The 72089-nt window shown below is 39.4% G+C and overlaps 2 protein-coding genes across 7 annotated transcripts; one reads left to right on the plus strand and one right to left on the minus strand.

Moving 5' to 3' along the window:
• Window positions 1–6487: 6487 nt before the first annotated feature.
• On the plus strand, window positions 6488–32734 carry LOC121868462 (spermatogenesis-associated protein 5-like protein 1). 5 transcript variants are annotated; one of them, XM_042369114.1, is made up of 14 exons: window positions 6488–6675; window positions 6970–7700; window positions 9114–9259; window positions 9854–9979; window positions 10516–10632; window positions 11430–11618; window positions 12452–12668; window positions 12963–13163; window positions 15229–15377; window positions 17902–18033; window positions 19046–19150; window positions 21709–22107; window positions 23032–23261; window positions 32146–32734. In XM_042369114.1, the coding sequence occupies exons 2-12, from the start codon at window positions 6980–6982 to the stop codon at window positions 21874–21876; spliced, it is 2271 nt and encodes a 756-aa protein (XP_042225048.1). In that variant the 5' UTR covers window positions 6488–6675; window positions 6970–6979; the 3' UTR covers window positions 21877–22107; window positions 23032–23261; window positions 32146–32734. The 5 variants fall into 5 exon arrangements, with proteins under 5 accessions (XP_042225048.1, XP_042225046.1, XP_042225047.1 ...); XM_042369112.1 differs by having other exon boundaries at window positions 21709–23261; XM_042369113.1 differs by lacking the exon at window positions 23032–23261.
• LOC121868463 (protein PTCD3 homolog, mitochondrial-like) lies at window positions 25642–42844 on the minus strand. 2 transcript variants are annotated; one of them, XM_042369119.1, is made up of 14 exons: window positions 42719–42844; window positions 41842–41944; window positions 41387–41584; window positions 40067–40196; window positions 38671–38803; window positions 37468–37564; window positions 36921–37055; window positions 34850–35051; window positions 32339–32466; window positions 31354–31445; window positions 31063–31171; window positions 29607–29840; window positions 28433–28624; window positions 25642–27084 (listed from the first exon to the last, which is right to left on the minus strand). In XM_042369119.1, the coding sequence occupies exons 1-14, from the start codon at window positions 42787–42789 to the stop codon at window positions 26941–26943; spliced, it is 1968 nt and encodes a 655-aa protein (XP_042225053.1). In that variant the 5' UTR covers window positions 42790–42844; the 3' UTR covers window positions 25642–26940. The 2 variants fall into 2 exon arrangements, with proteins under 2 accessions (XP_042225053.1, XP_042225052.1); XM_042369118.1 differs by having other exon boundaries at window positions 41842–41947.
• Window positions 42845–72089: the final 29245 nt, after the last annotated feature.

Consider the following 72089-nt stretch of genomic DNA (forward strand, 5'->3'; position numbering starts at 1 on the left):
TCTCAGAAACTATTGATTTGTGCCAGAAATAAAGGTCAAATTCGTTCATATTACAACTAAAACCACTGAAAAAACATAGGTTTCGACTTTGATTTTGTATATTGGTAGCAAGTGTATAGAAATATTACTCTGGTAGAAATCTCTGTTCTGTTGGGGGCTTTCCCCACTGATTATGGGTCTGAAAATTTCCAAGTACTGTACTGTACTTACATCCTCACGAACCGGTTGTGTTGGGCTGAATGGGTTGAGAGCAGCAGCAAAAGGAGGAGGGGCCCCATGGCTCCCCCTATACAGTATATATGCCACTGGACAGAATCCTCGGTTGATATCAACATATACTTGACAACAGCTGATATTTGTGTTGATGGATGTATTTATATATCTGAAACTAGAATCAGAACATCTCTGTTTAATAATAATAATAATAATAATAATAATAATAATAATAATAATGATAATAATAATAATAATAATAATGATAACAATAATAATAATATTCATTCAATAAAGTTAAGATACCTGTTTACAATTGGACAGGCATGTACTGTACAGTACTGTACTCTTTATAAATTATGCAAGTATGATACTGTATACAGTACAACATATACAGTATATAGACAACCTTGGCACTGTCCTGTAGTGGACGTCTCCCCTACAACTGCCTACAACTGCGTAGCCACAGCCACCACCTGCTACCGCCTTCCCTAGCAACCAACCAGATGTTACCGTATCTTAGCAACGGAACTAGTCACCGGCGACTTTCTGGGTTTTCCCAACATGATTCATAGAGGACTGGCGGCTGCTGCTGGGTATATAAGCTCTGTCTCTCCATTGAGATTCATTCTGCCCATCTTCCTGAACAAGTAACACCTCCTCCAGCAAGCTCCACGCTGTTAACATTTATTCAACCAGGAGGCCAGCAACAGGCAACATCTTCTCTAACGAAGCTCCTGCACATCTACCTCCTTCAACACGCTACTCACCGAACGTCTTCTACTGAGCAGCTCCCCACCACACGGCATCTCCAGCACCAGACTGTATCATATAACTTATATATTATACAAGAAAACCACATTAGAGTTTCCTTCCATCCTGAGTGCTAGACAACATTAAAATCTCGATACTCCTACAATGGTGACTCCCGGAGATTAGCACTCACACAGGATGGAGGAGACACTGATCACGCTCCCAGTCTTCAAGCAGACACCGGCTCCTCTTCCTGCCCCAAGCACCACATCCTACGACCCCAGCACACCCGTCATGCCTCAGACGCTGACCCAGGCCCACACACCCCAGCAGGCGCATCTGACGACTCAGTACCTGCCGTGAGGGAAGCACACAACATCCATCGCCTCCACACCCCCTCTTTTCTCCCTCAGGTACTCCCTGCTAATGTCCTGCACCCTGCTGCTGTCGTGGACCCAGCTGCTGTCACGAGCCCTAATCCGCTTCTGCTGACGCAGCCCCTGCTCCTGACCCAGGCCCACACACACCCCAGCAGGCGCATCTGACGACCCTGTACCTGTCGTGAGGGAAGCACAACATTCATCGCCTCCACACACCCTTTTTCTCCCTTCTCCCACAGATAGTGTGTATCTAGACAGTTGTATTTCAGCGATCGGCTCATCACGCCATCGCCGTTGTCTCACATGAGGCATGCACCGCCCGGTCTGCCTCACATGTGCTAAGCAACTCTACAGACAACAAGTCTCCTACACCGCCTGGAGGGAAGGGGGAGTATTGTAGTGGACGTCTCCCCTACAACTGCCTACAACTGCGTAGCCACAGCCACCACCTGCTACCGCCTTCCCTAGCAACCAACCAGATGTTACCGTATCTTAGCAACGAAACTAGTCACCGGCGACTTTCTGGGTTTTCCCAACATGATTCATAGAGGACTGGCGGCTGCTGCTGGGTATATAAGCTCTGTCTCTCCATTGAGATTCATTCTGCCCATCTTCCTGAACAAGCAACACCTCCTCCAGCAAGCTCCACGCTGTTAACATTTATTCAACCAGGAGGCCAGCAACAGGCAACATCTTCTCTAACGAAGCTCCTGCACATCTACCTCCTTCAACACACTACTCACCGAACGTCTTCTACTGAGCAGCTCCCCACCACACCGCATCTCCAGCACCAGACTGTCTATCATATAACTTATATATTATACAAGAAAACCACATTAGAGTTTCCTTCCATCCTGAGTGCTAGACAACATTAATATCTCGATACCCCTACAGTCCTGTATATGATGCATGTAGGCTGTGGGAGTACTGTACAGTACTGGACTGTCTTAAAGTGGATCAAAAACTTTCATTATGACTGCAAGCAGTGTATGGTAATTAATAGCACGAAATCATCATGCATATACCAGTGACAAGCCGGGTACCACAGGGAAGTGTACTGGGACCGAGGCTATAATATACAGGGCCATCCTGCCACTAACTCAAAGTGGTTATATACAGAAATGTACTGTTGTTTGGATGATGCTGTACTAAGTAAGAAAATCGGAGTGACAGCGCACAAAATTTATTGGAACCATACCTAACCTCATCTAACTTCCTAACCTGTGCATTGTCATTTCGGTTTTCTTACTATCATCTAAACAACATTTCTAGAAAATTGAAAGACTTCAAACCAACATAAATTGTAATAAACACGCCCAAGAGATCGTCATTCGATTCTTGACATGTAAAAAAAGACTGCGGATGATACAAGCCAAAACATGGTTGCCATGGGAGATCCCACGGAACCATAATGATAGTAAATAATTTATTTCCTTACATACAAAGGGCACAGAGACGTGAAATTACTGCCATGCAAATCAGCGTTTGCAGTTTATTCCCCATTATTTCCCTGTTCTTTCATGGCCTGCCCTCTAACATTAAATTTGTGATCAAAGGATAGGCTAAAAAAAAAAAAAAAACCCTAATGCTGTATATTGCCATTTTTATTTTCTTATTCAGTATCATTCAAAGAACAACTGTGGAAAATATGAATGAAATATATAAATGCATTCGGATGCTAACTATCTGCTCCACCTTTACCCTGGACTGTCCTGATGTGACATATACTGTAAGGATATAAGGATGATCCTCTGTAGTGTATTGGCTCTTTTAAGTTTGCTGCAGGACAGTCCTGAACAGTATATGGCCTTGGCAGATGATTTTACCCAAATTGCAAAATGCTATTATTATTTGTCAATTTTAAGGATATTATTATTTTTCTTGGCATGAGAAAGAATAATTTCTATAGTTGCTGCTGCTGCTTTCTTAGTGATTATAATATGAAATAGCAGTACAGTAATATCTATGAAACATTTGGGCTTCTCTCGCTTACATAAACAGCTGTCTGAAGAGTGCCATCCTCTTGGGTAGGTGGCAGCGTCTTTATCTACGAGAGAAACTAACCAGTAAGTAAAGTCTGAATACAAAAAGTGCTAATCCTTCACCCAATTTGCTTTATTCCTGAGGTAAGAAATAACTTTTCTAAGTAATTACAGTATGGAGTAGACAGCTAATATCCAGAGATGTTCTTTGGTTGATAGTAAGTAATAAAAATGATATGACAATGCACAGAACCTAATAGAGCCTGAACCTAACCAACCTAACTTCCTAGCCAGGGGGCCCCACTCCCTGAACCCCTGGATATTAAATATAAGGTACAGTGGACCCTTGTCATTCGGAGGTTTGCGATTCGTGATTTCGACGATTCACGGTAAGCAGATGGTGGCTATGGTCGCTAGCTTGCGAGCCTTTTCCTGCACACAATGAGTTACCCCGCGCAGCATCTCGTGTTATACTCTCAAAACTTTAGTGTTTGTGTGTGAAATGGCCCCTGAAAGACTGCCAAGTGTCAGTGCTAGTGATGCTAGTGGAGTGAAATGTAAAAGGCAGAAGTCACTGATGACCCTGACAAAGAAAGTTGAATTATTATATAAGTTAACAGAGGGGATGAGTGCTGCCACGGCTGGTCAGTTGTTTGGTATAGGTATACAGTAGAACACTAAGGTAGTATAAGTTGCTATTCATGGTTTTGCATATTTGCGCCATTCCTTGGAACCTAACCCCCGCGAATAACAAGGGTTTACTGTACTGTACTGTAGTTACCCAATGAAAACAAGTTTCTTGAATTGGCATGATGTAATTTTACATATTTTGGTGAAGTGAGAGTATGCTCAGACTGAGCAGCCCAGTTGTTCTGCTGTTGAAACAAACAAAGAGCGGACGACAGCAAGCGTTGACACGGCAAATTTTTCAACGGAATATTTATGATAAATAATTCATTTCTTTGTGTACAAACCAGTTTTTCACCGTGTTTTACCCCACAATTTCCCTCATCTATCATACACTGTCCACTACAGGCGATTTATGGTTGTAGATAGAAAATAAGAAAATAGTTGTACTGTAATTCAATAAAAAAGCTGGATAATTTTTATTGCTTACTATCATCCAAAGAACATCTGTAGAAAAAATTAATGTAATTGAACACCTTCCGATGTGAACTGTCTGCTCTGCTATTACTCCTTTCTATTAAGGAAATTTTTTGTTTAGTAGCTGGTTAACCTGGACCATATCCTTAACTATTACTCAAAAGTTAAAGAAATTAATTGCTATTTTTTCTATTATGTTCATAGGAAAAATGCCGGGTAAAAGTGGAGCAGATGTCCAACACTAAAAGGAGTTGTTCGATTACATTATTTTTGTCCAACACAGATGTTCTTTGGATGATATTAAGTAATAAAAATGATACAGTACAACATAATTTTAATTTAAGTGTAACTATCTTACAATTTTCTTTATTTTTTTTCTATCTACAATCATAAATCACCTGTAGTGGGCAGGGCATTAAGGATGAGGGAAATTGTGGGGGAAAACACGGTGACAAACTGATCACATGACACTAAAATTATGTCTATGTGGTTTGTACACGAAGAAATTAATTATTTATCATAAATATCCGCAAAAAATCTGTCGTGTTGGCACATTCAGTATTGTCAGCCGCTCTTTGTCTGTTTCAGTACAACAACCAATCAGCTTGGTCAAAGAGTACTGTACTGTACTCTATCATCCCTCCCCCCTCAAAAACCCCCCACAAAATTACACCATGCCGCTTCAAGAAAGTTGCTTTTATTGATACCAGATATCAAAGTAAGTTCTTTCTGCTTAATATGCTGGGGGTCCAAGGGGCTCGCTAGGAAGTAAGGTATGGTTAGGTTAGGTTTCTTTGGTTAGGTCTATTAGTTTCTGTGCAATATCATATTTACTCTGGTAAAGGTGGAGGAGACAGTTAGCAGCAGAAAGGCTTTATGGAACTGCACCAAATAAATTTTCAGGATGATACTAAAATAAAAATGACAACAATGTATTTTTTTTTAGCCTATCCTTTGATGATAAATTACTTGTCAGTGGACAGGGCATGAAAGAAGAGGGAAATAACACTCTGCAAACAGTAATTTCACGTTTCCTTAATAGGTGAAGAAATAAATTATTTTCCATAATTTTGGAAGCGATCACAGTCTTTGTTGACAAGTTAGGAAAAACGACCATCTCAGGTGTGGTTAGGTTAGGTTAGGTTAGGTTAGGTTCTAAAATATTCTGTGCATTCTCATTTCCATTTTCGTGTTCGTGGTTCAATTCCATAAGTTATTTCTGGTGATAACTGTCTCCTCTACTTTTACCCTTACTATCATCCAATGAACATGTAGGAAAAAATGAACAAAATTGAACAACTCTCTTCTGGTGTTAGCCGTCTGCTCCACCTTTACCAAATGCAATATTATGGGTTAAAATCAGGTAGGATATTTGTCTTCATATTTACTCATGGTATTAATCTCTATAATCAACCAAACTAATAACTATGTATAATATTTTTCCCCAATTATGCAGTGTCCCTGTAAGGTCCCTGCCCCCAGAGGTCTAACCTTTCCTGAGTAAATAATATTAAGTCAGAATCTCCAATAATTATACAATGTCACTTTTGCAAATATGCTTTACTTAAATATACTCACATAGGACGATTAAACTTCTTGGAAACAAGTGATAAAATAGAGTTCACTGATGAGAAACAGGGAATACTAGACAGCAACAAAAACAACTGATTCATTATGTCTCACCAACAAGATTACTTAATAAATTATTATAATGTCCTTAAGAAAATAACACAACTTTTAAGATTCTGTGGTAGTTGTGGTTATTTTATATTAGTTGGTTATGAGTATTATTTTCAATCAAAAGAATAATAAATGATTAAATGGTTTTATTCGTGGTATATTTGAAACAATTAATCGCTTAAATCCAAATAAATACATTATGGATATGATCTTATTTGTAACCAATGTGAAGATATAGATATGTAATTAAAATAAATTCCACCATTTAAAGATAAATTAATGTTACATCTTTTATACAGTACAATATTGGACAAGGGGCAATGGGCCTACCGTTAACATTATGGTACTTTTAGGTGGCAGTAAATTTGTTTCAACTTTTTCTTTTCAGTTTATCAATTAAGCAGTTATCTAGTTATTAGCTTACTACCGGAAGCTGCCCAAAATCCTTCCTTGGTAGCTGGGATCACTGGAGTCATGAGCTGAGAGCCGCCACCCACGTGTCAGCTGATCCATCTGTCCTGTACACGCTCCCATAAACTATCTCTATTTTAAACCCTTTTTAGGTAAGTTATATACTAAATAACATCACTATATACTGAATAATAACTTACGATTCGTTGTTCAGTTACGTAGTGTATTCCTCTTTCATTAAAATTGTGTTTATTACAGTATACCGAGTACCTATATCTAGCAACACTGGATTGATTCTTGTTTCCATTTATCAATTTAATAGATTGTAGTTAAAGTTTCCATAGTTACATCCAATTCTATCGATTCCTGGTGTTAGTCTAAAAACCCATCTACCTAGACAACCGGACAAATATCCACAGTTTTATTTATTTTTTTATTTTTTTCAGATATGGATCCATGATGATAGAACAAGTTTATGTGGGTTCTGTTAACAGTCATGGACCTGAAGACATGCAACAGTGTCTTATACCAGCACCTCTCCTGGTCTCCTGTGGGGGTGCTGTTGGTGGATATGTTAGAGTCTGTCTCAATGGTGATCTTAGCCTCATTTGTCATGCTGTGCCAGTGATGAATGCTTACTGTGATTTGGGTTTTCAAGTTATAGCTTGTAATTGCGTGCACACAGGAAAGAACAATTGTAAAACGTCTGTTGTAACAGGAAATTATACTATCAGTGCTTCTCAGGTGACTCCCCTGAGTGGTGCAAACATTAAAGATATCAGTGTCATTGTTGTTTTAAATTCAGTGGAAGATGTTCTTCATTACAGAAAAAATAAGGAATGTTTTGAAAGTTCTCTCAGGGAGTTGCTGATGCTGTATGGTGTTGTGAGTGAATGCAGAATAAATTGTGGAACAAACCCTCTAGCTAAAGTTTTGGGCATCTCTCACATTATTGTTGTAAATTGTTCAGTGTCACCGAGTGAAGTTGGTCTTGTAACTGCCAGTTCTAGCATCGTTCTCATTGAGGTTCAGAGTGAAGACAGACGTAAATTGATAGTACAAGATACAGTGAACTTGGGTGGGCTGGACCAGGTCTTGGCATATCTGAGGAGACTCATCACAGAACCTTGGACCAGACAAGAGCAGTTTAGTGAAGCTGGAGTCATGTATCCATCAGGTAATGTCAGTCGTGCATTTGTATTAAATCTGCATGTATGTTATTGACTTTTAAATATACTGTACATTATTATTTACATGCATCTATATAATATAAACTTTATGCAGTGTTGTTGAAATACAGTATTTATATATGGTGGCAGTGCTGTTATCAAAGTGAGCCTTTGCTAACCCACAGGATATTTCATGTTATGATGCCAGTTGTAGGTTAGTGAAACTGCCTAATGTAAAATTCATAACAGGAAAGTCCTCTCTTCTGGCCTTGATGGATCTCTGACACGGTGGATCATCGTCTGTTGCTTGAGGATCTTTGATCATTCGGTGTCTGTGATGATGTACTCTCACTATATATATATATATATATATATATATATATATATATATATATATATATATATATATATATATATATATATTTATATTATTATTATTATTATTATTCACTGGTATACTGATTAGCTTACAGTTTGTTTATTACTTTACTTATTCTTTGTGGACATACTGTACCAAAAAGTATGTGGAATGGTCTGCCTCAGGCAGTTGACTGGATGTGCCATAAATACGTAGTACCCCGATTTACGCGGTCAATTGAACTCATGGGGTACCTCGGAAAGTGAAAACCGCGTAAAGTGAACAACAGAACATATGGGATTAATTCCAACAGAGACTGGCCTGACCCCCAAACTCCACTTTTTCAGACACAATACCTACGTTGTAGTAAAAATTACATCTTAATTTTATGATGGTATGCACACACAATTAATAATTAAGAGAAATATCAATAATATTAGTTTTTTTAACACTTACATTAGTAGAAAAGATGGCTGTGCACACGGGGATGGGGGGTTGGTTCCGAGGCAGAGGGCAGATTATTGGCCCTCACCTGTATCACTTGTATCAATTGTATCACTATCCACCACAGAGGCTTGCAGGGCCTCTTTGTCAAACCCCTCAAAGTCTATACAAGTCCATATCCTCACTATCACTGACTTAGGCCGCCTGTGGTGGGTGAAGAACTCGGTAATGTTTTGATGACTGGGCGACCTTGTGCGCATCCTGCCCGCGCCGCTTCCCGCGTATATGAGTAGATGCACCGCGGAATGTGAAAGTTCGGTTCTGGTGAGGCACCGCGTAAATGAGAAATCGCGGAAAGTGAAACCGCGTAAAGCCGAGTAATACTGTATACAGAACAGAAACCTGTTACTGTATGAGTCACTAGTGCCACACTTAAGGTACACATGAAACTCAGACCAGCCACTGGATGAGTGAAGCTAAAAATTATCTAATGGATAAATTTGCAATTTATTGGGACTTTTATTTCAAGATGGAAAATGTATTTAATTTCCCATAGCTAGTTGCTACAATAATTGAAACAGTGTCAGGGAGGACAAAAACCAAAAAAATTGCTTTCTAGGAGTACTTTTGGTTGGACCTCCTGGTTGTGGCAAAACATCTCTTGTTCGCCAGTTGTGTGCTGAAACAGGAGCCTGTCTTGTTGGAACTGCAGGAGCTGAACTTGTTAGTCCATATGAGGAAGAGACAGAAAAAAACTTTGTTAAGGTTAGTATTGTATAGTATGATAACTTAAACACTGATTTTATTATCATTACAATTATTTGTGCTTTTTGATCTGGTGTGTTAAGTGATTCCTCCAAATGGGGGAAATATGCAGTGGGTTATTTTGTTAATGGGTAACCTAAGCAGTACAGTACAGTACTGGTAAGTCATAATTATTTCAGGAAGTTGCAACCTGCCTTGCCAACTGTTCCCATCCTGTGGGTTGGCATTAGGAAGGGCATCCAGCCATAACACTGGTATGGTTGGGTGCAGGTAGTCCTGGGTTCAGTCCCCACCACAAGTGGAGGATCAATCCCACAATGTAGACAAACTTATATACAGTAAAGTGGGTACTGTAGTGGGAACACAGTCAGGTGCACTTACCAAGGAGGTGGGGTGATAACTCACTAGATGAGGAATATTACAGTCATAGAATCAACACACCCATAATCTTCATGGCCTGGAGATGTTTACCAAAAGATTCATCATGAATTATTCTAACTAGACCATCTGGTACAGTACCATACAGTACTATAAGAAATTAAGCAGCTTAACACACTGGACTCAAAATGATAACATTCTCATCTGAATTTTCAGGTTGCAGAGAGAGCACAGGCCTTGAGTGAAGAAGGACCGTGTTTGTTCTTCATAGATGAAATTGATTCACTGTGCCCCATGAGAACAAAGGAATCTAGTCTTCATGATCTCAGACTCACGGCACAGGTTTGTGGATCACGGCCTCCAAAGAGCAACACCATACAGTCTCTCCTTCACATCAGTGTTACAGTGATGTGTTTAGGCTCAAATAACTCCTTTTGTTTTTGCTGATGACTTAGAATAAATCATTATGAACATTTTCAAATTGATATTTACCAACAGCCTTCAGAGAATTATTTGGGATGCACCAAAGTTATTATTATGATTTTAAAGACATCAAAGTAGACAGAGGATATGGAGACCACAAGATCCATAATACAGTATTTACTTCATATACTTCTGATGACAAAAATAAATTATAGCTATTATTATTATTATACGTCCAGGGTGTTCAGTAAGTAATGCAACCCATCAAATGCGATAACATTATGTTTATTGATGTAATGAGAATGAAATGCATTAACGTAACAGTGTTTTATGTTTCAGGTACTGTACAGTATAACAAACACTAAAAATGATATTACATAAAATAATTGATGGAGTAAGTTATTGTATGGTGTAGGTTGCATTACTTATTGGACACCCTATTTATTGTGCAACAGGTTCTCTTAACTCTAGATGAAGGCAGAAGGTTTTCCAATCTTACTCTCATGGCTGCAACTAATCGTCCCTTTCACTTAGACCCATCACTAAGGAGATCAGGCCGGCTTGAAATTGAAGTAAGTACAGCTAGTATACTTTCATAAGGTTAATTACTGAAGCTAATTTAGTTTGTTAGTTCAATTATATGTTCAGTAAACCATTTTTCATACCTAAGTTATGTTAATCTCATCAGACTTCTCATGCACTTTCATGCCCAACTGAAAAGTAACTGAGAGCATTCAAACAACTTTATCATAGCATAGTAATATAGATACAGTACTGGATAACCTTTTTCAGTGTATATATGTGTGTGTATTTGTTTTACTTCTTTTCAATGATATGTTTCAAGAGATTTTGCTCAGTCACTCTCACTACACCATAACTATGAACAGTATAATATACAGTATTGTGATTAAGAGATAGTTTTTACAAATTTGTTTTAAAATTCAAAACAATAACATATCCCTGCTTATATTTGTCATCGGTCATGTAGTGTATTTCTTTTACTGTAATACAATTTAGCTTATGTGTGCTTCTTAAGATACCAAAACACCCTCGATACAAGCATGTGACAAAATACAGTACTGTAGTATAGTTCTACAGTATAATGATCACAGACATGAAGTGTAAACTATAAAACTGTGCTCTATTGATTCTTAATATGAAGCTGACTAAAGTGATCCCACATTTCTACTGTCTCTCTCTGAATAGAATGTAGAGTTAGTGCACTACAGTATGGTAGAGCATATATCTCTGCTATATTTGGTGTGTTTTAATATATTTACACCTTGTTTCCCACATCTCATTAATAGAATGTATACAATATTTTAAGTATACATACAGTAATTGTTTTTTTATTTAAATTTTTTTCTAGATTCTTCTGAATGTTCCATCAGCAGCTGACCGAGCCAACATACTAGGTGTTCATAGCCTCAACCTCTTGCCCAGCAATCACCCAGGATTGGCCAGAGTTGCTCATGCCACACCAGGTTTTGTTGGGGCTGATCTTCGTGCCCTGACTGAAGTTGCACAGCGGGAAGTTGAGGCAAAACACACGGAAAAGGTAAGAGTGGATGGAGTAATTTTTTTTGAGGAAAACATAATAAAGTTGATGAGATGTAGGATAATTTTATAGTATACTGTACTGCACTTACTGTAAGTAAGATTATAAGGAGAAGTAAAAAGGTAAAGCCTTTACAGATGGAGCAGAAGAATGCTTGTGAGGAACCTGAAGCACTTATGTAAAGATGCTCAATGTAGAACCAATATTGAGCGAGTAAGGAATAAAGATTAATGGAGAATGAGAGTTGAGTGAGCACACATTCTACTGAGATGGTTGACATGTTATATTGGGAAAGGAAGGGAAAATAGACATCTAAATACAGAATAAAGATTGTAAATTAGTAATATCAGAACTAAATTACAGTACAACATGCCCTTCAAATTCGCGGGGGTTAGGTTCTCAAAATGGCCGCCAATCGCCAAATAACATTTGCTGACTTTAAAACTACCCACAGACATTCTTGGGTACATCCAGGGTGTCATCCGCGAATAATAAGGACCGCAAAATAAAAATCCACGAGTACTGTACTGTATACTGTCTACATTAAAATCCTTTGAATCCAGACTAATTCACCCTGAGAGTGATCTGGATAAGTAATACCAAAGTAAGATGAGTATAAATAGATAGAAAGAAACACAAACAGGCCTAGGAAGTACTGTACTTGTTAGGCCAAGGAAGTACTTGTTAGTACCGATGGGAAATTCTGCAGATATGATGCGTAACTTAAGTCTGGTATGAGTCACCTCTAGTTTATAGATGGAGAAGCACCCGAGGTATACACAGGTTGACCATTTTTTGACATGATCAACACTTATACAAATTTTTTTTTCCAGAAAACATTGACTCCAGAAGAGATCATTGACATCATGTTGGCCCAAGCAGCATCCATTACTCCAAGTATCCACAAGACTCTGGACTTTATCACTGCCAAGCCTGTTGGGTCACCAATTGGTGGACTGAGAGAAGTGAAGTTGAAATTAGACCAAATATTTATCCACCATGTAAAGTTTGCTGTTGCCTACAATAAATTGAAGCTTAAGCAACCTAGAGGTAAGAAAAGTGATTAGAGCATTATGTATTTTTCACGATTAACTTTAGAAGACAGTGAATACAATTGTGCAACAGTGAAGGATGAACTCAGACACCACAGGTAATCCAGTTTTTCACAATGTCTAAGTACCTCATATCTAAACACTTTTCTTGTGACATTACTCACTTGTGATACTTCTTTATGTCCAACTGATCTGCAGATGTATCCTAAGTTCACTATATTTATTGTCTGTACTACCGTTGGATATTGGTAATTAAAAAAATTATTCATACATTATTTTGTATTTTTTTCAGGATTATTGTTGTATGGTCCTCGGGGTTGTGGTAAAACACGTCTGGTCGCCTCACTGGCTTCTTCTAAAGGCTGTACCTTCATTACAGCCAATGCCTCTCACCTCCTCTCACCCTATGTTGGGGACTCAGAAAAGCGAATTGCTGCTCTTTTCCACGCTGCTCGCCTGGCTCAGCCCACTATTTTGTTTATTGATGAAATTGGTAAGCCATGTTTTGTTTACTACAGTAGACAGACCTCAATATAATGCAAAATTGGGACTGAGAATGTCACACAATTTCAAATAATGGAATCATTTTGTGTATTTCAGTAGGATATGTGGAACACTGAACCACGGCCCCCAATTAGACACCAATTTTTCCTACCAAGAATCATTCCATTATTTCAAAACACTTCTTAACACATTATAACTCACTATGAACAACTGCTTCCTTGATGGCAGTTGTTCAGACTCGAGGTGACTAATTGCTCACTAGAACTCGGGGCGTCGGGAATCGTAAGTGATCTGTGTAGACGCTGATGGCCAGTCACGTCACTCAACATAAAAAAAATCACCAAAAATTTTGCAAATGTGATTGACATGAGAGATTTTGGCAAGTCACTCCTTTAAATTTTTTCTTGTTGTGCCTCTCACACACACACACACACACTCACACTCCTGCCCTTCATTTGATTAATATTCACCTGTAAAATTGTCTGTAAAGTATTTATTAGTTTAAAAAAATATTGTTGGAATTTTCATTACTTCACTTATTCAAATTTGTAACCATTGTTTGTGTGTGAACTGCTGAGGATGGATTTTTTTATTCTAGAATCCATTACAACCAAACTGTACATTTTAACAAACTTCTAAAACCACCATAGAATATTAACCAATGAAATAACAAAAATCAAAATATACCAGGCACAATCCTAGACTTTTTTATATATTTTTTTCAATATCCTTTTTGCCACTTATCAGCCGTTTGGGCGCTCTATCCAGTGTTAATAGAGGAAGAAACCTGTGATGTTTGGTAGTGAGAGTCACACTGGATAACACCCTTCTCACCTGTGTCCGGGCTGAGGCTCGAACCCTTGACATATTGGTGAGAGTTACGCGCTTTACCACCAACACATCTCAACACCACCACTACAGCTGGTGCTATGAACAGTGTTGCCAACTCTGAAACTGAAGTCCCACCAAAGTTTATTTAAAATTTTTGCTAGATTCACCCTTAAAGGAGCTTTAGCTGTATACTGTCACATCAAAGCTTGTAGACATATAAACAGTAGTACCAAAAACATATAAAAAGTATTAATGAGAGCATAGAAAATGTAAAATTATACAAGTTAGTGATACTGTCCAAGTATCGGGGACACACACAGCAACACAGCCCTCCAGATGGGATGCTGTCTGTCTGTCACCTATCAACGGTAACCAGTGTCATTGGAGGTGTACAGTACAGTAGTGGGATATGCCATCATAATGCTCCCAATTGATAGTAATTTTAACGATATTATTGTACAGTATAAATAAACTTTAATAAAGGCAGCGATGTACACACGCAAACGAAAGGAAAATTATCTGTAAATCTTAATTTGTATCAGGTTCTGCTCTTCTTCATGTAGAGAAAGAATCTAGGTGTATAGTAGACACACTCAGGATAAAGGAGCTTACTGGTAAGGCATAGTGTACTGGGTAGCATTTGTTCACCGTAAATGACCCACAGAAATGTATGAATTTTAACACCTCAAAAATATTACATGTATAGAGTTCAACCTCCTACTTTTACATTAAAGTTTGATCATAAAAAATCACATTATATATGAGTACTGTGTATACAGTAAAAGTAATAACTGAAACTAAGCAGCAAGTGAATAATTTGGGGAAAAAATCCCCATATAATTTGTTATCGTTTTTCATGAAAGATCAACTAATTTTACATAGATTGTAATTGATTTCATATGAAAAACATAAACCAGTTGCTGAAAAATCAATACAGCACAACTCTTCCATGCTAGAAAGTTACAACTAGCCTTGGGCGTGGGAGGTGACGATGTTATGAATAAGGCGGTGGGCCTGTTAATGAAACATATTTAATACTCCTGGAAGAAATGAAACATTAAAACCATAATTAAAGTTTTTTACACTAAGGCTCACAGGTTCTTTGTACATGTCTCTCCCATCTATGACGTTACAGGTGACGGTGGTACACTATGTTAGGATGAGTTACGTCCATTGCTGATTATTTATTACAGTGCACTAAAAAAAAAATTACACCCTCACAGATGGAATATTTGGATCCCGAGAAGGGAGTGGTAGTGGCGTGCACATTAACATCTTGAATGAACTACTTCAAGCCATGGATGGAGCAGATGTCAGAGCCACCAGCATACAAGGAGCCTCCCTGCTGACCAACTCTCTCACCACCCAACATGTAAGATGGTACCACTCACTCCTTGATTTTATAGTCAGTATCAAAATAATGTCAGATATTTTGCCACACTGTCCTACCATTATTGTTGAACTGTGACACTTGACCTTTACTGGTAGTCATTTTACTGTCTGGTGTTTGGAAGATTATATTATGGTACACTTTTTTGTATATTATAAGAATAAAGATGAATTTAATCAATGTGGGGCTGATGTTGCCTTTCACCCGTAACTCGGTGATTTTTCTCATTATAAGAACTGTTTATTGATGTATCTACTTATCCATAGAACTCATAATACATAATTGAACAGATTAATACACAGAGACTCTCATTACTCTGTAGTTTATGGCCTTTGATCATTGTGTGTCAGATAACAACTATACACTATTAAACAGGAATATTTAAAGGTGTGGTATTGTAAAGTACTTGCAACACTGGGGATTCAATCATTGAGGGATTTTACAATAAAGGCTCCAGTAATTATAGTAGTACAGTATGTTTTTAGTTCACATTTCACTTTGTTAGACCATACATGACTTTGTGACCATGTTACTTTCCTTCACTTGATGATGGGACTGGGTTGATGAGTTGCTAAGTGCATTTTACTTACAGTATTTACAACTCATTTCTAGCAACTACCTATGGGGCGGGCCAAAAAATTAAAAACACTCATTTTGTACTTCTATGGGAGTAACACCATTGGCTGGTAGTGCTGCCATCTGATCAGCAGTAATTAACAGTGAAGGGGCGAATTTATCATTGTGAAAATTAAATGGTTTCTGACTAGCTGGGTCGCCTGGCGTACTGTTGGCAAACCTCCCACTCACTCTACACATACATTCACCTCCAACACAGAATACACACCCATACTCTTCATTTTTCTTATTTTATAGGTTTATATTTTCATTACAGTATTTCTAGGTTACATTTGAGTATTGAAATTATTTTTCTATAACTTTTTTAGTTTCATTATAATTATGTAACAGTGGCAATATGCATCGCCATCTCACAGGCGACTGGCAAAGTGTTATGTTTTGAGTTGTGCTCTTTGTTCTAATTGGTAAACATCAATACAAACAACAATGGTGATGCATTCTTGTTGGATTCCATTAGTTTTCTTTGTTGTTTTTATTATTTTTTAATATTAAGTAAAATAAAAGGGGAACTGAACCTTGTACTTTAGAGGCTTTGTTCCCAGAGGCTTCATCCAGAGCTACACCTGTAACATTATTTTCCCACATTTAAATATTGATACTAATTAAATAATAGACTGCACAGTCAAAAACTCATACCTCGGCACATAGGGGGTTGAGGCCTTGCCGAGTGATTAAATTTGACGACTTATCGGTGATGAGCCTATACGTATACTGTATACCTACTGTATATATAATGAAATAAAAACAATTGTACGTATCAGGTATTTACCAATAGCAAGGGGGTAATTTCTTGATGAGCTTGTGAATGGCAGACGAACTGAACTGTATTGTCTGCAACACTTCACAGGCAGTGTACAGTACTTGTAAAGGTACAGTACTGTACATTGTTCTGACAAACTTAACACTACGGTATGTAGTGTACACTTCACAGGCACTGTTAATAATTGTTCTGACAAACTTAACACTACACTTTATAATTAACACTTAACACTATCTGTACAGTAACACTTCACTGGCACTTATCTCTGTCAGAAGGTCTACCTGTAACAACAGGCACACATAATTATATTGTGGGTCAGCTTGCCCAGTTCTTGAGCATGACTCCGCTCCTGCTGACTACTAAAATGTGCAACAGTTATCTGGTGCAGTCTCAGCTTATCAGATGCTGAGCTATGGGGGTTTTACTGTAAAAGAAATGTACAGTATTCTTAGGCAATCTCCTATCATAAATAACTAGGCATTTAAAACACAGTATTTGTCAACTCTTCCCCCATGCAGTGTCACCTGCCTCATATCATTGGCTAAAGACAAATTTCTGGTGTTGACTGTACATAAATGCTATTTATATGGTAAAAACACGCACAAAAAAACAACAACAACAGTACAGTATAATTCAAAGCCAATAACAAAAACAATCATGGTAGTGGTTACTTGAATTTTAGAAGATGAGGTACAAGTATCCCTAAGTGAACGATGTGGTTTCATTCCTGAACACCTAACATTACACCAAATTATCACTAAACGAGGGATAACAGCAAATCAAGGAGAGCTGAAAAAGAGGTTCAAACGAAAGAGTAGTAAACAAAGGTAATCTGCTGCTACTTATCATTATTCTCCTCTAATAAGTTAGTTTAGTATTGTCACTTAATTTTTTATCTACAAAATTATTGTCTTTATAAAAACTTGTGATTCATGGAAATTTTTTATATAAAACATAAAATTAAAGTAAATTTTCTCAGCAGCATTGAGTAGCTGTAAGAGTGTTTGATGATCCATTAAGGCAACTCCCCACCCGGTCACTGTCAGTTGTTGAAGAGTCTGGCACTACAGCAGCTATGACCAAGTTTTAATTACTGTTGTTTTATTAAAGGATGGAGTGTTGGTTTGTGCAGCCACTAATCATCCGGGTAACTTAGACCCGGCCTTGCTACGACCTGGCCGCTTTGATCGTTTGGTGTACGTCCCTCTGCCAGATTATGAGGCACGCCTTGATATTCTCGGAGTAAGTTCGTGCCAACATGTGAAAAAATTAAATTCTTGGCTGTACTTAATCATATGGTTCTCCTGGTTAACTCAATGTAATGATGGCTGATAATGTTCTGGCTTCGCTAATAGATTACATTATTTTGTGTACATATTGTAATTGAACTGAAATGATTCTGTTGAAAGAGTTTTAAGAATGTTGCTACAGTATACAGTATTGCAAAGGAGTAACTGTTTAATTAAATGCATTACTGTATAAATCTACAGGTATGGTATATGAGAAGTAGATGTACACTCAGAAACCATATTCTCTAGCCCACCTGGGTCGGTGCTGGAGGTTAGTACAGTGTGCTTTCTGGACGGGGGCCCACTCTAACTATCACGAGGCAACACACGCATGAACACACACAGTCATAGTACGGCTGTATAGATGACATTATGTATAAATATTGTTATGGTATTTTATACTCTGCATTATCTTCATTATATATGAACACGAAGAAAAATTATCATAGGTTGTAGTTACGAAAGTATGAATGGAAATAAACACTTCCAAACCGAGTGTACCTCCATCACAACCTACCTCACTTGATGGTCTGTCTGTCTGTCTGTATTTCAGTTTTCTCTATCTGTCTATCTCTCTCATCCGCATTCTCCTCCCACACTCTGCCATACCTGTAAACACCTGGTTTCCGAGTGTACATTTCCATTGGATACATTTCCATTATTGTTGGACATACAATATTTACAAAATTACCGAGAGAGAAAATGAGGATACATGAAGGAGGTCAGTACAGTCCACTCACTGATGATATTATGACTAAATGACTGCAGAAGGATAGGAATAGTGAAGAAGGTGTAGAAGAGAGATGTAGATGGTGGATTACTTAGTGGGCGATGACTACACCATGTGAGGGAAAGTTAGAAAGATGCATTAAGGAAAACACCGTGGCAGGAAAGGGGGGAATGAGTTATGTAGTGATTAGTTAGCATGGAGGTTCTTCAGTAATGGTATATTTGATCTTTTACAGCTCAAGACGAGTAAGATGCACGTACAGTCAGATAACATTCTTGAAGTATTAGCCAGAGAGACAGAGGGCTTTACTGGTGCTGAGCTGGAGAACTTGGTAATGAAGGTTTGTATAATATATCCAAATGTATATATGTTAAGTAATGAATTGTTAATGGAAATAAGATATGGGCTATACAAGAACTGAAAGGTCATAGGTGAGAAGAGGTTACAGATCTAGGAAGGGAAATATGTTAAGACTTGTAGTATGTGTGAAATTACTGTACATATAACTTACTGAAAAGAAGACAGTGTGACATTGTTTATCTTTCTGGTTTGTGTCACAGTATTAATGTTTCCCTGCATAAACCACAAAGGTAGATGGTAATAAAAGATTTTTTTTTTTGTAAGATCATGAATAAATCTGTCAAATTATTTAAGCATATAATGTGTATCTAATGTTTGACCTATCCTCGGTTAAATGATTGACTAATGTACTATACACTGTTTTCAAGATATTTTAAAATGTATCAATCATTAGCTACTGTAAAAAAAAAAATCACTACACACAGGAGCAGCAGAGACCCTCTCACTCCCTTGCTAAGTGTGAACTCTTACACACGAGGAAAGTTTATTCCTGTTTATTTTTGAACAGTATGAATATTATTATTTTGCTTGTGTGTGCATGTAATATTGTATAAAAAACAAACTATATCTACCTGAAATTACAAGTTGAAAAATAACCAACATAGCTCACAACTTGGCCTGGAGTGGTAAGGGGAAGGCTAGAGTAATGTACAAATACAAACTAAGATAAAATACTGAAAAACAAAGGAATATTATCACAGATGTAACGGCCTGCATGATAAGTAAAATTAAGCCTGAATCAAACTCAAAACTCCCTGTACATATCTCCTTTACCAACATTCATAAACCATACCACCTACCTTGATGTTATTTAACAATTATGCTACTTCAAACAACATTAATATACAATCTAGATGTAAAAATATGCAGCTAAAAACCATTAAGGAAAAGCTAAATTAAAGTTTATCACAACCACCATTTGCATAGACACTAGGAGACACTATTTCTGCTGACTCCCTAGCAATGTCCCTCACTCTCACACACACTCCTCCCCCTCCCCAGTTCAGCCAGCTAACTCCTGCACAAAGAAATGATCATTCTCTTTATGTGTTTGACCTTATAACAATTATTATTTTTTTCTCCACAATATGTGTGTAGGATTGTGTCTCCATGTAACTGAATAAAGAAAATATAAATAAAAGTTACATACAGGTACAGTATATCTACCAGAAATTACGAGTTAAAAAAATAACCATAACACCTCACAGCTCGGTAAGATTAGCCTATCATGAGCAAGACCCAGGTAGCTATTGTTAACCATAAATGACCCATGGAAATGCATGAATTATAACACCTTAAAAATACTATGCATAAAATTTGATCATAAAAACTCGCACTGTACTGCAATTGAGTATATACGGTAAATAGCATTGGTACCACATAATTACATACCTCATGTATTTTTAAAGAATATTTCAGGTTTCTTGGTAAAACATTATAATATGCTGTAATTCACAATGCTAGTATCCTGTACAGTATTATTTCCATACTCCAAACTAATCAATTTATCATTATGATTGAATGTTCTGTATTTTATGATTTCTTTTGTCATCAGTCACTTTTATGGTATAAGCAGCGTTAGAATACTGGCAGACAATAATTTAACACCAGTTACGCCTTTAGTAATGGGGATTTATTCTGCAGATGGCCATGAATTGGAAAATCTGTGAATGCAGTTGATAGCTTACATGAACCGAACTTTTAATGATAATGCCTTTAATAAATTCCTAAATATATTAAGAAATATTCCACAGTAATTATAATAAAGTATTAAAGAACAGTTTATAATTGAACTTACCTTAAATTATGATGATGTGTAGTAGAGGTTGATCATCTTGGTCATGATAGCATTACTGTATTGTTGTTACAGCTCCACAGGTGAGGATGGTGGTGAAGGAGGTAGGGAGAGAAGCCGGCCAAATTTACGCTGGCAGATGAGTTGGATGGAGGAAGGACTTTTGCGAAAAACAGCCTTACAACCTTTTCATGGATAACATTTTTGTCCACTGGCACATTTATATGATGTTTGTCCTCCATCCATAAACTTAATGCCTTTACCATTTTTATTCAGGTCTGGCCATGAATTTATCGAGAAACTTGGACTGTATAGGGGCATTTAACAGTGTCCCTTACCTCTTTTTCTTTCTTCTTGCTGAGTGAAGTGACCTCATATATGCTGAAAACCTACACCTGACTGCAACATTCATTCCACTCACAAGTTTATCTAATAATATAACTTTACAGAAGGGTCTTCACTTTCTTTTACCATTTCACCACCTTTAGAGGCTGTAAATGCAAGATACCAAGTGGGCAAAAGTTGTAAGAGACTAGTTTTAAAAATTTTTGAAATGCAAAATGGTGACATAAAGCTTATCGACTACGAATAGTTAAAACTTTGACTAATGTGTTATTGCTGTAATTCTTTGTAGCTTAACTGTGAGCAAGTTCCTGAGGCAAATGTGAGATAGCTAAAGATTTGTTAACTTATTAGAAATTTTTTTTTTGCATAAATTACTCATGTTTTTGACTGACTTACAGGCAACCATGGCAGCAGTGAAGAAGAACCTGTATGATCAAGACACCCATTTAGTGCATCTACAAGAGAAAGATTTATTAGCCGCTCTACACTCCACCTGCCCAGCTGTCACTGATAAGGAAATAAAGGCTTATCAGGAATTTGAGAGGAATCTTAGTTTTAAAACATAAATGAAAAATTGGGTGTTTGTTATAATATTCATAATTTAGTTCTTATTGTGATTTGTATATATTTGTTTTAGAAATTCAACAATAAATCTTGACTTCAAAAAAATTTCTTTTTCATAGATATTAACTCGTGAAGGAATACTAATGGATCATGTGTTTATCACTGTACAAGAGATAAGTAATTGAGGTTACGGTACCCTCCTACCCAGAGTGAAGCTGGAGGACTGAGTGGAGGTAAGCTTAGTGTTGGGTTAATTTTCCTAGGAAGTACAGCAGAGTCTCGCTAATTCACTGGTTAGGTACCAGAAGACTTCGTGAATTATCAAATCGCAAATTATAGTTTAACTGATTTTCAGTGATGTCTCCTTTAGCCGGAACGATTGATGTAGAGCACTTCTGGGAATGAGACAATTCTCTCAAAGCTGGAAAAAAAATCCCTCCTTGCAATTTTCTGGGTAATGGAAAAATTTTCTCGGAATTTCCAGAAATTACGCATTAAACCACCCTTCGAACTCAGAAAAATATACCCCATCTTTCATGGAATTTTCTCATAATTTGTCGAGAAAATTTCAATTCCAGCCATCAGAGAGTTTCGGTTAACTGAGATATTACTATTAGTTTGGTACCAGAGGTAAAAAAATACCCATAAAGTGTTTCATAACTGCTACCTTTGTTAATAATAAAAAACAATAACAACATCAACAATAATACGTATTTGTTAATTGCTTTTGAAATATTTTTTCTATACAGTATTTGCCACATCCTGTACAGGTTTACCAGATTTACAATATTTTGCTTTAACGATTGTGCTGTATATAGACCACCACCCTATTTGTGATGTAAACAATCTGCACGAGTGATGGTCATCGTCTGGCCGATGCATCTCTCAGTTCACCGCCACCCGGTGCACTACAGTACCAAGCTCTGTTCCCTGGTGATTGTACATGGCCGTTATCATGAAGCTCAACAAATAATTATCGGTGTTGTTACTTATCATTCTTTTACCTTACAGGGAAAGGACATGACTAACGCTTACATTTTACTCTGTTTTGGTAACTCTGAAGTGATTTTCACTATGTTTCTTGTGATTGTAAAGTGCTTTGTCTCTGTTGTTGTGAACAGTCTCGGCCATTATCATTGTTTTTGTGTTCTCATCAGTCGCTCTGTTTTGGTGACTGAAGTGAGCTGTGTAACTTTGAAAATGTCTGGGGGAGACCAAGGCACCCAGAAAAACCGTGTCTCTGGAGGTGAAGCTTGACATTGTGAAGCAGCCCGAGACTCCTCAGAGGCTGTGTGGGAGTCAGAGTGTCATCTCCACTCCACCTACAGGAGCCCCTTAGCCTTGAAGGGGACACGTGATGATGACCAGGGCTGTTCTTAATGATGTGGTGAGTGTTGTTTAATTATGATGTAGGTATATTATTTTCGGTGATACATGTAGGTGTCCAACTGCTGGGAACATAAACACAGGAATACCTCTTACAACACTGCCTCATGGAATGTTTTGTTATGTAGGAAATTTTTATTATAAAAAAATATTAAATGGTTCAAAAGTTGTGTGAGAGACCACGAGATGCACAACACTCCTTTAACTTGGAGCCAGGCACTCAATCACTGGGAGTAATACACACTGATAACTTAGCCCACCTCCACCAGGCTTCCCATAGATGTGTATTTAGTACACTTTAGTACTCTCTTTTTAACCTATACACCTAACTCTTGCTTGTATAGTTTTTCTACCCCATGTATATCTATGGCAACTTTAAAACAAATACATAATATCTAGATTTTTGTTTCTGCTGGTGGCACACATCCCCTTGATATTGATGCACATAAAATTCATTCTTCTGTCATTATCATCATCATTTTCTGGCCATTACCTGATGGCAGCTCTCCATGCTTTGTGATAGCTTGCAGTCCCTCTTGACAAGTTCTTAACTCTAATGAAATTTCTTACAACTCTCTCCGTGTCCTTCTTAGCCTGCCCCTGCCTCTCTTCCCCTCCGCCTCTTATTGTCTCCTCCATTCTCTCCACATGCCCAAATCACCATAGCCTGTCTTTATGCAAAACTTCATTAATACTCTATTCATTATACCCAGCTGCCCTCTTCACTCCAAACAGGGTTCCTATATTTTAGTATTACTTTGCACATCCACCTCACCATATTCGTTTTCACTTGCTCAAGCTTGCACATGTCATTTTCTTTAACTGCCCGTGTTTCATTAACATCACATTCCTCATGCCATTTGCTACATCATACTTTTCACACATAGGGAAGGTCCTCTTGCCATCAATAAAAAGACCAACTCCCTTAACTTCCTCCAGTCACTTCTGACTCTAGCTTCAGCACCCAACTCCAGCACTGATCATGCCACCCAGGTGGCAGAATTTCTCCAGCCTGGTTAAGGCCCCATGATAACTTGCACTACCATTTACACCACTGAAACTTTGTGTACCCACCCTACACAATACTGAATTGCTACCAACACCTTTCTTTCAGACAGTACATTGCCATTTCCCACTAGTAATTATTTTTGTTTTGGCCACATTCACTCTCAAGATGTTGATTCTAACACATCCTTTCATTCCTCTACTGCTTCTTCATTACTATCTGCTATCATCACTCGGTCATCAGCACACAACTCCCAGACAGACCAGTGGTAGTGCCTCTAGCCCCATGATAAACAGAATGTGTCCCAAGACACTCTTAGTGAACTCTAACTTTCACTTAAAATTTCTCACTTGCCTTACCATTTACTCTCGAGCAATTTTTGAGCCCTCATATAATTCCATAGTGACTCAAACAAGACACTCTGCGACCCATAACTTTCTCATTGGCTACTGCACTACAGTACTTTACATAGCACCCTGTCAAAGGCCTTCTCTAAATCAACAAAGTACAGCTTTCTCTCCCTCACTAGATATTTCTCTTGTAGTTATCTGGTCATAAATATTGCCTCTGTAGTCCCTTTGCCTGGCCTAAACTGCATTTTATTAATGTTCACTCTTTCCCTTATCAATTTTTTTATCACCTTTTCTACAATTTTCATACCTTGATTTTACAGCTTCAGGCCCCTGTAGTTTCCACATTCAGGTGCATCACACTTTACCTTTATCGAACACACTCTGCCAGTCAGCTGGAACAGTCGGTACATTCCATCATTATTGCTTTAATCAATTTAATCATCATCAACAAACTAACATCTTCTGATGCTTTCAGCATTTCTACAACTATTCCAGAGCTTCCAGCTGACTTTCCATTCTTCATTTTGTCTAGTGCCCTTCCTGTTGCCAACCTACTGTACTTTTTCAGAGTGGAAACTGGGCAATATATGTAGGATTTCCAAGTGTCCTCTTAGTTGGTAAGACAGAATTACTTTTCTCTGAGGTAATCAAAGATTAACTTCCTGACACACCCAAGACTAACACCTTGGTCACCTGACACACCCAAGACTAACACCTTGGTCACCTGACACACCCAAGACTAACACCTTGGTCACCTAACACACCCAAGACTAACACCTTGGTCACCTAACACACCCAAGACTAACACCTTGGTCACCTAACACACCCAAGACTAACACCTTGGTCACCTAACACACCCAAGACTAACACCTTGATCACCTGACACACCCAAGACTAACACCTTGGTCACCTAACACACCCAAGACTAACACCTTGGTCACCTAACACACCCAAGACTCTTAACACAGCTCAGGAAATGACACATTATTGATTAACTTATTATGGATGAATTCACACTTTCATTATATTTATACAGCTTTTATTTACATGGTTAAAATACTAATATGAATTTAGACATTTCTACTACAGGTTGAAGCTCCCATAACCAGCAACCACAGGACCAACTCCAAGCAAGATATAATAAATTACCATTATTTAGAATGTTGTAATTTTTATGTACTTGTAACGAGTCACTGATACTGTAACTGTACTTTATATGTAGTGTAATTTCTTTGAAGTGTTTTAGGTATAAAAACACATTTGGTATTTTGAAATCTGGGAGCCATGGTGCAGTTCAGTAAGGGTAGAATAAAACTGTAACACTTCAATAAGCACACCACCACCCTCGGCTATGAATTATAACAAATGAACTGAATGGCAGGAGCGATCGGCACGCTACGAAAACATAACCGTAGTGACAAACTGGCAAAACTATGAGATCCTGCTACCCATTGGGAGGTTTGCTGGGTAAAGGAATTTCTGAAAACGATGCAATTTTTGGGAGTTGCCGTAAGTTAAAATGCCGGACATGGGAGTTTCATCCTGTATTAGTAACAAGGGGATTAACCAAGGTATGTTTCAGTAAATTAAATGATAGAAAGTAAAATATCCATCATCACTAAGTTCTCTATAATTGTATTGGCAATTTTTTGTTCAGTGTCTAATTCCCATCCTTTCTCTTCCTATAAGAACTTAGTTTCAGTATTAAATATGCTTAAAGACATTGACTACAAATTTCATAATAGTATTCACACATGGCACTTGCTTGCAACATTAAAGAATTATTTTGTTTACTATATACAATTACTGTACAGTACTAAAAATTAGTTGCACTTTCATATTAATTCTCTTGCACTTAACAGCTTACAAAGTCAGCAACTGTTAATTAAATTACTATGGTGCTGAAGTTATGTGGAGGGAAAACTGGAGCATTTTACTTATAGCATAAGAGACTGATTGGGGGTAACATTAATAATGACAATCCTATAAAACAAAGCAATTTTTTTATACTGTACTGTAAATGTAACCGGAAGAAAACTATTTTTTTCCCTTTGACTTTTGATAAATTATCCATCATAGATTCAAAATAAAAAATCTTGTAAATTATTTTCATAATATACATGAGTTTAACATATAAATGATACTAATTACTTCTTATCTATAAATTGTTAATGGTGGGACTGCCTCTATACATGAATACTGTACCTGTGTTTCTCCTGGGTGCTGTGTTGAAGTACCACACACTTCCTCTTGTCCCAGTTTTGTACATGACCGATAAATATTGTTTACATAATACTCAATAATTAAGAATATCAGAATCTTCATGGTGAACTTAGAAGCTCACTACCAAAAACTGAACTAAGTTTTGCCCGGTTCTGTGTGCTGAGAGTTAACTTGGATTGAAGTTGTTTTGCCATTTCCCCAGCCTCTTGGTGTCCAGCATCCAGTGCATATATAACTATGCTCTGTATAAAGAAAAGGCCACTATAGAATGCAATTAAATATTCAAAATTATTTGATATACTGTACACACTTAACTCTTGTTACACCATGGGAGTAGTATTTCACCAACAGCCAACACTGATCGTTACATTAAATTCTCATTCATCGGGATCTTACTGTGTGTGTGTGTGTGTGTTTTTCAATAAACTTAAGTACTGTATTATTATCACAGTTTCATTAATATTACAGCTCCTCCCCGACCTACGACGGGGTTAGGGACCCAAATCCAGGTCGTAAGTCAAAATGGTCGTAAGTCGGAAATGCTTAGTCAATACATAGAAAATCTAAAATGGGCGTCTCTTTTTCTTTTCAGCTCCACAAAACATTCACTTTTAAGCTTGCCAGCCATTTTAAAGTGAATTACAAACGAAAATTTTGTGTGTACTGACTTAGGAACTCGAAAATATGTAATTTGACCAAATTTTGGTACGACTGAGGCAGGTCGTAAGTGCGGGTGGTCGTAAGTCGGGGAGGAGCTGTACTGTATTAATCTGTGAAGGCTCCTAATGTGCATCACATATCAAGGTAAAGAGTTAGCAAACCAGCAGGTAAAGAGTTAGCAAACCAGCAGGAACTCTCTCACCCAATAACACTGAAATGTCCACAATGTTCAAGAGGGATACAGTACAGTATCAGACTAGGCAAAACTTCCACCGTTCTCATTTCTCAGTCCTACGTAAAAAAAAAAAAAAAAAAATCAATCACACTCGCATTTACCGACCTGTTCTCATTCCATTGTCCCTCAAATAAAAACTACAATATACAGTAGATGGTTACACATCAAGTTGGTGTCAGCCATATTTCATAAAAAAGGTTTATTCAGATTTCAATTGCAATACATATAGATGAAGAAGAAGAGTCAGGAGTGAGAAGGTTGGTGTGACTTCAGCATCTCTTGTCAACAATATTCTGGTATAAAATCCCAGAAAGTGTTACGCCCAGGCTAAAAATTACAGTAGGTTCGATGTTCTTAGGTAGCTTGAGTTGAAAATCCACGATGGTATTGTTATCTAAGGAATGAGGAAATTTTGCCCACTGTGACAGCCCCTTCAACACATTGTCATGATCAGAACTATAGTGTGTGTTTGTGGTTTTCACTGGGGATGGAATGTAACTGCCATTTCCGTCTGAATGCACTGATTACTTTAGTGTAGATTGCCTAACATAATATTTTCCTGGAATGCATTACCACATTATAAGGAGAGTCTAATATGTGCATGTGTCTATTTATATACACTACTTTTTCATAAAACATCACTTTAGGGTAATATAGAAAATTGTAATTGTTAACGTAAACATGTTCATACTTACCACAGCTATGTCAGCATCTTTCTTATCAACTGCAACTTCATTCAGAGTGTGTAATGAGGTAATGGGTATAGCTCCCAGTACATTGTGGGCATTAGTATTTGCTTCCTTCATCACCTCTGAAGCCTTACCATACTCTCCACAATAAACCAAGGTAGTTATCAAATCTCCAATCATTTGGCCTGTCCATGAAACCTGGAACACAAGATGCAACTAGTTATACAGAACTGTACATACACACATTACCTTAAATCTGGAACACCAAGAAAATCATACACTGTACTGTACTGTACAGGTCTGGGAGTGTAGTTATTCACACTATGAGACAGACTACGTATTAAGAGGAACACTGGTAGTGGCTTTAAGAGCAACAGAGGAGCCATATCTGAAAAACTGATCAATGAGAAATTTTAACATTTTCAGATGAACATCAATGAAACCAAAATGTATATCAAGGGATTTGTGACTTGAATTATTGTTGGACTTCTTGTTAAATAGGTAGTTAGTTAGTAAGGCAATACTGTAGTCTTGAAGAACTACTGAGTCAATACCTCTATTTTATTTTATCAGATCAACTTAATACAAAGAATAATTAAAAGGGTTTTATGTAAAGATGGGGTGGAAAATAATTCCCTGATTAGGAAAACATACAGTGAAAAGGTCAAAGTGGGTCCCATAGGCATGACTGCCTGTTTGAGACAGTGTGGACATAGCACACTAAGTATACAAGGAGGCGGTGTGTCAGGCACTGTACTTGACCTCCTTCACTTTCTTAACTTATAAAGTTAATGTTTCGTATGAAATGAAAATGTTCAATTACTTTATAAATATTGAAAACTTAAGAGACAGGTAAAATATTTAGCATATACTGTACTGTATTCCTTGATTTCTTAAAGAGTTAATTACCTAAATGTGTATACTGTATTTTAGTCATAAATTATTAATATATGTGGGTGTGCCAACTGCCCTCCTTCCTAGGCAAGCCTTGTCAACTTCTACATCTGAATGGGAGTTACACCAGATTCTGTAGGGCGCTATTCCTTATTTATCCTCATTCAAGTTAAAATATTACAACCACACCCAGTACTATCACTTGCTAGAACAAAGGGACAGAGAATATTTTCCTACATCGTGGCAAACTGTTTGTTCAAATGTTGACCAAGATCTAAACTGTTACCTTTTGTCGTCTGGTCTCATCCTGTCCCTGCACCCTAGTCCATATATCCCAAGCAATATCTGCCAGCTGCCGAGTTAACTGCTCCTGTTCTTGTGACGGCCGATACTTGGACAGTGCCGACAACACAAGCGTGACGAGCCGCTCTTGATTAGTGTGGTCAAACACTATCATGTCTGACCATAGTTGGGGTAAATATTCAAATGCCTCCTGAACTCCCACTGACCTCAACACCTCCTGTAAATTAGAAACTCTACAATAAACTTAGAAACATGTACTGTAATACAAATCAATTGTCAAAGCCAAGTTTAATAATTACACCATTACTATCATGTACAGTCAATAAAACAATATTCTGCATCCTTGTCTCTGAAACCATCGGCAACAATCACTGTGACAGAAGCCATGATGATTATTATCAGATTTCTTGGTCCAGTGTGTCATGTTGTGGTAAAGGTGCAGAATAATCTTCTAGTGGGTGTACATTAAGTTAAGGTTGGTACTTGTGTGATGCATTGTGTAACCAAGACGATGTGTTCTGTATATCACATATATTTAATACATAGACATTAACAGGAATACATATAAGACCAATAACTCACGAGTCTTGTTTACAATTATTCATGGTCCGGTGTGTCATACAGCATAACCCCGTAGAAGTCAAGAAAATGTTTTGTTGGCTGTACTTAAGACGCACAAAAATTATATTCCTTTACCTAAATTTCAGTATCTATTACATTATCATTCATTATAGGGGTAACTAAATTTATTGTGTAATTCACAAGCAAACTTAATCAAAATAATAAGGTTTTGTTTTAATTTACACCTTTTAGAAATTTCAAATAATTCTCTTTGCTCTCCTGACATTCTACAACTTATGAAATTTTATGAGAATATTTTCATTAGTATATAGTACAGTATATAAAGGTTGTGAAGAAAATTATGTATATCTACTCGAAATTGTGATGAAAAATAACAATAACAAACTGTAGGTCACAGCTGGCCCGAACAAATGTTTATTCCCTTTATGTTTTTACCTTATGATAATTTTTTTTAATACAGTACTATTTTTCCACATTCTGTATGGATGATTCTGTGTGCATGTAACAGTGAAAAACAAAAACAAAAAAAAGAATATCTCCCCAAAATTTCAAGTTAAACACCAGCTCTTAAGTACTACTGGGTGGCGAGTCGGCTAATATCTCCACTGATATTATTCCTTATTATGCCTCGTTTAGGATATTGTTCCATGTTAACACCTTCCCTCATGTCACAAATTCAAAAAGATTTATGAACTGTCTTTGAGGTAACGGCCAGAATAATTAGCCTATCCCTTCCCAGAACAGAGCCTTCATGAACAGATTCACTAATAGAAACAAACATTACTCAGTGTCAGCAATATATTGGGGGGAGGACAAACTGAGCCTTCTAATTAAAACATTAAATAGATTTTGCTTACCCCCATTACCCCAGGTTCTGGAGTATATATATGTGGGACTAATTCCTGGTACAGTAACATGAAGTCATCAATAGTCAGAGATGAACAAGCCAGTCCAAAATAGTGACGACTGTGGAGGGAACAATATTGTATTACACACATCTCCAAAAGAGTCAAGTTCAATATAATTGTCAAAAGTATTATATAAAGCCTGCATTAAATTATCACCACTTCAGCTATATAAAAATGACATAATTGTATGCACTATAAATATTACTTCATCACCCCACTACCTGGTTAAAGTCTACTTACTAATAAATGGATTCTTTATACGAGTCTCCGATCAGATCATAGTTACTACCAGTGTGTAGCAAGTCATCCACCCTCCTGGCCACATCCAAGCTCTGCAAAATCAAATATTGTTTGTGACAGTAACAATATGGTGAGTGTGACAGTAACAATATGGTGAGTGTGACAGTAACAATATGGTGAGTGTGACAGTAACAATATGGTGTGTGACATTAACAATATGGTGAGTGTGACAGTAACAATATGGTGAGTGTGACAGTAACAATATGGTGAGTGTGACAGTAACAATATGGTGTGTATGACATTAACAATATGGTGAGTGTGACAGTAACAATATGGTGTGTATGACAGTAACAATATGGTGAGTGACAGTAACAATATGGTGTGTATGACAGTAACAATATGGTGTGTGACAGTAACAATATGGTGAGTGTGACAGTAACAATATGGTGTGTGTGACAGTAACAATATGGTGTGTGACAGAAACAATATGGTGTGTGACAGTAACAAGATAGTGTGTGATAATGACAATAGTGTGTATAATAGTGAAATTACTGTGCGAGTGACAATAATGTTTGTGATAGTAACAATATACGTACTAAACTATATAAGAAAAAAAATCACTATCGTGCTCAAAAACAAAATCCACATTATACTATTTATAAGGTTTTAGGCTTGGGAATGGTGGAGAGCCTCAGTCCACCAGCCAACCACTGTGCCTCCCACAAACAATTCATTTATTACTTTTAACTTATCTTATTTTATAGTTTTATATTAGATTTTCTTTATTTCTAGGTCACATTGGAGCACTGAAGTGATATCCATGGCAAAGTAGAGCAAGAGCAAAGAAATTATATTTTGATAACTTTTATGGATTCTTATATAAGCAAACGCTGCAGCAGTTGACACTCAGTTGAGAATTATGAATATATGACTGCAGAATGCTTGAGATAAGTAACAGGTACCAGCAAATTTAAGAGCCTCTCACCTGTACATGGTTGCGGCTAATACCCATAGCAGTGACGAAGAAGAATGTGTCTTTAGGATCCTCAACACTGAACTCCTTTCCCTCAATGTGGTCAAGGATATCAATCAAGATATGACTTATGGGTCCCCCTGAAAAAAATGTTTTAAAAGAGTTATTCACTAAAAATTGACATACATTTGGATATTTCCAGTGATAATTTTTCTTAGCGACAATACATATGTGTAAATTCTTATCTTACATAAATATTTTAATACATGAATGCTTTAATTCTGTTATTTTACACGAGTCATCAATCATCTTCAAAGCCATAGTTCAAGTGTCTCAGACTCGTATGTTTGTCTCCAATTCTGCAGATTGCTAAATATTTATTTATTAATAAAGAATATTTTCCTTGTTGATTTACATTTTTCTCCTTTTTACATGAACTGCTAAACAAATTATCAAATATCCATGGATCCTTATACAGGTACAGTAAACCCTTGTTATTCACGGGGGTTAGGTTCCAAGGAATGGGGTGAATAGGCAAAACCATGAATAGCAACTTATACTACCTTAGTGTTCTACTGTATACCTATACCAAACAACTGACCAGCCGTGGCAGCACTCATCCCCTCTGTTAACTTATCTAATAATTTGACTTTCTTTGTCAGGGTCATCACTGACTTCTGCCTTTTACATTTCACTCCACTAGCATCACTAGCACTGACACTTGGCAGTCTTTCAGGGGCCATTTCACACACAAACACTAAAGTTTTGAGAGTACAACACGAGATGCTGCGCGGGGTAACTCATTGTGTGCAGGAAAAGGCTCGCAAGCTAGCGACCATAGCCACCATCTGCTTACCGTGAATCGTCGAAATCGTGAACTGTACACCCGAGAATGGCAAGGATCTACTGAACAGGTATTGTACAAGTTAATAATCCTTTATCCAAAATTTCTGAAATCGAAAAACTCCAAAGACCAAAGAAAATTCTAGAAGATTCAGATAATGTTAGCCATGCAGCTGACATGAGCCGAGCCAAATGCACCTGACCATTACTTCAGTTTGTCCGGTGGGAAACTCTGTTATTTGTTAAAACTGTTTACAGCCAGACACTCCTTATACTGATGGTTTTGGCTTGTTATTTTATTGTGAAAGTGTTAAATAGAGCAGCAGATGCCCCTATTGGTCACAGTGAGATAAAGACAAGAAACCACCACTCGTTATCAATAGCAAAGGAAATGAAGATTCGTTCATACAGAAATTTTTCCAGTCAACAAAAGTAATAAAACACTTTATAAATGGTGTGAGGCCACCACCTAGTACGGGCACAAGTGTCACCGTGCCCGAGAGATACTGTACCACCACAGCAAGTTTCAACAAGGTTTCCTCTATCACAAAGTGTGTCATATGTGGATGATCCAGCACCTGTTGTGAGTGAACCCGAGGCTGGGCCGTCATGGACGTTTACGGCCTCACACGTGGAAGAGTAATGTTTCAAAAAGGATTCGTAATGAAGGCAAGGCATACACCAGGCGTATGACCCAAAAAATTACTACCAGCAAAGCAGGTACCAGCATTATACAGTATACTGTACAATACACGTCCATTAAATAAAGACATTTACTACACTATTTACATACACACGATCTTATATATCTGATAAGAACATATAATTGAGCACCATTAAACAGTACAGTTCCTCCCCGACTTACGACCTGCCTCAGTCATACCAAAAATTTGTCAAATTACGTATTTTCGAGTCCCAATGTTAGTGATTGCACTGTGTACTGACAAAATTTTCGTTTGTAATTCACTTTAAAATGGCTGGCAAGCTTAAAAGTGAGTTTTGTGATGCTGAGAAGAAAAAGACACCCATTTTAGATTTTCTATGTATTATTTAAGCATTTTTGACTTACGACCATTTCGACTTACGACCTGGATTTGGGTCCCTAACCCCGTCGTAAGTCGGGGAGGAGCTGTTCAATAATCCCTAATTATTCATATACAGTATTTCATATTTATGCCTTCAACAATTAATAACAATTTCTAGCATCATATTTTGCCTCTGTAGGTTTCCAAGCTAATTGTTTATACGATAGAGCTTTAGTGTCACAATAAATACCCCTCATGTAACATTACAATGAGAACTTAATTAAAATTCCAGGATATTCACTGTCCTAGATGATGTCCAATTACCAGAGGATTGATTGATTGTGGTAATTACATCCCTGGTGACCCAACAGCTTAGGTCATATGCCGCCCAATTAAAATAAAAGCTTACACGACTAAAATCATAGTATGTAAGGTATACTGTATATACTTGTCACACTTGCCAGATGCTTCTGGTGTCATTGTACAGGGGTACCTAGTGACAGCACTAGGATCCCGCTTCCTCTATCAAGGAATAAACAATTGAAATTAAAAATTGAATGTAAGGTAAAAAACATAAATATTTAATAGTATAAAACTTCCACAAAAAACATTTAAATCAGAGGAGGTCGTGGAAATTTCAAGAAGTAAAACTCACGTTCTCGGCAGTGTATAGTCAGCAGGTAATAATATGATGCCAGGGATGGTTGGATTCCGAGGCTATTGAATTCGGCGAGGACCTGAAGACTGATCTGCCGTGCCTGTCGCCAGCTAGCCACCTGACCGAGGGCTTCCAGAGTACTGTTCAGTGTTCCTAAGTTTGGGTCAATACCTGATTCTGCCATGGTAGTCAACAGTTCCTGGAAATGTAGGAAAGAAAATCAGAACAAGAATGGAGACTGTAAGGCTAAGTTACTTGATGAAAGACTCAAAAGTAAATTTAATGAAATCCACACAGCAGTCTTTGACCCTTGTTTTCTTAGTTAAGATGTATGAAAATAGACACTGCCCAGGTAACGGATGGGTTAAGTTCCTGGAGGCTATCCACAAGTTGAATTATCCATAAACCAGAAGTAACCCTTCTATGGATAATCACATAGTACACATAATGTACTGTATATACAATTACAGTACTATACCTACACACTACAATGTACTGTAATTACAAAGTAGCAATAAAAGAATAGGAAAGAAAGATAAGTACAGTACACAAATACAATTAAGTACAGTAAATACAAAACTAGCGTACAAATGTATATTGCAGCAAGACCTCGCTTAAGTGCTGTTCCAGTTAATGTTTACTAATTGCGTCGATACTATTTCTATACCCAGGTTCCACACAACGTTGTGTACAATGAAAGATAAAAGTCGTGTCGTGAAATTTGGTGAAAACGTATGCCGAAGGGCTCAACTTTTGGTGCGCTCTGCCTTGTGGTAGGGAGCTCATAATGTTTCACGAGTTATATTTAATATTCGGACAAGACCTCGACACGACTTTTGTCTTTGGTGTACAATGTCACCGAGGAGCATCATTTTCACTTAAGCCTCTGCTGAGTGTGGATGCCGTCGAGTGTTCTGTGTACCTTATGTTCACCTTGTTTATGTTTTTTGCTCTACTATGCCCATTGATCAGGCTTCAAAGCAAACAGCAAGCAATTCTGCTAGTTGCAAGAAGCAATGGAGAAGCATCAGTTTTGTAGTGAAGATGTCAACAAGTGTGCTGTGGATATAGTGGTAGCGTTGGGTATACCCGCTACCACGGTGCGCACTATTCATGCAAGCATTCAATCATATAGAGGAGAGACTATATGCTGGCTGAAGATGACCCTAATAGAGAACGTAACTCTTGTGCACTGAAATATCATGGAGAGTTTCTGATGCTACTACGAACTGTACAGAGAAGAAGAAGCAAACCAAGCAGTCAACACTGGATTTTTTTTTTCACGAGAGGAAAGCAGACAGCAGGAGAAGAAGCACAAGACGATCCCCACACAGTGTGTTTCAGCGATGCCCCGCCACCCTCCCTCCCACCGCTCACTTACTTCACCTTTGGCCACCAATGAGTACAATATAAACTTATCCCCCCTTATTTGCAAGGGTTACGTTCTTGGAAATAACCACGAGTCGAGAATTGCAAATACCGAATTTAATACCTCATGGAACAATAGGGTATGGTACCATGGCTACCAAGAATACCAGTTTTGTCATATATTTTGGGTTAGAAATGATAAAAAATTCAGAGATGGTGTTGGTTTTTGTATGGAGTGAGTTTTTCTAATACAAATTCATAAATTTTAATAAAAATAATTGTTTTCTCTATGTATAATTCAAGTCTGAGTACTACAAGTATATATAAGGAAAATGAAGAGTGTGTGTGTGTTGTCACGATAACAAACTTAACAGAGTGTAAAAGTATCTGTGGCAGTACTGTACTACACTAATACTGTACCTAATATGGCTGTGTCCATCATAAGGTATACAAGTTGATTATTGGGAGATGAACACACACAAAAATTAATGAATATCTTGATTTTTTTTCTTTCTTACCATAAACTGGAAATCTATCAGAACAATAATAAACTAGAGGTATTATTCAGCAGGTAACTACGAGTGAGAGCAACAAAAGCTTTTCCAGAGTCAATTGTTTGTTCCTTTCACTGTACAGCTCCCTTGAATAATAAAAGGACTATATGAAGCAAGATACTATACTATATTATGGGTGAACTTGCCTTGACTAGCTGCCACCGAAGTTCAAAGGCATCGCGGAGATATGAAGCAACCCGGATGAGAGAGTTGTAAGTGTGAGCATCCAGAGGAATATCCTTCTCCCTGCATTCCTGATAAAGCTGCCAGGCTCTGTCAACCTACATGAAAATATCACATGCAGGTATTATATCACTAAATTAATTACCCATAAAAAGTGTTGAATCACACTTTTATCATGTGAACAAAGCACATATTCTTCATGTACAAAAAGGGCTTCTATTAAATTCTCATGTTCACTTCTATCGATTACAATTATATTTAAAAATAGAAAATTTACATCTCCAACACAATACGTAACAGTTGTACACCTATACACAGCAGAAGTTGGCTGGGTAATGAGGTTAGGTTCCTGCACCTCTCATGACCTTCCTAATTGTGGCAGACTATTTGTGTAATCTCTAGTCATTGTGCGTGAGTGTGTCTGTCTTAGATACAGTATACACAGTCAATCTTTACAGTATATGGACAATATAGTGTAGGTAGTTAATCATCTACTGTATACAACCATACCTGCAAGTACTGAGCCATACCACGAATCAGGGCACTATATGCTGCAGGTCCTCTGTTACTTAAAGACTCGAACAACTCTTCAGCAAGTCCGTTATCTCTGAAAAGAAAATTATACAATTTAAAATATAATAATTAAAGTCAAATACCTTATCTCTTAAAGCTTACAATACAGTACACACATTTGAGACCTTTTTGTGGATCTACAGAATTGCTTATTTTATATAACCAAAAGCCGAGTCTTGAACAAGGGAAAAAAGTGTACTGTAAGTGGCAGATAGGGTACGGCTTCTCTCCAAACTTTAGCATGATGGAAGCCCAGACATAATATTAAATGGCTAAAGTTAATTATATACTGTCATCATTAATCATACCAGCTTTGACTCTTCAAAAATCCACAGCACACACATACAAGGGCAATTCTATTTTAGGAGAAAATATCACTAGTGTTTGGGTACAACTAAAACTTGACATAATCTAGTGGGAGTACTGTACAGTATATGAAAAAATGCATTGCTCTTCTTATCCTCATAACACAAGATTCTTGACTTTAAATATCTGTAATTGGTAACAACCATAACACAATACTGCTGAGTAAACTGTTTTGTAAAATACTTTGAATCATACTCTTTATATTAACCCCTCCCCACACACACAGATTTTTGTTTGCTTGGCACTGGCATTGTAAAGCCTTTAATATCAATGAATTTAAAAGCCCAATCACATGTAAATGTGTATAAACCATTGATTTTTTTTTTAAACTGCAACACCTTGATAGATCTAACCATTCACGTTACTTTATCCTCTTCACAACTTGTCAAGTTATTAGTTGGGTGATTAGTCAAGTCCAAGTGTGTGTCAATTCTGGTGATGTAACAATGTTCTCTAGCAAGTTTTTTATACAAGTTAACAACTCTTATTCCAAAGTTTTTAGTTTTGGCAAGTAACTGTACTGATAACTTCTCTAATCTGAGGCTGTGACCTCATAGGAGTAGCCAACCACTGACTCTAGATATGTAAAGCTTACTTTCTAATGTTCTAGTAACTCTTGGGAAGTGAGGTGCCAGTGTCAAACATAAAGTTTTGAAAGCCCATCTTTAGACAGTCTCAATCAATTGAAAATATTTGGTACATCTTGGAGACCAAGCAGAGTTATATTCTAACACATAAAACATGTCAAAGAAAAAATCCGAGATAATTACTTACTTCCATGTTTTCCTGACTGTCAGGACACCTTGGCGGTACCAGCGCTCTTCAACCCAGTCTTTATCCAGGGGGTCCTCACAGTTGTAATAGGAGACCAGTTCAAGAAGTTCCTGGCGAACTTTATCACTCAACTCTACAAGAAAAAGAATGTGTGTGAAAATAATATATACAGTACATACACGTTATATAATAATAAAAAAAAGAAAAATGTGTCCACGAAAAAGGAGTAAGGCATGAAGCAGATAAGTCTGCTCGGGTGGTATGAACTTACCAAACCAAGGAAAAGGAAAACATTGGTAAAACAAGTGTATAATTCAGAAGTGGATGGTAGTAGGAAGATGGGAAGACTATGAGAGATAAGGGAAAAGTAGTGTGTGTGTGTGTGTAAACAAGTGGAGAGTATGGCATGGAGTGATTTTTGGGGGGGCAAATACATTCTGCTGATGCTGCCTGTGTGAAATAACAGAGGTAAGAAACCAGAAGGGTACCTGGGGCCTTGTTGTGGAAGGGGAGTACTAGTGTGAAATGGTTAACTATACATACACTAAACATTTTTTCAGATTTCACATTAGTACAGTACAGTATATAATGTACTGTATCTATAATGATTACCAAGTCTTCATTTCTTTCCTACACTATTTCCCTGTTTCTACCTCTTAGTGCTTCATTTGTTATACTTCTCCTATCTGTGACTACTGAATTAGGGCAAACTATGTGCTTTTCTTTTTTCTTCACACGTCCTAACTCCTATGGCTGGAGCAGGTGCAGTACAGGATTATTTAACTAAATATGTGTGTGTGTTTGGGGGGGATGATTGATCCTACCTTACACAGCTACAAGAACTTAAGTTTACATTTTGACACACACACATGGGACTTAAAAAACAGGTTTTCTAGCTTAAACTATCTTTTAATATAGGTACATTTTAAAATTAATTTCTGGGTTTTTGTAAACAAATTTGTACCATTTACACAAACCACAAGTATTTGGTATAATATAAAGGTCAAGTTTAAAGCATGCTGTGAATGCTTAAGCCTCATAGGTGCATTATTGACGAGCCTTGGTGTAGTGCAGAGCATCAAGGTTCAAGAAGTAAAGCAGGGGAAAGTTTTATGATTAGATAAGCACAGAACCAAAGTAGGCCAAGTGACGGTATGCCTGAAGACAATATGTATGATGTCTTGAACTAGTATTAATTATATCTGCACTAACAATGATACAATCTGTCACTTGAATCACTTCAATATATTTCACTGGTTCCAAAGTTATGGTAATTTGAAGGTTTGTAAACTTTAACTGCATTTTTCTCCGTTTTTCATTTACGACGCTTGTCCTACTTAGGTTGTGTGTGCCTCAAATACAGTGTAAACAAAACTAGAGCTTCTTTACAACTTACCAACAGCCTTAGACTTGCAGATATGATACACAGTAATGGCATCTGACACTGAACATTTCTGGATCAGGTCATGAAGGGTTTCCTCACTCACATTGCTCTCTTCAGTGTAAGAAGTTTTGGGGAAAAAATCCTGTAACAAAATAACTATCATTTTAAAACATCAGAACACACACACAGCCATTTCTCTGTTTACCAACTCTCAGTACAGCTGGTCCCTTTAGTTGTCATTTCACATATTCGTCGCTCATCAATGAGGGAACGATTATCTGTTACTTGTCGTTTATGCCCTGTACAGTACTGTATATTCATTGTTTGGTCAACTATACTCTACTTAACTTGGTGGAATAATAACTCAACACATATTAATAAAATAAAACATAAGTTGCCATTTCTTTTGGCATGAATACAGGAGCTATTAGCATGTGTACCCTACATATCCCAGGTGCTGCTGTACATTATGTGCCTAAAATGGAACAAGAAATTTCAGTAGTATCAATATGGAGTGTACAGAGTTATATTTAAATATGACAGTGGTTACATGAGAATGAAACTTTACAAATACAAATAAATATTAAAGGTATATTATGAAAAACTGTTTCAATGAGTTCTTAGGTAAATAAGGTGAAGGGAAATATGTGGGCCATCAGAGTTGAATATCACATCCCAGTATAGAGTACTGTGGTATGTACGTGGACCACTGTGATTGGTCCTGGTCGTGAGGGGGGAGACATGGTGTGTTTCAGGAGGCGGTTGAAGAGCAACCGTCACGGGTTATGGTCGGGAATTGGATATCTCATCTCCTACCTCCAGAACCTTGAGAATTTTTGTGTTATTGGATCTCTCACTGCTCCAGGTTGATTAGGGATACTGTACTGTACTGTACTGTGCTGTGCCTTTAAAGTAATATTAGTGCTACCAGTGTGGAGAGGATTATTTAATTTAGTAGAGTATTGTCTATATTTTCCCTTTGAGTGGTGTTTGGATAGATGTGTGTTCAAGTGAAAAGTATCATTTATTTACCATTATTGTGGGAAATACCTAACTAATAATTTATCATTATTATTTGTAAGTATCCACATGTTTATAGATTTTGTATAAAAGTGAAGTTAACTATTTTGAGTTTCTATTAAAATATCATAATTTAAACTTCAATATATTTTTCCCAACACTCAGTAAAACACTATAACTTATTGATACTTGGGAGCTACCTTTAAAAGTACGTATATTTTGTTGGATTGGTCAGATAACAAACCAGTACATTATAATAACAAGGAACATACTAGAACACCTTATTAATGATTCAAAATACACAAGACTCACCTCAATAAATGGGTCATCTGGCCGGTGTGTGAAAAGACTGGCATTTTCATCACGTATGCATCGTGCAGCCTTACGTCCAGCTTCCTTGGAGAGGGAAAAGGTCCTCTTGACAAGATTGGAGGCCGGTGTTAAGTAAGGATCATCGTGATACTTGTAATGTGGTCCTGAGGTGTCGCGACTCACAGTGCTTGCCAGCGCCTAGAAAAGATTCCACAGCATTATTCTTTTCAAAAATACCTATAAAAATGTAGAAACAGAGGAGGAGCATTCAACTTTTTATATACAGACATCATAGCTCATACCAACTGTTTGTATGTAATATACTGTACAATCATAGATGCAGCAGCCAGGAGGGTAGTGAGGTATCTGTACTCTGCAATCACTTTTTTATCTTATTAAAACTCATTCCATATTTGTGTATCAGCGACCAACATACAATACTATAATATCTTTACCTCAAGTATAGCTGTTGATGATCTTGGTATTCTGTTAGGTACAATAATCTTGTCAGTGCTGAGTTGTGATGAAGTAGTCAGTCCATGATGCAGGATACCAGTGCTGCTGAAACAAACATCAATTACAGTATAATGCAGGTTATTATGGTTCATACATTTAGAGTAGTACTGTACTTTGCAGGGAATTTCAGGATACAGTTTATCACTAATAAACTATTCCAACTACAGTACACTTACAGTAACAGTAAGTTCACCCACGGCAGGTGTTAGGTTAACTTAAACTTTTAAATAAACACTTTTTAACACATTTTCCATAACTAAGACAGTGTCCGCTATAAAACAGTGTAATTGCTGAATTTTTTATATTCGTGTTCTATGAAAAATCAGCGGCTTTGAAGTCATAAATAATTACCATCGTAGTTAAGGCAAATGTGTTAAAATGTGTTTATTTAAAAGTTCAACTTAACCTAACCTAACCTAACCTAACCTAACCTAACCTTAACCGGCTAATACTGAAGACTATATCACAAACATAAATAAAAAATAACTCATCAGCGGTGTAGTCGTCAATATTAGCCCCTGTTTGACCTGATGACTAGTGACTGTTTAAGGAATAAAATAATATAATCTACATAGTTCCTACCCTAATGGCCTTGTCCCATGTGGCTCCACTACTAACGAGAGAATATATTTTTTTTAATAATTCTCACGATATCATAATTGAACGTTGACTAATATATACAATTAAGAATCTTTACCCACTAAAAATAAATAATATTATTAATGACTTCATGCCGGGAGCCTCACACCACACCTGACACCTTACACCTGTTGTCTCTTAATTATCTAAAGTCTTTAATATAGTTTGGTTACTCACTAGACACTGGATCTTTTCATTAGACTGTGAAGTAATCTAATTGATGTTCTGCTGGACAAATTAACAGACATAGTTTGATAATTTAAAGACCTCAGCCAATTAAAGGTAGAGTTGTTTACACACTGCCAGGAGGGATAATGTTAAAATATTATCACGAACATACATGATTTATTTTATTTTTAAGTTACCTGAACTTTAGTTAAAAAAGATTATATAATAAAAGAGGATAGAATTTTTTTTTGACTGGATTAAGATAGGTTTATTTACTTTGTATCTTCTGGAAAAAGATTAGGTTACTACTTTTGTTCGTGGTATTCTTTATCCCTTACTCTTACTGTAACAATTATATCATTAAATAGAGTGAACGTAAAATAAAAAACTTATTTTGTATAAATATAATTAATTTTTATGAAAACAATATGAGGCTAACGAGCAGCTAACGAGCCAAACAGTGGTGAAGAGTGATAAGGTAACACCCACTGGTTATTGACATGGCAGGGGGGGAGGTCTGGTCCCCTATTTCACCAGACAATTCCAATACTTTTTTTCTCTAATACAGTATTGCACTCAGGCGTTTTTTTGTATAGTAAAAAGTAATTAGTATTGACTTTAGAATATCTCCTAAAATAAAGTACACATGGCCTCAAAATGCCCATAATAAATAAAAGAAATAAGGGTATGGGGGCTGGGTGGGCTTGTAGTGGATTCCTCCCCTACAGACACTCTCTTTTCTACCTCCACCAACCAGCCAGCAACACCTCCTGCTCCTGCCTGGTGGTCCTCGACGAGCATGGTGACCCACAAGCTGTCCTCTAAGCACCCTCACCAACCAGCTCTCTCTACATCACACTTGTAACCATGCTGCCACTTCCCAGCACCAAGTTTCCTTCCTCCATCCCATCCTGAGTGTGACCAACCCTCGCCATGTTTCCTCACCCACAATTTCTTGGAACCTATTGTGTTTACCATTGTTGTTTTCAATCTTGGCACATACTTTTACTTATCCTCTTGGCCACTGATCGGCTTGTTTCCGTTTAGGCGGTCGGTTACGTCTCTGTTACACACTGTAAGCAAGTACTGGCTCTGGTACACACTGTAAGCAAGTACTGGCTCTGGTACACACTGTAAGCAAGTACTGGCTCTGGTACACACTGTAAGCAAGTACTGGCTCTGGTACACACTGTTAGCAAGTACTGGCTCTGGTACACACTGTTAGCAAGTACTGGCTCTGGTACACACTGTAAGCAAGTACTGGCTCTGGTACACAGTACTGGCTCTGGTACACACTGTAGCAAGTACTGGCTCTGGTACACACTGTTAGCAAGTACTGGCTCTGGTACACACTAAGCAAGTACTGGCTCTGGTACACACTGTTAGCAAGTGGGCCTACTACACACTGTAAGCAAGTACTGGCTCTGGTACACACTGTTAGCAAGTACTGGCTCTGGTACACACTGTTAGCAAGTACTGGCTCTGGTACACACTGTAAGCAAGTACTGGCTCTGGTACACACTGTAAGCAAGTACTGGCTCTGGTACACACTGTTAGCAAGTACTGGCTCTGGTACACACTGTAAGCAAGTACTGGCTCTGGTACACACTGTTAGCAAGTACTGGCTCTGGTACACACTGTAAGCAAGTACTGATCTATACCTGCGTCAGTGTTGGTCAAGTATGAATTAGCTCACACTCGATGTCGTCACAACACACTCACTCCAAAAACGTTTGCCCTGACAAGTTTTTGGACCTAGTGGCTTCTTCAACCTTAACCTGTGACGTAGTGTAGCGGACATCTGCCAGCCTCAGATTTGGACACTCGACTAAGTAATGTCCTCTGAAGTGTTTATAGACCTAACCTAACCTAATCCTAACCTAATCTAACCTAATCTAACCTAATCTAATCTAACCTAACCCCTTCATGTAACATCAGGTGAAATAAGCTAGGAGGGCTAATCTTCAAGTGATCCAAATCATTAATGCAAACTTTACTCAACATATGTCGCCGGGACCATGTAAACAGTTAATCACACGTAATGACGCTAACCATTATAAAACTCAGTCAGTGTTAGTAACGTTAAGCTGCCATCACAATTTTTTTTTTACTGAATTCTGAAGTTACTGAACAGAAACGACTTTGGAGGGGAGGGGAGGGGAGGGGGTGTAACAATTGAACTTAGACGAATATAAACAGGAAAAAACCTCTGAGCCTTTGATATGGTTATATATTGTATAGAAAATTTGTTTATGAATCTATATAGAGAGTTATTGAATGATGAAGAAACAAAAGCTAGTGACAGACTTAAGGAGCTTTTATTAATATATGTTAATTCAGGGTGTGTTGGTCCTCCATGTACACACACACACACACACACACACTGTTTCCTCTTCATGTACACACACTTTTTCCTCCTCATGTACACCTCTCTCTCTCTCTCTCTCTCTCTTTCTCTCTCACACATAAATACTCCGAATACGAACAAAATAAAAGATATTATAGAAAAAAACTAAAGTCATTGGCTACCTAAACAGCGTGAGAGAGAGAGAGAGAGAGAGCTGGTTAAGATTTAGATAAGGGCTGTCCTCGGGGGTGTAAGCAAAGGATTCTCAGGGGGTGTAAATTAAAGCTCTAAGGGGTGTAAACAAAGGCTTCGTAGAGTGTAAACAGTAAAAAAAAAAAAGATTCTTAGATGTAAATACAATTCTCTGGGGTATTAAGGAATTTTCTCAGGGGGGCGAGGAAGTAGGTGGGATAAGGGGGCAAGTACTTGAAAGGCCCTCTCACCACTACTCCGCCCTTCCTCCTCCTCCAGCGTGTCCTGAGGGGCCCTGTGCTTAACCAAATTAGTTTTGGTTGTAACATGTGGGCGCTTCTCGGGTTGAAGCCCACTGAACGAGCTTCTCCTCACGGCCACATGCTACCCCCCTCACACACACACACACACACCTTTCTCTCTCTTACCTATCAACACCCCTCTATCGACTCTTTTGCTTCTTCTTTCCTTTTATTCTTTTTAAATAATTCCTTCCTGAGGTTTTGATATTATTTTTAGTTTTTTATATATTTTTTTTATCTTCATTTTATCATCCTTATTTCGTTTTGTTTTTCGTTTTTATCATCTTGCTATTCTTCTTTGTTACCATTTCTTTTATTTTTGTTTCTCCTTTCTTCTGTATATTTTCTTTCTTATTTACCTTCTTTCTTCCCTAATCATTTTATTCTTCTCATAGTTCCAGTTCTTGTTTCTTCATATAATTTTTTTTTACTATTTCTTCTTTCCTCTCAGTATCAACACGGACAGTACATGGGAGGTGTCAATAGTCTTAACCGAGATATAATCAATAACCCCTGGCAGTTGCAACGACCACGGACACTTACATGACTTTACTTAACCAAAACATTAATCATAACGTAAGTAAAAGTAATATTCGCTTATTATAAAATGAGAAAGGTGTAATAGTACTAGATACTGTACGGCAGTAGAGGTAATTAATGCACCGTGCGTTACAATGTACTTTAATGGACTCTACTATGACTCACACTAATGTGGGTGATGGTTAATGCTCTCAGTAGCTAAAAGTTAATCACCTTAACCTTCCCGGTATATGCGTTAGTTACACCAAAGACTTTATCCTCACCCTTCCTGTGTGGGTGTGTAAAACATTATCCAGTTAATGAAGTTATATCACTTAATTAAACTTATAAGATAATTGGAAGCGTAAAAAAACAAAAAAAAACATAATTTATATTTTTTTTGGGAAACTTGTAGCGTACGAAATTCCTCGAAGACTTGGGGCAATATCTGTCATTACCTTTAGGGTCATATTGGTATAGATTGGATTAGGATTTTAGCATCTATTTACCTCGTGGTTTTGCTCTATATATTCTCACATAATATCTATACAATAAAGAGGAACGTTAACTTTCCAGCAATAAATTGTTATGACATTATAATGACCCACAAGTTGTGTCAAGGGAATTCTGGCCCCAATTGACATGTTCTTGTTCTATCCTTTTCTCCTATCTTCTCTTTCTTAACTTACCTCTCGTCTCCTTCTTTCCTTCTCCCTACCCCTTTCTCGTCTCCTCTCATCCCATCTCGTCTATTCTCTTCCCCTCTCTCGCCTTCTTTCCATCCCTCCTTCTTTCCTCCACTCATCCTAAGTCACACACAACACCATTGTCGCCGAGGCCTTACAAGCGGTACTCATTAATCTAAATCAACATTAAGCATGAAATAAAGGTATGAATAGGCTAGGGTTGTCGTAAGAACTTGCTGTAACTTTTAATAAATAATAATAATAATAATAATGATTTAGTGACATAACGGAAACCAAAATTACAGTACATTTTACTCGTTACACCAAACGAATCTTTGTGCTGTTAAGTTATATATTTTTAATAATGGAACTGATAATGTTGTAATGAAAATATATATAATGAAATATTACAAAAATACCCTTAAATCCAAAACCCATATAAAAAAACCCACACACACTGACCACATGATCACTATAATCTATATAGCTTGACCACGAGAAACACGATCACGTCTTTAAATTTTTCCAAATGTGTGACGGTACCAAAATCGATTTACTAGACTTTTAATATTATCAGGAGTAAATCGTATAAAAAATAATAATTCAATTATAACTGAAGGCTCATTTTAATTCAATTATCTCATATTTTAATGTTAAATTCCCCCCAAAATCTTATCTTTCTCAGTTTGTCCTAATTTAAAAATTATATGTATTTTTAGGTCAATATTTTGTTATTTTCTTCAGGGCTTTGTCCTCCATACAGACACAGGCCAGGGTCAGCTCTGCCACCCTTCATCTGTTTTTAACGCGAGGTTTAAGTTATATTGTTGTCATAATAGATATTTGACTACACATGGAACAAGCTTTAGAGAAGTTTATGTCCCATAGAGCGAGGATCTGTGACTTATAATTATATTTTGGGGATAATTAAGGAAGGTGTTATTGCTACGGTTGACTCACCACACACACAAATAAAATAATAATGGTTGCCCCTCGCATAACGTGGATGGCCGGTCCAAGGGCCACCTAAGCGTGATTTTGTTTAAGGTGTAGAAGCTGTCGCCAACACAACAACCACACCCTGAGTTAACGAGTTGCATGACCCAGTGTCAAGGGATAGTCCGAGAAGACCGGACAACTCGCCAACTGCACTGGCTAACCATTACCCCGGAACACGATTAACATCCAGGTCCCCAATTACTGCTGGGTAGACAGAGGCAAATGACGTAAAGAAACTTGCCCATAGTTTCACCCTGCCTAGGTGAAGGCGAGCATGCTGACCATTACACACACACACACACACGATGCTACCAACAGTGTGTGACGTCTACATGTTACCAATACAGTCACAGAGGGAGGTGACCTTAACACAGTCATGTACTGGAGCCAAGAGAACAACTCCCAGATGAAAAACTGTGAAGGGTAAGAGAGGAGGGAGGGGATCCTGGGACGAGTGAGGAATTTGTACCAACTTTTTCTCCTCACTTGTTCCTCACGTCTCTCCTCGAGGTGTACCACAGGCAAGTAAGTACTCAAATGTTTTTCCCTCATACTAAATTCTAAACTGTTTGGAAAATGTTTTTGTATAACATTAATAACACGTCATTCACCCTTGTATTTATTGATGATCTTGTAAACATTTGTCTAATATTTACGTTATCCCAGATAGTAGCTACGATACAAGTTAGTTTTTTTTACTATCACAAATGGTCAAGAGTTTTTACATGGGTTACTCCCTAAAAAGCGTCGAGGTGTTTGTATTCTCTCTCTCTCTCTCTCTCTCTCTCTCTCTCTCTCTCTCTCTCTCTCTCTCAAGCTGATGAAAGTTTATGTCGGTTAATGTAAGTAAGGTGTTGGTCGTGTGGCTGGTGTAGCGGCAGGCGGCTCAGCCTAGTGTGACCTAAAATAACATAAAGCTGGAAAAAAAAGTCACACAATAATTGACAAACACAACCAAACTTGACTTTATTTAAACTGTTTAATGTGAATGTTTCGTGGGGGGACTTTTTACCGAGGAATAATTGTGACTATTTCATGATTGTTTTTTTCCCTGGACACGAGGAGGACAAATCTGAAAGAAAATCATTCTTAATATCGTTAGTTTAATGTTTACACCAACTTAGTGTGTTTACAGACCTTGGTTGATGAAACACAAATACCAAATAAACAACAACATTACAGAAGAATGAAGTGACATAAAACAAAAAACTAAAAAAAAAGGAAAAGTGGAAAAAAAGCGGCACAGAACTAGACAATAATCGTCTTATAAAACAATATAAGCGGATACCAAAGTGTGTGTGTATATGTGTGTGCGTGTGTGTGTGTGTGTGTGTGTGTAGGAGGTACCACTTGTGTTTAATATATCAGAGGGACGATGAAGTAGAGTTATAATACACACTATACGTGGAGAGGATAACCACAAACTTAACCTAACCTACCCTAACCTAACCTAACCTAACCTACCCTACCCTACCCTAACCTAACCTACCCTAACCTAACCTAACCTACCCTAACCAACCCATAACGTTATACCAATAAAAACAAGTTATCCCTATTTGTGAAAAACGTCATCAGTGTTTTAGGGTTTAATTAACAGATTATTACTTTGATGGTTGACAGGTGAGGTGGAGGTGTGGCTAACAGTACGTCACATCCCTTAATCTGTGCTCTAACACCTTTCTTTATCTCCACATGTCCTCTATATAAAAAAAAAATTTCTACCACTTCAAAAATATCAAGACAAGGATTAAGGTATCCCAGTCCAAGATCTTGTTGATATAAAAATAATGACTACTACTTTTTTCCTAGTTTTAGTTTTTTTCCTGTTTTTTTTTTTTTGGTCCTAGGTAAGCCTGGCCTCTCAGACACACCACATGTCGTCTTTTTCTTCTTGGGTAATATTTGTAGCGATGCCTTTAGGTGGGGATTAATTTAACGCCAGCATTCTCATTATCATAAGAGAGGCGACGATGGGTCCTTCGGGATATGTGTGTGTGGTGGATGTGTGTGTGGTGGATGTGGGTGTGCGTGTGTGTGTGTGCGTGTGGTGTATCCCCCCCACTCCCCCTTTAGATGTACCATTGACACATACCTCTTAATTCATTCTCTTCCTCTCGCTGCTCACCGACAACTGTATATGTCTCTGTCTTTGCCTTCACTAACAGAATTAAAGAGACGAGCGACATAAAATCTCTCTCTCTCTATTTACAAAACACCTCCCTACACCCCCACCCACACACACACACCTCTCCCACACACACACACACACACACACACACCCCTCCCTCCCACACACACACACCCCTCCCAAACACACCCAGAAACATATGCAACCCGACGTCCGCACTCGTAAAGAATAAACAAACGAGCCGACACTAGAGGTTCAACATGAGGAATGGCGAACAGGTTCATCAATGATTCACGGGACAGCAAAAAGGTTCTGTTATGTAAATTGGTTCACAATTCCAAGCCGATTACTAGCATCATGTGCAGTTTGTTGCTTCTGTGATATATGTGGCCTGTAACCTGCCCGTGGTGTTGTGGCCTGTAACCTGCCCGTGGTGTTGTGGCCTGTAACCTGACCATGTTGTGGCCTGTAACCTGCCTGTGGTGTTGTGGCCTGTAACCTGACCATGTTGTGGCCTGTAACTTGACCATGTTGTGGCCTGTAACCTCCCTGTGGTCTTATGGCCTGTAACCTACCAGTGGCGATCTGGCCTGTAACCTGCCCATGGTGATGTGGCCTGTAACCTGTCCATGATGATGTGGCCTGTAACCTTCCCATGGTGATGCTGTGGCCTGTAATTTGCCCATAGTGATGTGGCCTTAACCTACCTATGGTGATGCTGCGGCCTGTAACCTGGCCATGGTGTTGTGGCCTGTAACCTGCCTATGGTCAGGCTGTGGTCTGTAACCTGGCCATAGTGTTGTATCCTTAACCTACCCGTGGTGTTGTGGCCTGTAACCTGCACGTGGTGTGGCCTGTGGCCGTGAGATCTTCCAACATAGGACTTCAAACACATCCAACGAAGCCCGTGATGACGTCAGTGCTCGAGGATTCTGGACGCTGGGACAGCGAGCTTTTTTCGACATCAGGATTTTTGATCCCATGGCCACATGTCGCCATAACTTAGCTCTCGATGCTGCACACAGGAGGAACGAGAACGACAAGCTAAGGGCATACGGGGAGAGAATTCAGAACGTTGATCAAGGCAGCTTCACTCCTCTAGTGTTCACAACCTCTGGTGGGATGGGACCAAGTGCAAGATGCTTCTACGCCAGACTCGCGGAGGTGATCTCCGAACAGAAGCAGCAGCCCAGAAGTTATGTTACAGCCTGGATGAGATGTCGACTGTCTTCTCTCTCCTTAGGTCGGCTTTGCTCTGCCTCAGGGGAACGAGAGCTTCTGCCCCAAAGCCGACAACAGTTGCAGATATTGACTATGAGGCAACAGTCACTGAATGCCTCATAGATCTGCGGCTCAACTAACTCAACACAGCCAGGGTAGCTACTTATGTATTAGGATATTTAATATTAAGGTAATAAAATGGTGGCAAAGGTATGGCTATTGGGGGAGGCTGGAGGCCACGATTAAAAAAAAGTAGTAGTAGTAGTAGTAACTTTCACTACTACTACTAACGGAAGCAACAAAAGCTGGTTCTGTTCCCCCCCATCCCCCCCTGTCTTGGTCGTGAGAGATAGAAGCACTGAGAAAGAAAAAAATATGAGGCACATCTATCAGTTTAATATATGACACTGTTAAATGTACAAAATATGCGGAAATATACATGTATAAATTTCCTTCCCTTCCCCACGATATATGTCTACTGGAGTGGGATATATTTCGTGGAGTGGGATATATGTCTACTGGAGTGGGATATATTTCGTGGAGTGGGATATGTGTCTACTGGAGTGGGATATATTTCGTGGAGTGGGATATATGTCTACTGGAGTGGGATATATTTCGTGGAGTGGGATATATTTCTACTGCTGGAGTGGGATATACTTCTACTGGAGTGGGATATATTTCGTGGAGTGGGATATATTTCTACTGGAGTGGGATATATTTCGTGGAGTGGGATATACTTCTACTGGAGTGGGATATATTTCGTGGAGTGGGATATATTTCTACTGGAGTGGGATATATTTCGTGGAGTGGGATATAATTTCTGGAGTGGGATATATTTTTGGAGTGGGATATATTCACTGGGTGGATGCAGCTGCTGGGAGTGGGATATACTTCTGCTGGGTGGGATATATTTCGTGGGTGGGATATATTTCGTGGAGGTGGGATATATTTCGTGGAGTGGGATATATTTCGTGAGTGGGATATATTTCGTGGAGTGGGATATACTTCTACTGGAGTGGGATATATTTCGTGGAGTGAGATATATTTCTACTGGAGTGGGATATATTTCGTGGAGTGGGATATACTTCTACTGGAGTGGGACATATTTCGTGGAGTGGGATATATTTCTACTGGAGTGGGATATATTTCGTGGAGTGGGATATAATTCTACTGGAGTGGGATATATTTCGTGGAGTGGGATATACTAGCTTAATCTGACATGGCCTAACCTAACATAACCTGCCTTAACTTAACCTAACCTAACCTAACCTAACGAAACACTAACAGCGATTTGAGTTATAGAAAAAACCTCTCAATCTTAAACCTTTCAATCTTACTCTCCCAGCCACCATGACTCCTCTCTCTCTCTCTCTCTCTCCCCAGTACACCAACCCCACCCCCCAGTCAGCAGCTGTGCATGTCTGGCTCTATCAATTAGGTGGACAGCTTCGGAGGCCTGTACCCCATCTTGGGCGCTGACTACTAAAGAATGACGTGGTGGGAAGTCCTCTGCTTGCCTGCCTTCCTGTCTGTCTGTTTGTCTGCCTGCATACATTCCTTCCTTCTTGCCTGCCTACCTAGTTTTACTTTTACTTTTATCCTCTTCGACACTGATCGGCTCGTTAGCTGCTTGGGCGATCGGTCACGTCTCTGTTACACACTGTTGGCAAGTACTGGGCATGCACCGGCTCCTGAATGTACCTGAACCTGCTCCAGTGTTGGTCAAGTCTGGTCTTGAAACAGCTCTCACTCGGTGCCGCCACAACACTTTCTGGCAGATTGTTCCAAGATTTCACAAGTCTCACTCCGAAAAGTTTACTATAACAGTTTTCTGAACATGTGGCTTCTTCAACCTTGAGCTGTGACCCTTCTTGAGGCGGCGCCCACCAGCTCCAGGTATATACACTCCACTGAGTAATGTCTTCTGAGATGAGTATACTTTTCAATTAAGTCACTCCTTGCCCACCTAGAGTATAAGCTGGGCAACTTCAGGTGTTCTAATCTCTGGGTAACCGAGGCGCCGTAGTGCAGGTACCAGACTGGTGGACCTCCTTTGAATATTTCCAATCAACTGACAATTTCTAGCATATCTTGGGGACCAGATAGGGTGACAGTACTCAAAACAGGGCAACACTTTTTTTTACAAGACCCACTAACTTAGTTGGTTGATTCACCTTCTTTTCACAATGGTCCGAGAAGTTCAGTTCCTTGTCGACAAATACACCCAGGTCATTTTCCAGTCGGCCTCCGTTAATGCTATCTACCTACCTGCCTACTGTATGTCTATTCCAAACTCAAGGACTATAAACCCAACACGTCACGGAGCCTTTTGAGAAAGTAAAAAATTTCAGAGTATTAAAGAAAACGTATCACCACTGGGGACTTACAACAGGGCAGACTACACTAATGTCGCAGGTGTTAAACTAATTTTAAAACAAACGTTCTTCATTTCGGCGAGATACTGAGGGGCCCACAGTCACTCTAGAGGCTACTGATGGGAGATTATAATGATGATGAGCAAAGAAAACAGAGAGAGAGAGAGATATTTTGGCTCTACGGACGGTTCTATTAACCCAGCTTGGCAAAATTTACCTCATAAAACTCTGACAATTCGCTATGTGATGTCTCTCCTCCGCTAAGACAAATTCTTCATTGTTAAAACACGTTAATATTGTTCAATTACGCAAATCTCAGTATCTCACCTCAAGTTCAAGCTCTTGTAAAGTTTTTAACGTTTATGAAAGTTTTTATGACAGTGTTGAGGTTAGGATGTGAAGTAAATATATTTATCAAATTTAAAATACTGTATCTTATATGAGACTTAAGTTAACATAATTTTCTTTAATGTATATAACTTTATTTTATAACCTAAATGAACCTAACTTGACCGAACTAGATTTAACCTGACCTGACCCAACCTACTGACCTGACCTGACCTAACCTACGTGTATTTTTCTTATCATAGTCAATAGAACAATTTTTACCACACAAGAACAAATCCTCCTTTAAGTTATACTAATAAAAACAAAATGTATTCCTAGTTGGTAAAAAAAAAATCCATCGCCTTTAATTGAGCTGATTTACCGTTAATAAGTGAACGATGGTATAGTATAGGTTAGGTTAGGTTAGGATAGGATAGGTTAGGTTAGGTTAGGTTTATATTGGGCGGTGTGTCGAGGTTCGTGGCCAGGGCTTGTGTGTGTGTGTGTTGCCGTGGCTGGAGGCAAGACGCAGGTGGTGATGTAGCCACCTGTGTCCCTCCTCCTCACACCTCCTTCAGCTGAGAGAGAGAGAGAGAGAGAGAGAGAGAGAGAGAGAGAGGCCGTGTAACCTCTAGTTGCGATACACACACACACACACACACACACACACACACACAAATCACAATACCACTTCCCTCCTCGACATAACACTCGCCTCCACACCTGTAATTAAGAGCCGCCAGGTAATAAGGTGGCCTCCCCTACATGGCCAAGGTCACACCGCTACCCCATTTACACCAGCCAGTAGTAATCACACTCCTCTGTTATTACCCAGATATTAGGTGAGTGATGGTGATGTGGTCAGGGCCAGAATGCTCAAATGGGCCCCTTGTTCTAATAGACCCCACACATCATTAGTTCAGTTAAGTTAGTGTAGGTTGTTCAGTCAACTTAGCCAGTGAAGTTAATTCGGTAATTCAGATGAGTCAAGTCAGTTCAGGTCGGTTTAGGAAGGATAGTCTCAAGGTAATTTAGGTTGAGGGTAGAAAACGTCTTCAGGTGAGTCTCAGGTAACACCAGAGAGAGAGAGAGAGAGAGAGAGAGAGAGAGAGAGAGGCCTACAACCAAAAATAAATCTAATTTAGGCTAATATTAAAATTGAACCTCCCGCTAGTTTGGGTAGATCATCTTTCATATTTCTCCCTTCTGTGAAAATATTACCCTCACTACAACCTTCCATCGCGGAAAATAAGTCCTTCATAAACTTTAATACTACATTTTATCGAGGTTTAAAAAAATACAAACATTTTAAATAACAATAAAAAAAAAACATAAAAATTAAATAAATAAATAATAAAAAAAATAATCGTAATCAGCTGTTTAGGTTTGATCCACGAGAGATAAACTATGGCCTGGAAACCACCATGTGTGCGTTCATTTTTCCCGGAAGATATGTTAGTAATGCCGGGTGAAGAATGATGCATCAAGGGGCATTAAGGCGCGTCTGATTTCCCTGGGTGCGGGCTACTCCTCTTCCTGGGCTGTGGGGACGCTGGTGGCTTGGTCGAGGACAGCCTGGGAGGGGAGGGGGGGGTTATATTGTATATATCTTTATTTTCACGAGACCATAGTGACACATGATATAGACACGAGGACGGGGAACCACGAGAACAAGGTGACCACGAGAACATACTTGGGAGGATGATGAAGGAGAGAGGTCAAGTATCAATATGCCCAGGTTAATCTAGCTCCCGTTGTCATACACAGAGACAACAGGTATTTATTGGCGGATTAAACGGATTCGCTAACCATCAACAAAAGAATAATTTACAATACAAACAAAATCAATCTTCATTACACATTAACCCTTGTTGTTTAAAGGCCCTACAATAAAAATAAACACTAGACTCGACGCAAGCTTACTGAGAATGTATAAAAAGTGCAGCACGTGTCTCCAGAAATAACTTCCAATGCTCTAACTGAGAAGCCTAGTGAGTGGTGACTCTATAAACACGTTAACAACACTTAACAAATTCTTATGCTATTTATTATTACTATACAGGTACTTATATTTCTTATGGTAATGTTTCTAAGTATCCTTTTAATGTTTTTTTTCTATTACTTACAAGAATAAACGCTTTCCTGTCTCTGAGAAAGACAGACAACATACCTCAGAGTCACACCTTAAAACGAAAGCCTATATTTTTCTCACGGAACAAAACCCACGTCAACTTAATAGGGAGATTGGCGCCACAACCATAGTTAATTTCATCTGGAGGAGTGATGCATTTCGACATATCCTTTGTGCAGTCTGCGCTTTGATCAATATTACACACAACTGGCTGCTAGTGCCTGACGCTCGCTCTCTCTCTCTGGTGCAAGATGTGGTAGATCAAAAGACTCCCTCCTGCTCTAAGTTGCCAAAGGGTTTCCACTAACAACCCGGGCTGCGAGCATTTTTCTACCTAGGATGATCAATGATATATAATTTCATGAGATATTCTCTTTCTTTACACAGTGTAATGGTGGTGAATTTTAATTATAGGAAGATTATGGATAATGTTAACATTTTAGGAACTACTTTATATGTGTAGTATGATAATTTAACTATTTGATTATAAATGATATATACAAGAACAAATAAACCTTAAGAATTAATATATAGAGAATAAATATTTTCAGTTTGTAAAATTAAAATACCTATTATGTACGATAGTCTTATGTACGATAGTCTATTATGTATGATATTCTACTATGTACGATAGTCTATGATGTACGATAGTCTATGATGTACGATAGTCTATGATGTACGATAGTCTATGATGTACGATAGTCTATGATGTACGATAGTCTATGATCTACGATAGTCTATGATGTACGATAGTCTATGATGTACGATAGTCTATGATGTACGATAGCCTATTGTGTACGATAGTCTATGATGTACGATAGCCTATGATGTACGATAGTCTATGATGTACGATAGTCTATGATGTACGATAGCCTATTGTGTACGATAGTCTATGATGTACGATAGCCTATTATGCACGATAGTCTATGATCGTCATCTCTGAGCACTAAGGCACAATAGGTCGGTGTTATTAGTTACTAGAATTGATGAACCAGAGTACAGCTTAATCCCTTGAGCACCATAACTTAACGTCAGCTTAGTACGATGATAAATTTCTCTTAGCATGATAACTATAAGCCTTAGGAATCAGACTTTACATTACTAGGAGTATGATAACAGCCCGATAACTTTTAAATATCTGTATCGGGTGATTATAAATGATCTTCCCGATTTTAGATATTTATTATAAAGCTAACCAAGATTCACTAAAAAGCAAGATATACAAATGAAGAGTTTTTAGGGTAATTTTTATTTATTATTATTATTATTATTATTATTAAAATAAACTCCTAAAACTTGATAATTATATTTTTTTAGTTTTTTATCACTATAGTCTTAAATCGTCGTCACAAACCCGAATTGGTTATATACGCGAACCTAACCTACAGTAACCTTAACCTTAACAAAAAAAACGCCTCATATAAACAAAATCACATAACAAATACGAAAAAACAAAAAAATTCACCCCAAACTATTTACACATAGCCCCCAAAAAATGAAGGTTGGTGGAAACTCCTATTTTAGACACGGTGGCAATTTTTAAACACGGCGATAATAAATGCCTTTTCTCTCTACCTTAAACGAGACCAAATATAACACGGCATTAGCATTATGAATAATATGCTAAATTTCCCCGCCCACTCTCCCTGCCCCCCTCTCGTCGACAAGGGCTATACACGAGCTGTCGGGGAGACTAGTGGCTTTTCCTTGGCCTGGGGAGAAAGACAAATTGTTTTCGGAGATTTTGCTGAAGCAGGAAAAGACTACGACCCTTCTACAGCCTGTGTGTGTGTGTGTGTGTGTGTGTGTGTAAGATCATCTATTTTGTGTAAATCTATTAAAATATGCAGTTGTGAATGTGTTACGCCGAATACTTCTTTGTTTTGAGAATAATATCGACTGACCTACACTTGCATATATAATTCCTGGGTACACAAGCAAAAATTCATATAAAATAATTTTGTAACACGCTGGTGAGCTGAACGGATTAAGAGTACCAACTGTGCGATATGTGTACAAAAGTTTTATGAGGTGTTTGCTGTACGTGTTAACCAGAATCACTCAATGTTTCAAAATGGTTTTATCTTTTGTTAACGGATTTACTGACAGCTGTTCAGAGTAGAGTTGTAGGTTAATTACCACAATAGGTCTATTTATTTTTTATGAGCTTAATTACAACTAGAAAAATCATTTATAATTATAATCGATCATCTTCCCGCCAAAAATTTACTTTGAAAAATACATAAATAAAAAATTACCATTCATAAGCCAACTACCACTAGGTCACTCATGGTAATTCATTAAATGTATCCCTAATAAAGTATAAAACAAATACAAAGACACGATATATTTTCATTCATCTATAGTTATTGAATTCTAATAGTGGAAGTATAGACAACAGACAATACCAACAGCATCTAGCGTCGTCATCTAATATACTATAGGACTAGCAGTGTGTGTGTGTGTGTGTGTGTCTGTCTGTTCTGGGCAGCCGAAACGGCACAATCGTTTTTCATCAAACTTGGTGGAAAAATCGCAAAAAAATCGTAGAGTGGAACAAACCTGGTCCCATGTCGATGGTTTCTTTAGGAAGGCATTAATTAACCATTTTATTTACGATGGAAAACGATGCAAGTCTACGGACTTGGCGCACCCTCATTCGCTGTACGCTGTCACGAACGTTCAAACTTTCACAAGGGCATGAAGGGCCCGAGATCACTTGTAATAACTAGAAATGTTTAGGGAAAAGATTAATCCCTATAAACACAAAACATTAAAAGTGGTTTAAGATTAAAACAGTGAGTCACATTCACTTTAACATAGTCCATACAGTCACTAGTAAACATCACTATTTCCCTCCCCTTCTAAAATCTTCCTCAGTATCACCACCCAATGGTTCTCAGCTGTTACCAACGGTTTACTCAAGGGCGGATCCAGGTATATCAAAAGGGGGGGGGGGGAAGTTGTGGGTGGGGGAGCACAGCAAGCCCACCCAGCTTGGGGGCTTGGGGGTGGGGGAGCTGTAAGCCCCTCAAATGATTAGTTGAAATCTGACCAATATCACGGGTATTTTGAAGCCGTGTGCACTTGATATTAAGAAATATTCTGAGGTCAATAGTAATTCAGTTTTACTATACAAAAACGCCCGAGTACAATACTGTATTAAAGAAAAAGTATTGAAATATTCTGATGAAAAGGGGGGTCCGGTTCCCCAGGACTCCCCCCTGGATCCGCCCCTGTTACTCTGCCTCTCAGCAACCTCTCGCCTCCTCCATCATTCAGAGAGACAATAAACTGCAGTTATAAGCAATAATAAGGAATAAACTATATCCAAAAGTGTTCTGTTACTTAATACAGTACATTTAGGTCATGTTGGAAGAGGTTTGGTTGGGTAAGTATTTCTTTATGTAATGTTGGGACAGGTTGTGTTAGGATGGGTTGGGTGAAGTTTGGTTAACACAAGCTTATCTATGGCGTCTCATCGAGGCGGATACGAACTTCCTTACAACTTAAGTAGCCAGGTTAATAATAATAATAATAATAATAATAATAATAATAATAATAACTAATAAAACAGTGAAAAACGCCACAATTTTTATAGTATACAGCGGTCGTCTACAAGCAACGTTACACTCAACATCAATATTTTACCTCAAATTTATTGCATTGTAAGTTAGGAGGTCCAACACTTCCTGGAGGCATCAGACAAAAAACCTTCCCTCAGTGGCTGGGTGACGTCGGGGTCCACCACACACTGACAGGATAATCAACGCACACTGTTTGTTCACATGGCGGTGTTGCTGACGTCACTCCTCCTCTAACCACTCCCGCCATAGTTTCCATGATAGAAAACCAACAACACTAATCCTATGGTATACTGAAGTGTCTGCATCTATCTTATGTACGTGTTTATTTGTGTGTGTGTTCTACGTCATATAGATGTCTTATAAGGAGAACACATCAAAATAACTAAACCAAACCATTTTTTTTAGTGCAAGAAAACTTTATATTTTCTTGTATTAATAATTATCAGAGCTACAAACTACAAACGGGATTATATTATTTGTGTACCAAGTTCATCGTCTGACGTCTTAACTAATTGGTATCGCCATTCTCAAGCAAGTCCTATATACAACTCCTATTTCGATTATTTTTCATGTCCAGAACTACTCTATAACCTCCTTGCCTCAATTAGGATAAAATAAAGTTACCGGATGTGAATTAAAAATGACTCTCTCCCATGATTTCTTGTTTATTTACACTCCAAGTTAATAATCCTTGAGAATCGGGATCCAGGTATGGCGAATAGTGGGGTCGTGATAAGAGGCGCCGATGGTGGTGGGGGGGAGGGGGATTTGCAGGAAGTATTGAAATAAGTAAAATATATTGTGGAGTTAAAGTGGATTTACAATGTTTACAAGTTACGTAGTAAAAACGATGGTATTGTTTAGTAGATAAGATTTTGTACTGAAGAAGAAGAAGAAATAATTTTTAATATGTAGCATTTTTTTCTGAAGTAAAAATAAGAATATTTTTTTATACATAAGAGTAACTATATAACACATAAACAAGAGATACACGGTAAATTAAAAACTCAATTGACAGTTTGTTTGAGATGATGTGAAAATCGGAGACGGAGTGACCTGGATTAAAGTTAATTCTGGTGTTAAATACAAAGTAAACATAATGTGTACTTTCCAGGAAGGGGAAGGAGGAGTATAAAATTAGTTCATGGTATGGTAGAGGACAGATGCTATTCAACACAAGCTGCATGATAAAATACTTTAGTGAAATGGTAAATAAAGTAACGTTATATACGGTGAAAATAATAGGTTTTTTTATAAGAGAAAGACACCTCAATACTCCCTTAGTTATGACCTAAAACTGATCTATTACTGTCTATTACACGCTTGTCTATTATACACCAGAAACTTTATCTAGAAAAGCCTCGTAAGTACAAATTTAGGAATACAGTATTTCACAGTCATCTATCACACAGGCCCTTCAGTGTTTTATAGTGTATCAAGCTATTCGTCCGGCCCACCCCCCGACCGGCCCACCCCCCGACCGGCCCACCCCCCGTCAGACCCACCCCCTCGTAATTCCTCCCCCTCGACCCTTGTGTTGGCCTGATCTTGAAACAAATCAAAGCAGATTCGTTCGTCAACAAGGCTCCCCCCTCACACTCTTCTCTCCATATTAAGCTGCCAGTGTGTCGAGAGCTCACAGGGCAGCTCTGAGGGCCTGCTCTTGCCTGTTGATCTAGTGCTGCTGCCTCTGTCTGAGTGTGTGAGGGTCGCTGTCTGATGAAGGAGGTTGAAGCCACGTTCAGAGTGGAATAAGTTTGCCTGCAGTTTGGGTTGAGCTGGGTGGGGTTAAGTGGCTAGCTAGGTAGGAGGTGGTATTATCGGGTGCAGGAGTTAAGTGGCTAGCTAGGAAGGAGGTTAAGTGGCTAGCTAAGTAAGAAGTGATATTGCTGGGTTAAGTGGCTAGCTAAGTAAGAAGTGATATTGCTGGGTTAAGTGGCTAGCTAAGTAAGAAGTGATATTGCTGGGTTAAGTGGCTAAAGGCAGTAAGTGGATTGGTTTAACTTGTCCCTAACCTTTATATGTAAGTTGGGCACAGTGAATGGTCAAATAAGTCACTTAATTTATCACCTCCTCAATATAATAGAATAAAATATTATCCTTCAGTGTAAGATTAGTTTATCAATACGCTATTGTAAACGTCACTCATATGATAAGAAGACTCATTAAATTTAGTGTAACGTGTCTATTATTGAAAAGCTTTAAGGGCACCACATAAAACGGCTTGGGGGCCATACAAAAACGGCTAGGGGGCCACACATAAAACGGCAGGGAGCCACACATAAACGGCACACATAACATAAACAACCCAGGAATACATAAAAACGGCAGGGGCCACATAAAAACGGCCACACATTGGGGCCACACATAAAACGGCTTGGGGGCCCACAAAAATGGTTTAAGGAGAGGTTTAGTGTGGATTGGGCAGATGTAATGTGAGGTGAAGTGGATAGACCTTGAGTGGATTCGGATGGATAAGACCGGATAAGTATTAGTTGAGGAGGTGATGGACTGGGTCAGGCCGAGCTATATTGATTAGGTATTATCCACCCATTCCCCGTGTTGCCACCCATTCCCCGTGTTGCCACCCATTCCCTGTGCTGCCACCCATTCCCTGTGCTGCCACCCATTCCCTGTGCTGCCACCCATTCCCTGTGCTGCCACCCATTCCCTGTGCTGCCACCCATTCTGTGCTGCCCTTTCCTGTGCTGCCACCCATTCCCTGTGCTACCACCCATTCCCTGTGCTGCCACCCATTCCCTGTTGAGGAGTGTATGTGTTAGCGGGAGTATAATGACAACACACTCACACACACACTCACAGACACACACACTCACAGACACACACACACACACACACCTGGGCAGGGGGGAGGGGGGGGGGCAGGTGCCACGATTATCAGGCTAAATAGTTGGCCATTCCTTAACCCTGGGATGTTGACAGCCCCAACACCTGCTATGGTGCTGACGTTAGTACTGACACTGGTGCTGATGGTGGTAGTGGTGCTGATGGTGGTAGTAGTGCTGACGGTGGTACTGGTAGTGCTACTGATGGAGGTAGTGCTACTGATGGAGGTAGTGATGGAGGTAGTGTCAGAGAGAGAGAGGAGCGCAGCAGCAGCACTATTGATTTATTTTTTTTAATAAACCTTCACAAAAAAAGTACGTATTACTTAATAATTTACACCAACTTTTAATCCTTAAGTTTATAAATAAGAGAAACAGTCCTACATAGATTCAAGGCTTATGGCACTCTGCCTTTGTCATGTCGACTCTTTAAACTAAATTCCCCATTTACTAAGAGACACCTTCGTAAATAACACAATAATCCCGACATCAACAACGTGTATTATATATTTAACGCAGGATAGAGATATTATTTAAAAATAAACAATTGTACATCAACATATATTGCCTTTACAACATTCTCACCTGAGGTTCCGTGAGCAATATTGTGAGGCAGCCAGGTATTGGGTGAAGGTAGGAGGGTGGGTGGGGGAGCTTCCTCACCACCTGCTGCTCTCTAAGGTAACATCTTGGCATCTCATATATCATCTGCTTAACCCTTGTTGGTCTTGCTTATTTGGTGGGGGTGTGTGTGTGTGTGTGTGTGTGTGTGTGTGTGTGTGTGTGTGAGTGTGTGTGTGTACGACCTCTCATTACAACACTAGGACAACCATATTTGGGCGTCTCATCAATTATCTCACATAACTTTAATTGTATCACAACTCTGCAATTATCTCACATAACTCGGTAATTATCTCACATAACTCGGTAATTATCTCACATAACTCGCTAATTATCTCACATAACTCGCTAATTATCTCACATAACTCGGTAATTATCTCACATAACTCGGTAATTATCTCACATAACTCATGGCTAGTTCTCTCCCTATCTCTTGGAGACCAGCTTGGAGGACGCTCAACCTGGGAGATTCTAACGTCATGGAGACCGCGGCGACCACCTGTTGAGTCTGAAGGCCAGCCAGGAAGAGACTGTGTTGGGGGGGGTGATGGAGACTGACCAGGAGGAGACTGTGTTAGGAGTGATGGAGACCAGCCAAGAGCTGCTTAGATGACGGAGACGCAAGAGCCACCTGTAGGGCCAGACCTGGAGGGAGGAAGAGGAGTATGAACAGGAGGAGGAGGAAAAGAAGGAGTAGGAAGAGAAGAAGGATGAAGAGCAGCAGGAGGAGGAGGAGGAGGAGTAGGAAGAGAAGAAGAATGAAGAGCAGCAGGAGGAGGAGGAGGAGGGAGGAATATGGATAGTGCGTGGGGGGTTGGGGGTGACTGCATACTGAACTGTGTGTGTGTGTGATAGTGTGGCCAGTAGGTGGGGGACATAGTGTGGCCAGTAGGTGGGGGACATAGTGTGGCCAGTAGGTGGGGACATGGGTGTGGCCAGTGGGTGGGGACATAGTGTGGCCAGTAGTGATGTGGGAGGAGACAATAATGGTGGAATATATTGTTATATTCCAAGGTGGGAGGAAGGGAAACAAGGTTGGGGGAGGGCAAGGTGGGAGGGGCAGGTGGGAAGGAGGGGCAAGGTGGGAAGGAGGGGCAAGGTGGGAAGGAGGGGGGCAAGGTGGGGAGGACGGGACCAAGGTTGGGGGAGGAGGGAAGCAAGGTGGGGAGGAAGCAAAGGTGGGAGGAGGGGAAGCAAGGTGGGGAGGAGAAGCAAGGTGGGGAGGAGGGAAGCAAAGGTGGGGAGGGAGGGAAGCAAGGTGGGAGGAGGGGCAAGGTGGGAAGGAGGGGCAAGGTGGGAAGGAGGGGGCAAGGTGGGGGAGAGGGGCAAGGTGGGAAGGAGGGGCAAGGTGGGAAGGAGGGGCAAAGGTGGGGAGGACAGGACCAAGGTTGGGGAGGAGGGGAAGCAAGGTGGGGAGGAGGGGAAGCAAGGTGGGGAGGAGGAAGCAAGGTGGGAGGAGGGAAAAACAAGGTGGGAGGAGGGAAGCAAGGTGGGGAGGAGGGAAGCAGGTGGGGAGGAGGGGCAAGGTGGGAAGGAGGGGGCAAGGTGGGAAGGAGGGGCAAGGTGGGGAGGAGGGGGCAAGGTGGGGAGGACAGGACCAAGTTTGGGGGAGGAGGAAGCAAGGTGGGGGAGGAGGGAAGCAAGGTGGGGAGGAGGGAAGCAAGGTGGGGAGGAGGGGGCAAGGTGGATAAATCGTTGTATAGAATCATGTTCTCTCTTGGGTCATCTATTGACGGTATACGCGTGGCAGGTGCAGCTGGTGGAGTCATATCGGTTTGGTATGTATCGGCTAACATCTTCCGATCACCTGGTGGGCTCCGGCCGACACACACACACACACACTTGAAATAAGAAAACTGGCCTAAACTACACAAATAACCTTCAGAAATGTTTTTTTTTATCTAATATGAAATCTACAGATGTATGTATGTATGTATGTCAGTGTTAATGTTCGCATGGGTCAGCAATAACAAGTGTCTTGAGAAACAGAGTGTAGCCCACAGTTCCCTCTCTAGGCACTGTACTGTTTGGCCAGCGCGTGGTGGAGCCAGGCTGGAACACTGCCAAGAGAGTGTAGGGTCCTCACTCTCTGCTCAGCCTGTCTGTCTTGTTGGGTCACCTTATACCATGATACAACACAACAGGAAAAAAACTCTTGATTGTAAAAAAAAGTGTGTGTGTGTGTGTGTGTGTGTGTGTGTGTGTGTGTGTGTGTGTTTGTACATTATTGAAGATAAGCACGCGCCACACACACACACACACAGCCCTATGAAAAAAAAATGTTGAAGTAGATAACACCGTCTACCTCCAGTGTGTTGGCAGGTAAGAGAACTAATCACTCAGGTGTAATAATGTTGACCTCACACGGGTCTCGCTCATAAAGGTTAATCTTAATCCAGGACAAAACATAACATCCTCAACACCAAACACAAGAGAAGGTCATATACAAGTGTTCTTATGTTGTTGTGTAGATAAATCATAAGGTGAGAAACATTTACCATTTACACAAACACAAGTAGACATGTTTCTCAGTTTAACACCGCTAAGATCATTATTGTGGAGCGGTAACGTTACTTTACTTAAATGTGATCAAAATCTCTATTTATTTCGTCATCTCATCATCAAGAATCTATGAAATGGTTCCCTCATAAACCTTTCAGTGTCTGGTTTTGTCTTTGGTAACTTTCAATATTATTAAGTTAAATAATAAAGGGCAGTAAGTATATAATTATAATAGACAATTTTACATATCACCAGACTTAATCTAATCCGGTATGAGTTAAGATCAGTGTTAGCTTAACTCACTGCACACTAACCAGAGTAAAACTTGAATCAAATTTATCCATATAGAACGACAAAAGAGAGAGAGAGAGAAAAAGAGAAATAATCACTCCAGGCAGACTTTTCCCCCCTGGTCATTATTTGTATTGGGACAACAAACCACATGACAATGATGAAGGCACGCGACGACTGGCCTGTTTCCCTTCTTAGTTACTGGTCCATAGTGCTATATATACCTTCCCCTACACTCAACAGATGGCGCTAACGTGTGCGTAAAGGCCATCGTGTTAATGTCAAGGATTTATTTTGGTTTATATAGAATAAATCTTACGTGGGAGAATATTTTTCACGACGATGTTAACAATATTGTCAACTCTCAGCCTGACGGTGCTTATACACGGAGAGGAGGATTAATTCTCGTTGTTGTACTTATAAACGGATATTTTGGGTCCGCGGAGGTAGTAGTGGTGGTGGTCGTGGTGGTGGTGGTAGTGATGGTAATACAGTAGTGGTGATGGTGGTAGTGATGGACAGAATTCTCACCGCGCAAGAGAGCGGACCCTGGTTCGATCCCCGTCAGGGTGAAACTATGGGCTAGTTTCTTTACGACATTTGCCTCTGTCTTCCCAGCAGTAATTGGGAACCTGGATGTTAATCGTGTTCCGGGGTAATGATTAGCCAGTGCAGTTGGAGGGTTGTCCGGTCTTCTCGGACTATTCCTTGACACTGGGACATGTAACTCGTTAACTCAGGGTGTGGTTGTTGTGTTGGCGACAGCTTCTACACCTTAAACACTGGGTCATGCAGCTCGTTAACTCAGGGTGTGGTTGTTGTGTTGGCGACAGCTTCTACCTTAAACACTGGGTCATGCAACTCGTTAACTCAGGGTGTGGTTGTTGTGTTGGCGACAGCTACATAAACACTGGGTCATGCAGCTCATTAACTCAGGGTGTGGTTGTTGTGTTGGCGACAGCTACTATAAACACTGGGTCATGCAACTCGTTAACAGGGTGTGGTTGTTGTGTTGGCAGTAGTGGTAGATGGTAGTGGTGTGATGACAGTGGTGGTGATGGTAGTGGTGGTGATGGTAGTGGTGGTGATGGTAGTGGTGATGCTGGTATGTGGTGATGGAAGTGGTGGTGATGGTATTGTTGGTGATGGTAGTGGTGGTGATGGTAGTGGTGGTGATGGTAGTGGTGGTGATGGTAGTGGTGGTGATGGTAGTGGTGATGCTGGTAGTAGTGATGATGGTAGTGGTGGTGATGGTAGTGGTGGTGATGTACTACAATAACAACTATACACGGTTTATGATCACGTAACTTGATCAATGTTCTGCACTACAACTGTTAAAAATGATGGAAATGTTCTTGTTATATTGTTAATTATTCTGGTTATTTTGTTAAATGTTCTTGTTATATTGTTAATTATTCTGGTTAATTTTTCTTTTAGTTGTTAAGACATTTTGACAAATTTTAATTACTTCTTTTGTTTTAGTTCCTCTAGCTTTAACAGACAGACAGACAGACAGACAGACAGACACAGACGAACACAGACAGACAGACAGACACACGTACGTCTCAAGACCAAAAAGAACTGTTATGAAAACCCTTCGTCTTCCAGTGAGAGAGCCTTGACACCTGACATATCACCATAGAGTCTCAGCTAGCGACAACTGTGCTCTAAGGTGGAGGTTGAGGAGAGAGCCTCATCAAAAACATGACCCAGAAGGAAGGACACACACACACACACACACACACACACACACACACACACACACACACACACACACACACACACACACACACACACACACACACACACACACACACACACACACACACACACACACACACACACACACACACACACACACACACACACACACACACACACACACACACACACACACACACACACACACACACACACACACACACACCCCCCCCTCTCTCTCTCTCTCTCTCTCTCTCTCTCTCTCTCTCTCTCTCTCTCTCTCTCTCTCTCTCTCTTTAACGGACTGTATGGAGAGGTTACTAAGATTATATTAAAGTCCATTAGATTTTAAACTTCCATCTAACGAACTATATAGAGATGAAAGTCCGCTATATCGAGTGTCCTTTAGATGTGGATAAAGAAGTCCGTTATAGAGGGGTTTCATTGTACTCGTTTTGTAAATATTATAAAAGTAGTGAAGATTTTTGTTGTTTAGACGCTTTGATACGTGAAGAAGAGATCGTGGAGGTAAGGTCATTGCTGTATTGTTCACATGACAGGTACAGGTGATCACATTGTACCTTCCCAGCGCCAGGTAGACCCACCAGGTGAGTGACGATCTACCTGGGATATTCCTGACCAAACTGTACACCTGTCACACCTCTAATTACACGTGTCAACTGGGTAGCTTTTGTTTTTCTATTGTTTTGTGTATTTGTTCACACACACACACTCACACACACACACACACACACACACACACACACACCACCATCGGCGACCCACAGAAATGAATTAATGCATAGAGTATTATTTCTGATAGTGCTGGAATGTGTTGTCAGGTGTAGGATGGTTGCTAAGAGTGTTAGGTGTTACATGGTGTTGGAAGGTGTTACATGGTGTTGGAAGGTGTTGGAAGGTGTTACAAGGTGTTGGAAGGTGTTACATGGTGTTAGAAAGGTGTTGGAAGGTGTTGGAAGGTGTTGGAAGGTGTTACAAGGTGTTGGAAGGTGTTACATGGTGTTGGAAGGTGTTACATGGTGTTGGAAGGTGTTGGAAGGTGTTACAAGGTGTTGGAAGGTGTTACATGGTGTTAGAAGGTGTTGGAAGGTGTTGGAAGTGTTGGAAGGTGTTACAAGGTGTTGGAAGAGTGTTACATGGTGTTGGGAGGTGTTACATGGTGTTGGAAGGTGTTACATGGTGTTGGAAGGTGTTACGTGTTGGAAGGTGTTACAAGGTGTTGGAAGGTGTTACAAGGTGTTGGAAGGTGTTACATGGTGTTGGAAGGTGTTACATGGTGTTGGCAGGTGTTGGAAGCTATGTTTGGTGAGACGACACAGGTTGTGGTTGTCACGGGGGTTCACTCTCAGGACGTAAGAATAATGCGATAAAAAGTAATTGGTGACGAAGACCGTGGCTGTATATACCTTACTTCTTGTGAGGGGGGAGGGAGGGAGGGAGAGGAGGGAGGGCAGGGGGGTTGGAGGGGAGGGACGAGATGGTGATGATGATGAGAGAGGAAGGAGGGGAAGGGGTGAGGATGGTAGAGAGAGAGAAAAGGATGATAATGATGTAGAGAATATACGAGAAAACTGGAATGGGAGGAGGAGGAAGAGTACATCATCTCCCGTCTTCAGGTATGCCCCAGGGAGTCAGTCAGTCAGCTCCTCCCTAACAGACCCCCTCGAGACACCTGGCCCTCCTCCCCCACCTCACCTTGTCTCTCTCTCTCTCTTTTAATTATTTAAATGACAGTCTGTTTTCGCATCACCCTATTAACCTACCTGTCCTCATCCCCACACCTAAACTACCTGCCACCATAACCACTCACCATTAACCTACCTGTGTCCACACCCTATTAACCCACCTGTATCCACCACCCTATTAACCCACCTGTATCCACCACTCTATTAACCTACCTGTGTCCACCCTATTAACCTACCTGTGTCCCCATTAACCTACCTGCATCCATCACCCCATTAACCTACCTGTGTCCCCACCCTATTAACCTACCTGTGTCCACCACCCTATTAACCCACCTGTGTCCACCACCTATTAACCTACCCAGTCCTCACCCTATTAACCTACCTGGTCCACCACCCTATTAACCTACCTGTGTCCCCTATTAACCTCCTGTGTCCACCAACCTATTAACCTACCTGTGTCCACACCTATTAACCTACCTGTATCCACCACTCTATTAACCTACCTGTGTCCCTCACCCTATTAACCTACCTGTGTCCACCACTCTATTAACCTACCTGTGTCCATCACCCCATTAACCCACCTGTGTCCACCACCATTAACCTACCTGTGTCCCCACCCCATTAACCCACCCGTGTCCCTCACCCTATTAACCTACCTGTGTCCCCACCCCATTAACCCACCAGTCCATCACCCTATTAACTACCTGTATCCACCCCACCCTATTAACCTACCTGTGTCCACCAACCTATTAACCTACCTGTATCCATCACCCTATTAACCTACCTGTGTCCCTCACCCTATTAACCTACCTGTGTCCATCACCCTATTAACCTACCCCTGTCCCTCAACCTATTAACCTACCTGTGTCCACCAACCCTATTAACCTACCTGTGTCCATCACCCTATTAACCTACCTGTGTCCATCACCCTATTAACCTACCTGTGTCCACCACCCTATTAACCCACCTGTATCCACCACCTATTAACCTACCTGTGTCCCCACCCCATTAACCTACCTGTGTCCCTCACCCCATTAACCTACCTGTGTCCCTCACCCTATTAACCCACCTGCCATCCCTATTAACCTACCTGTGTCCATCACCCCATTAACCCACCTGTGTCCATCACCCTATTAACCTACCTGTGTCCATCACCCTATTAACCTACCTGTGTCACCACCTCATTAACCTACCTGTGTCCATCCACCCTATTAACCTACCTGTGTCCATCACCCTATTAACCTACCTGTGTCCACACTATTAACCATTGTCCATCACCCCATTAACCTACCTGTGTCCATCACCCTATTAACCTACCTGTGTCCACCACCCTATTAACCTACCCCTGTCCCTCACTTAACCTACCTGTGTCCATCACCCTATTAACCTACCTGTGTCCATCACCCTATTAACCTACCTGTGTCCATCACCCTATTAACCTACCTGTATCCATCACCCTATTAACCTACCTGTGTCCCCCACCCTATTAACCTACCTGTGTCCCATCACCCTATTAACCTACCTGTGTCCATCACCCTATTAACCTACCTGTGTCCACCAACCTATTAACCTACCTGTGTCCACCACCCTATTAACCTACCTGTGTCCCTCACCCTATTAACCTACCTGTGTCCATCACCCCTATTAACCTACCTGTGTCCATCACCCTATTAACCTACCTGTGTCCCTCACCCTATTAACCTACCTGTGTACACCAACCCTATTAACCTACCTGTATCCACCAACCCTATTAACCTACCTGTATCCATCACCCTATTAACCTACCTGTGTCCACCACCCTATTAACCTACCTGTATCCATCACCCTATTAACCTACCTGTGTCCACACCACCCTATTAACCTACCTGTATCCATCACCCTATTAACCTACCTGTATCCACCACCCTATTAACCTACCTGTATCCATCACCCTATTAACCTACCTGTGTCCACCAACCTATTAACCTACCTGTATCCATCACCCTATTAACCTACCTGTGTCCTCACCCTATTAACCTACCTGTATCCATCACCCTATTAACCTACCTGTGCCACCACCCTATTAACCTACCTGTATCCATCACCCTATTAACCTACCCTGTCCACCACCTATTAACCTACCTGTATCCATCACCCTATTAACCTACCTACACCACCCATTAACCTACCTGTATCCATCACCCCATTAACCTACCTGTGTCCACCACCCTATTAACCTACCTGTGTCCCTCAATCTCTATTAACCTACCTGTGTCCATCACCCTATTAACCTACCTGTATCCATCACCCTATTAACCTACCTGTATCCATCACCCTATTAACCTACCTGTGTCCACCAACCTATTAACCTACCTGTGTCCACCACCCTATTAACCTACCTGTGTCCACCACCTATTAACCCACCTGTCCATCACCCCATTAACCTACCTGATCACACCTATTAACCATTCCACCCCTATTAACCACCTGTGTCCCCACCCATTAACCCACCTGTGTCCACCACCCCTATTAACCTACCTGTATCCATCACCCTATTAACCTACCTGTGTCCATCACCCTATTAACCTACCTGTGTCCACCACCCTATTAACCTACCTGCATCCATCACCCCATTAACCTACCTGTATCCATCACCCTATTAACCTACCTGTATCCATCACCCATTACCCTGTCCACCACCTATTAACCACCTGTGTACACCCCTATTAACTTCTGTGTCCCTCACCCTATTAACCTACCTGTGTCCATCACCCTATTAACTTCCGTGTCCACCACCCTATTAACCTACCTGTATCCATCACCCCATTAACCTACCTGTATCCATCACCCTATTAACCTACCCGTATCCATCACCCTATTAACCTACCTGTGTCCACCACCCTATTAACCTACCTGTGTA

Source organism: Homarus americanus, unplaced genomic scaffold (assembly GCF_018991925.1).
Source record: "Homarus americanus isolate GMGI-L3 unplaced genomic scaffold, GMGI_Hamer_2.0 scaffold21930, whole genome shotgun sequence".
Classification (NCBI taxonomy): Eukaryota; Metazoa; Arthropoda; class Malacostraca; order Decapoda; family Nephropidae; genus Homarus; species Homarus americanus.

Excerpts from the sequence above, each read along its gene's own strand:
- LOC121868463 (XM_042369118.1), bottom strand. The coding sequence starts at position 42,789 with ATGTCTGTTAATTTGTCCAGCAGAACATCAATTAGATTACTTCACAGT. Across the intron at positions 35,052-36,920 it reads TTCGGTGGCAGCTAGTCAAG|GAACTGTTGACTACCATGGC; the intron begins GCAAGTTCACCC and ends CTACATTTCCAG. Across the intron at positions 31,172-31,353 it reads TATAAAGAATCCATTTATTA|TCGTCACTATTTTGGACTGG; the intron begins GTAAGTAGACTT and ends TTCCCTCCACAG.
- LOC121868462 (XM_042369112.1), top strand. The coding sequence starts at position 6,980 with ATGATGATAGAACAAGTTTATGTGGGTTCTGTTAACAGTCATGGACCT. Across the intron at positions 10,633-11,429 it reads CAGGCCGGCTTGAAATTGAA|ATTCTTCTGAATGTTCCATC; the intron begins GTAAGTACAGCT and ends ATTTTTTTCTAG. Across the intron at positions 18,034-19,045 it reads CACGCCTTGATATTCTCGGA|CTCAAGACGAGTAAGATGCA; the intron begins GTAAGTTCGTGC and ends GATCTTTTACAG.